The 64,728-nt window shown below is 41.0% G+C and overlaps 1 protein-coding gene across 1 annotated transcript; it reads left to right on the plus strand.

The window, feature by feature from the left end:
• Window positions 1-2,034: 2,034 nt before the first annotated feature.
• On the plus strand, window positions 2,035-56,335 carry ARMC9 (armadillo repeat containing 9). Its single transcript, XM_063408049.1, is given in 27 exon segments — window positions 2,035-2,135; window positions 2,859-2,946; window positions 3,462-3,581; window positions 4,057-4,227; window positions 5,247-5,402; window positions 7,303-7,395; window positions 7,978-8,002; window positions 13,012-13,169; window positions 14,927-15,025; window positions 21,003-21,038; window positions 26,124-26,158; window positions 26,901-27,012; window positions 27,931-28,023; window positions 29,291-29,381; window positions 30,242-30,365; window positions 31,862-32,001; window positions 32,800-32,876; window positions 33,571-33,645; window positions 34,706-34,796; window positions 35,779-35,840; window positions 39,889-39,993; window positions 41,123-41,238; window positions 44,304-44,428; window positions 47,486-47,615; window positions 52,067-52,185; window positions 52,188-52,238; window positions 55,290-56,335. Coding segments are annotated over 26 exon segments (2,478 nt in total). The 5' UTR covers window positions 2,035-2,135; window positions 2,859-2,895; the 3' UTR covers window positions 55,313-56,335.
• Window positions 56,336-64,728: the final 8,393 nt, after the last annotated feature.

Here is a 64,728-nt window from a genome sequence, read left to right on the forward strand (position 1 = left end):
GGGAGCCTCCTTCACTGTTTTGTAGTGGAGCTGAAAGGAGCTTTTTGGGGATCCGCCAGTCCCTCCTCCCTCTCTGCCCTGCACTGAGCAGGCCAAGAGGTTTCTGGATCTTAAAGACAACTGAGTTCACCCTGCACTTCCTTCATGCATCCCAGGACACAAATTCAAAGCCTCTGTTGTGTCTCTACTGGTCAGGACTAGGACAGGAAATTACTGAAGAACGGTGCAATGTAAATAACCTGACACAAGCTCACTGAATCCTGGGAGAGGCAGAGGAGAGCTGAAACCTGAGGCTCAGCATCCATCCAGTGGAGACCAAGCAGCTTTATGGCAGCCTGATGCTAGGGAGAGCAGAGAGGTTATGCAATTCCCTTGCCTGTTTTCTGTGCAGACAGCCCTGGGGAAGCGTTGCTGTGTAATTCAGAGTGTGAGCAGCATCTCAGCTGCCTCAGCACAGGACACTGGTCCAAGCAAACCACTCTACGCCCAGCTAGTCCCAGTAAGAGCAAGTCTGTGCTCCAACTCAACCAACAACGTGCTATCAACTAAAATCTCAAGTAACTTCCTATTTATTTATTGCCTCGAAGCTCCTTCAAGGTATTAACTGAAAATCCAAACCAAAATATTTTTGGCAATTAAGAGCTGAAGTATGGCACAGAAAATAACAGGATATTTAAGATTTGTAAAACATTCCTCTCTTCCCTGCTTGCTTTTGTTTTTAATGCAACCATTTGGAAAGGCTACTGCAAGAAGAAATTTCATGCAAAATCTTCCACTTGGGCACAGAGAACAGCCTTCTTTCAAAACAAGTAACAGGTTATGATCCAGTCTGGGATCTGCAACTGGCAGAGCCAGTGGCCCAGCCCCAGGAATGCTCAACTCCTGGCAGAGATGGGAGTGATACCTGCCTCAAAGAAAATCCAAACTGTGAAGCTGGGATGATGCCCTAGGTGATGATGAATGTCCTTCTTTGGCTACACAGGACAGTGGAGTCCTGCTTTTCAGGTTTGAGGCACAGGCCTCGCATCAGCCCAGGTGCTGGCCAGCAGTGGAAGTTCCCTTCCTTGGGCAGCACCTCCCTGAAAAGGATCCCTCCCCAAGAAGCATGACACAAGGCATAGCGGCCTTGCCTGCTCACTTGAATAGAAATTCTGCAAGAATGTGAAGAGAAAAAGAACCAAAAAATATGATCAAGCAAAGCCCAGATCCCACACAGCCCTTCCCACCATCCTGCCAGGGCACGATGTCAGTTCTGTCTGGCTTCTCAGAGGAGAAAGCCAGCTGGATGCACAGCAGCCTGAAAAATGAGACTCTGTAAATCCCTTTCTTTGGCTACAAGCAATGCCTCATCACCAAAACAAAGCAGGTCAGAGGGAACACAGGGAAATTCCACTGGAAATTGGAAATCCTATAAATTCCAGCTTTTAAAGGAGCAAAGATGGTGCTGCACTGCGTCTGGTTGTGGGAGATGCAGAAGAATGGGTCTCTCTGGTGGAACACAAGACCGTAGGAAGCGGGACCCAGTCCCTGGGCAGGACATACCTGACCATACAATGTTGTTTTACAGCGGGGAGCTAACGTTTGCTGGAAACCTGATGTTAATGGGAAGAACTTCATTACTGCTGTTAATTGAAAAAGGGACAAACACTCGGTACGGGGCTTGGCCAATCCTCCCCTTCCCTTTGATGGGGTTTCCATCAGGTAAGGCCTTGTCAGACACGTGCGGTCCTGGCATGGCTCATCCCACCGCGCCAAGGCCGGCGTTCAGCCTCCTCCCGCCGTGCAAAGCTCCACCCTCCCAGCCCGACATCTCTTTCAAACGAAACTTCCAAGCGAGAAGGCGGAGCGGGGGCACAAGAGCTCCTGTTAAGGTCTTTCGCCATTTCAAAACCCGAACGGACCCCAGATCCCCCCGGAGCCCCCTCAGGCCGCGGGACCCCGCGCCGCAGCCCCGCCCGCCGCACGACAGGCGGCGCTGTCCGCCCGACAGCCGCGGGCACGTGACTGCCCCGCCACGTGACCGCCGGCTCCGGGCGGCGATTGGCTGAGAGCGGTCACGTGCGCTGGACGCGCGCGGGGGCGGGGCCGCGGTTGCCGGGGCGACACCGGCGGCGACTGAGGGGAGAAGGGGACAGGTGGGAATGGGGGACAGGAGGGAGTGTGAGAATGGAGAACGGGGGAGATTGGGACAGGTGGGAATGGGGGACAGGAGGGAACGGGGGACTGGAGGGAGTGTGAGAATGGAGAACGGGGGAGATTGGGACAGGTGGGAACGGGGGACTGGAGGGAACGGGGGACGGGAGGGAATGGGGGACGGGAGAGAATGGGGGACTGGAGGGAACGGGGGACTGGAGGGAGTATGAGAATGGAGAACGGGGGAGATTGGGACACGTGGGAATGGGGGCCGGGGGAACTGGCACGGGTGGGAATGGGGGACGGGGGAGATTGGGACACCTGGGAATGGGGGACAGGAGGGAATGGAGAACAGGAGGGGATTGGGACGGGTGGGAGTGGGGGATGAGGGGATTGGGAGAGGGGGGAATGGGGGACAGGGGTAATGGGGCCGGGGGCGTGGGAAGAAGGGGGCTTGGGGCACGGGGAATTGAGGGACGGGGGGATCGGAGCGGGTGGGAGTGTGGGAGAGGTGGGACTGGGGTGGAGGATGTGAGGCAGTGGGATGTGGTGCAGGTGAGAGTGGGGCAGGCAGACCGTGGTGCCTGTTTGTGTCTCTGTGTGTGTCTGTGTGTCTGTGTGTGTGTGTGTGTCTCCTCACGCCCTGTGGAGGTGCCGTGGCTGATGGGCTGTGCTGTGTGAGCCTTGTGCTGTGCACTAACAGTCCCTTCTTTGCCATTTTCCAGCTTCATCAGCGATGAGAAGTAGCAGCAGCCCTTAGCAATGGGTGATGTTTTAGCCTACGAAGCAGAGTTACTTGGACTAGTGAAAGAGGTTGGTTTTCTCTTTTTATTACTTTTCTATTTTTTCTCTTTTTTTTATTGAAATGATTCTTGCAAGGCAAGATTTCTCAGTTTTTGCACTCAGAGCCAGACATTGTAAATGAGGTCCAAATTCTGGAGTTATTTATCTGGCTAAGTGTTGCTACAATCTGAAATCGTGCTGACTCCTATCATACTCTGTGGGTTCAAAAGGCTCAATGTCCATTAAATGCCAGCAATAAATTTTCTTTTTTGGTTGAATGAAGTTACTGGCTAAACCAAGAGGCATCATTCTTTCAGAGTGGGTGTCTCAGTTGTCTCTAGGCTGCAGGAGGAAATTGAGAGACAGTATTTTCCTACCACGAGGTATCAGTTCTTGGTTTATCACTTTGTGGTCTTTGGCATTTATGGACCATCCTGCAGAAAAACTGGCATTTCATGGATCATTCACTGAAATATTTATCACCTGAAAAAAGGATTCATCATTTATTGAAGCAGATATCATTCCTCTGTGTTTTTATCTTGTAGTATTTGGATTTTGGCGGATTTCAAGAAACAGTGAAAGTACTTAAAAAGGAATGTAAAATAAAAGGGAAGCCACTACCTAAACCAGCAGATGTTTCCTCAGAAGATTCGTCACCTGTTCAGGTAATGCATCATTTACATTTACTTTGAGTAATAATGAACACAGAGGCCACTAACCACCCTGTGAGTTATTACAACAGTGAACTGTCTGCACAGATTCTTGATTATTTAGGGAAGTCTCCTGGCAGTCTTCTTCCAGCACAGAAAACTTCAAGTTTGGGGTGTTTTTTTTTTTCAGAACTGCAGTCATTTTGAGCTCAAGTCACTAGTTTTGATTTACACTACTTTAAGGTTTTACTGATATGCTTGCAAATTTAGACTTTGTTTCTTGTACTGATGACTGATTCAGGCTCAAAGATATTAAAGATATGTGAAGAAAGAATATTTGGGTGGTCATTGAATGGTGGGAGATTTTAGAATAAAACTTTTAATTGGAAGTGTTCAGATGGCACTGGAATTCTTCATTCACTAACCTACTGCTGAGAAAATCTGGCTCTTCTGAGTTTGGGATTTCACTTGATGTTTTTCCCTTTCACAGGAAGGAATACTTAGGGCATTTGAAGATGGTGATCAGAAAGTTTTCTTCCAGCTCTGGGAGGAGCATGTTTTGTCTTCAGTCCATGACAGTGATCCAGTTGCTCAGAATCTGGAGTTCTATCTCCACATCTATTTTGCCATCTTCCTCTTGAAACAAACTGTGGGAAAGCCTGTAAGTTTAGTTCACAATTCAAACCTCAGATTGCTGTTGTTTGTTTTACTTCGTGTATTTGTCTTTAGTATGGATGAGGATGGGATACTTTCTGAGAATCATTCCAGGAATACGTATCCACTTTTGGCCACAGTCTGCATTTTCATTCAGCCAGATCATTTGTATTGTGGAGTACAGAGATGGAAGTTGGAGCTGTCCTAATCCCAAAGTTCCTGAAGTATTTCAACTCAGAAAATACCAAAATGGCAATACTTCCACACTTGTAATTGTAGATCATAGCAGATTCTTAAAACACTTATTTTGCTCTGAGTTTGGACTGAAGCTGTGAGTTGAAATATAATAATTTCTGATTAAATGGGAAACCTCAGTTTTGACGAGCTCAATATATCATGCTGAGAATTATAAATCCCAAGATATTACAAAATAAAATCTCTGTTACATGGGACTTCTGTGATGAGAAGATGTTTAAGTAGCCTGGACTCAGCCAGATCAGCCAGGGTTTAATAGCTCCTGGCCTTTACCTGTCAGCTGCTGCAGGAGTATTTGCATGCCTGCAGTCTGTTTTCCAGCCTCTAAGGAGCTTTTGTTCTGTTCTGTGTGCCACCTCCACTTCCCACTACTGTGCAAGTGGATTTTTTTTGTTTCTGCACTTACTACTGAAGTAAAGCATGTCTAAAGCAGGTGTTTTCTCTCTGCCTTGAGTGTAGCAATGGCATTTTTCTGTAAAAATCTAGCCTGAAGTGAACAGGAGTAATTTACATGCAAAAAACAATTGTCTGTCTCTTCTTTGTTTTGACCTGGATGACAGAAAAAACAGTATTGGTTTATGTTTTCCTTTATGACTGGTGAAAACATACAGTATGTTTTCTAGTTAAATGAAGACTGGTTTTTAGATAACAAATATTCCAGAATTTTGAAACTTGGTATTGATACACTTGGGTCTCTTCTTTTATTTGCCAGCTTTACAGGGCATTCAGAATGGTCGTTTTCTAAATTAAATCTGTTGCTTTATTTCCTAGGACAAAGCTGAACTTGAGGAAAGGATTTCTTATTTCAAGGCATACCTGGAAACAAAAGGAGCTGCACTGAGCCAGACTACAGAGTTTCTTCCCTTCTATGCTTTGCCTTTTGTTCCCAATCCCATGGTACATCCCTCATTTAAGGAACTTTTCCAGGTAAGTGTCTGTATTACAGAGATTATTTTATGATGATTTACAATGAACACCCTCAAGGGGGGTGTTGGGAGACTTCCAGAGCTGTGGTTTGATGTTCCAAAGTATTGCTGGTAATTGCTGTGGGGAAGGTACAGCCACCATTTCCCCTGCTGGTGGCTTCCTCCTGCAGTGTAAAACTGCCCTGCATTTTCTCTGTTGTGCTGGAAATGTCTGATTGTGCCAAGTCTGATTGACTTGGACTGGATCAAGGAATTGCTCTCTTGCCTGTGGATATGTGTGTAAACAGCTCCCACTTACACATACCTACACAAATCTGTTTGTAAAGCATGTACAGTATTTTTTAGAGTTATTTTCCGCTTCCCTGACCGTGTGGACAGTTGTGCTGGCCTGGCTGAGCAGCTGTGGGCAGCCACTCTGGTGCAGGGAGATGTCTTCAGCCTGCATTGCTGCCACACTGCTTTTGATACCAAATCAAAGCTTAAGTGATACTTGTCCTAGGGCTGACTTTGGGTGTACCAGCTGATGAGGAGCTCCAGTTAAACACCAAAAAAAGGCATATCCTGTCATTTTCCTTCGGGACTAGCTATAAATAATGAGATAGACTGGTTGACCTCAGAGATGGAATATGACTACTTTTTTAAAAATTATACTTAGCAGCATTTTTTTAATGCCTTATCTAAGATGAGATCCTCAGGTTTATTCTGAGTAACCCAGTGTCCAAGCTCTTAGTCCACACTCACTCATATTTTCTTGTGGGAATTGTTCCACTCATTCCATGTTAATGTTGAAACACAGATTGTTTTATGTTTGAGAAAGAGCAGCAGTGAGTCACCAGTTTACTAAGCAGAGTTCTTATGGCATGTATTTTTCTCAGGCATCTGATGCTTTATATAGCTGGAGTTCCTGTCCGTTTGTGTAATAATACATCTTGAAAAATCATATGCGCCCCTCTCTGTAGGAGACAGGGTTCCTTTGGTAATATACAGCAGGCTGTGCTACACCACTGGCTGGCTATGAGCTGGTAAAGGCAACAAGTAAATTCTGTGCACTCTCCAGCATGGTGAAATAAGGGCAAATCTGAGCTGTGAGAACTGCTTGCAACATATATGTATACAGCAGTAAATTTAGGGAGCTCCTGCTACTTGTTGGAAGACACAGCACTTTTTTTGTCGGCTGGCTTTTCCTCAAGCAGAAACCAGCTTCACTGAAGGCTTGAAATAAAAGACATGAGTATTTGGTGGATTCCTAGGTGGAGTTTGCCTTTTTTCCTTAACTGTTATTTCCTTGTGTGTATGAGACACTACGTCAGGCAGAGGACAGCATTCCAGTTAATGTTTTTTGTCTGTTCTGCTGATCTGTTTTTCCTGCATGAGCTGTTTTTCTCCAAATTCTCATTTTAGAAACATTGTACCAGTGTCATGTCATGATGCTTGCAGTAGTTATTGACAAGACTTACAATTCCCAGATCTTGTTAGGAGCAAAGGATGAAAATCGAGCAGTGCAAAATCACAAACTTTGTACTCTATTTAATACATGTGGAAATAATTTTTTTGTCTTCTTCTCATGTTGCTTGTCTTTTAAAGGTGCTTTTACTTTTGAGGCAATTGTTGCATATGCATACAGGGCACCAACACTGTGTGATAGTTTTGTACTTTAAATAAAGCTACATTGTGTTTCTAGAACTCTTGTCTAGGAATAGTACTGAACTCTCCTCTGACTTTTTATGCTTTTATGGGGAGAGAGCAAATACACTCACTTCAGTAACAGTGAAGGGAAAATCTTTTCAATCCAGCGCTGGCTGCCTTGTTTACTAGTGGGAAGTTGCTGTGATCCAAGCAGTACTTTCTGCAGAGTGTACATATTTGGTGAACAACTGTCATTATTTGTTTTTCTTTTCAAGGATTCTTGGACATTGGATTTAAGGACAAGATTGGAAAAGTTCCTGTCTCTGACTCTGAAAGCCAGACAGACTCCTCGGCTTCTCACTATATTTGTATCCTTCTAAGAAAACACTTTGCAGATAATCAGAAATACTGAAAAGAGGCAGATTTAGTGCAGAATTGCAATGACATTGCAGTTCAGTGTTTTTATGATAGGAAACATTGCTTATATTCCACATTCAAAAATAAGCTTTTGACAAAGTCATATAAAAACCATGTACAGATCCATATGAACCTACATGTTTGTCGTGTGATCATTCTTTGTTTCCATGTACAAATATAGGATACCCAAAGGCACCAACCTGACCTGACTTCTTCCTTAGCATTTTTAAACCTGATAGTTTTTTAAATTAGCCATTTCAGGGGCTAGCTGAAAGTTTTCCAGGGCTTTTAGGGTTCTAGAAATTATTTTCACTCATAGGTCAGCAGAAGACCTCAAGTCCCTAGGCAACATTGTGAATTGTGCACTTATGAGATTTTCATGTATTTATTGTTGATTTGTGTGTTCTGAGGAGTATCAGGCACTGGCTGGGGCAGTAGGAGTATCTGGCTTGATTGAGCTTCTCATTCTGAGTCTCTGGAACAAACACTGAAAAGAAGCACATTTTCCTGAGCTGCTCTTACCCTTGCAACAGAAGGATAGTGGACAGTGCAACAAAGGTAAATACTGGGCTGTGGTAAGGATGTTCTATAAAATTGTCAGGGACTGTGACAGTAGTGGGAGATTCACCTGCAGGGATGGGGAAACCAGTGACACATGGCAGAAAGTCCTTGGAAATCCAGACCCCAGTTTTGGTGATAGCTGTTGGTAGCTTTTCAGTAAGGTTCAAGCAGTCAATAAGTATCAATAAATATGGACTATATGGAAATGGGAAAGGGCCTAGTAGTGGGATTTGTATTAAACATCTATTCTGTCTTGAAACATGGTAAAAACAAGTGGGGGACTCTATACAAAGTGCATAGCAGCTCTCCTTTTCAAATTCTGATGAAAGTAAGTTGCCTCAGATTCCTTTCCCTTGTTTCCAGGTTTTATGTCTCAATCCGTTGTTCTGACAACTCTCTTATGATCTTAGACAAAGTTGATTTTTGTTCCTCTTTACTCACTTTGTTTAAATAATACCTCCAATATTGGTATTAGCATATTAGTATCTCCTGAATAAGAATGTGTTCATTTAAGTGTGATTGGCTGATGTGTTGCATTTTGAGGTAAGCTGCTTATACACACTTTAATAAAAAGTGTGTGTGACTTGGGGCCCTTTAGAAATAATAATATCAGCACAGAATCCTGTTAGATGCTGGTAACACTTGAAATATGTGCCTTTTAAAAATCAATTCAATAAATAGAACTTAGGTTTCCTACTACCTTGCATTAATTTTTTCACTTGACTTTCTGCATACTCTTTCTAGTTAGGGATCTACATGAGACCAGTTGAATTCTTAAAATTACTTTTTCTCTTGAGTTATTTTAATCTGTAGGTTTACCCTGAGGATTTACTTTTTGTAGATTCAATTAAGCAGAAAGTTAGGTTTTCTCCTAGTGTGAGTTCCATGTATTTTCTTTGTTGTTTTGTGTTTTGTTTATTATGTTTTGTTTATTTGTGTTTATTGCATTAGACTTTCACTGAATAATAGAAAGGTCTTTTGGATTTCTATTTTCTGGAAATTACACTTTTTCCTTGTGGAGGACTTTCCTGAAGGTAATAATCCCATGCTCTTATGAAAAAGAAAAAACTATGCAATTGGACCTGACTTATTTGGGCCTAATTATTTTTAATTTGTTTAGGTTCTGTGCTTTGTACAGGGACTGTCATGGAATTCAGTTCATGCAGGTCAGCCTTAATTTGGAGACCTGTTACGTGCCTTGGTGATTGAGTCAGTTTGGATCTTTCATAAAGGTTACTTGAGGACTGTCTCGTATGAAGATTTCCAAGAGGTTATTTATGCAGTATCCTGCTCACATCACATGGGATCCACAGCACTTACTCGCTGCTGGAGAATATTTACTTTATCAGTGAAGGGGAAATGCAAAGAAAATTTATAGGCAACACATGAATGAAGAGCAGTAAGGCAGAGTCCTTAAAACAGCCTTTTGTAAATAGTTGCCAGTCATCAGTCTGACATGCTGAAGTACTTCAAGTTCGGGTGGGGTGGTATAAATGCTTTTGAGGGTGTCCTGGAGTTTTCAGTGTGTTTACCTTGCCTGATTTACCTGCTACACTCTGGCTTTTTACCCATTTGCTAAAAAAATTCAGTTCCTGTATGACTTCCAAAGCTATTAGTGTGGCAGTTGTGCTTAACTTACAGTTCTCCCATATGTTTTCAGTTTGGCTGGAAAGGAAAAAATTGCAGAATGGTTGGCATCTTGCACAGAGAGCTTCAGACCTTCTTTGTGTCCTCTCTGCTAGCAGGAACTGAGGGAATAAAGTATTTGGAAGTGTGTTCAGCTGCTGTTCCCTTCACTGCCTCATTACAAATCTCTAGTTGAGTTCACAGCCACCCTTGCACCGTTTTGGGGAGGGGGAGGGTGGAGGAAGAGTGTCAGGCTCCTGCACTAGAGAAGTGTGACCTACCTGTCTGTGAAGATTTGCTAAAGTCTAAATGACTTTTTATGTGAAAAAATGTCGGTTTAGAGTATGGATAGTAATTTTTATTAAGCAAGAAGGAGACTCCTGCTTCTCCTAAGAGCAAGATTTGGTGTCCAAGAGCAGCTCCTGAGACCTGCAGCTCCTCTGCTCAGAGCTCTGCTTCCCTGTGTGCAGGAGCTCAGCTGCCTGGAGTCAATGCTTCTGGACAAGTGTGTGAAGGTGGGCTGAGATGAGATACAAAGAGAGCAAGCACAGGTTCAGGAAGTGTATTCCAGGGGTAGGTAAGTTGTAAAGGAAAACAACCAATCTCTCACTTGGAGAGAAAAGGTTATCATGGAATTAAGTGCATGTGTGTAACTCTTTGGCTGCTTGTAGGAGCTGGAGTTAGAAGACTTGGCAATTGCACACATGAGAGAGCAGGCAAGAATTCTGGTAGAAACATGCAGTACAGATGATGCCTAGTGCCAGCAAATTCATTTGGCAGAGTCACAAGCTTTACTGTATCTTGTATCTTCCTACACCAGGAGATTAGTCCTCTGTGCTGTATTTTTTTCTCTCTTCCTCCTCATAAGAATAATGTTTCTGGTAGGTATTTGGTCTAGGGTTTTTTTTCCCTCCTCCATAAGCTTATCTTATGTGCAAAGCATTTGTCAGTGCTGGGAGTTGTGTCTGGGAAAGAGAGAAGCCACGGTGTTACTCTGATTCCTGTAATGATACAGTTTCATCACTATTGCAAGGTGACATAAATGGCAGCTGAAATGCCCCTGAAAGGTCCCATTTCCTTTTACCAAATCTGGACTGGGATGGTGATGATTTCCTGTTTTAAACAAGGATTTTAATACTAGTTTTTACCTGGGCTGGTAATTCCCTGTTATAGGGATGTGGCAGGAATGCAAGCAGGGGATGGGGCAGCACAGGACCAGCTCTTCTTGCCAGGGATGAGAGCTTCCTCCTCTTCCAGCAACAGAAGCTGTCATGAAAGACTTTCCCCTTTTCAATAAATTACTTATGTGTGAGAAGACAGTGATATAAAAAATGCAAGATATGCCAAGACTTGGAGATTCCTCTCAGACACCCTTTTCTCAGTTTATTTTTGATAATCCCTAGATTTAAGAGCCAAGGGGTAAAATTGGACCCTGTTTCTGAATTTCCAAGACTAGTGTTCATGAGTGCCATTGAGTTTTGGTTATGTAGTTTTTTCCTGCTGACTGCATTTGGAAAACATATTTTCATCACTGGAAATTTTACCCACTGGGCTATGAAAAGTAAGTAAAATCTGAGAGGGTTTATGCTTTGTGATTTGGTGCTTCCAACTTTCCTCTGAGTGAAAGTCACGCTCTAGATACGTCCACTGGAAATTTTTGAATTGAATGTGTTGTGTCACAGTTAAATAAAAAAAATTCCCATTTCCTGATCTAGGCAACAGAATAAAGTGCTGGAGTAGCTACTTTTGTGCAATGGTTGCTCTCAGAATAATTTTTAGTTTAGAAAAATATTCTTGTTATGAAGCTGTATCATATTAAAGCTGTGGTAGCTGCTTAACAGAAATGGCTGTGAAATAAAAACAAAATCAGAATTGAATTATTATCAAGGCTGAATAATTTGGTTGTCTTTGGACGTTATCTTAACTCTTCTGATTTTTAAGTTAATATTGATTGGAGTTGAGATGATTTTAACAGCTTACAGAATTGTAAAAAGCTTAGTAGTTTCAGCAGAGTTGTTTAATTTAAGTATTCTAGTGGTGTTTTGTTTACTGGTCTGAGATTTTTTTAAAGTGCATTTTACTGGATTTGAACAGGATCTGTGGCTTGTCACAGCTTCTGTTGTTATTTCACATCAGGTCTAGCTCCCTCCTAGGAAGTGTGAGAAATATTAGGGTGGCTTGATTTGCAGCTTGGTGTGAGGTGTCCTTCACAAACCCTGCAGGTGCAGAATGCTGTGGTTCATGAATGGTTCTCAGAAAGCAGCATCCTTAGAGGGGAGTGAATACTTTTACTTTGAGAGTAAAATACTTGCCTTGTTGGTTTTTTATGCTCTTAACTTGTAGAAGTATGAAAAAATACCTTCTATTACTCCATGTTTTATACTGATTGTCAGTTTATAACTGGTTTATAGCTAAAGTCCACCAATGCACACTTTCTTTAGAAGATCCCATTAAAAAGATAACTTTGTTATATTTTCTGAAAGCAAAAATAGGCTGTTTTGCCACCTACTGCTTTAAACATCAGTGAGGTAAACTGTGTCATATTGGGTTGTTTAGAATGCTTTACTTTAAGCCAGAAAAATTTAAATCTGTGAAAGGGAATCCTACTTTAGTCTGAAGCTCCACAGTCAAGCTGATTCCTTCCCACTGTTTAACAAAATATCCTCTGGTAAATATTGCATCTGTTTGCAGATGGGCCTGATGCCATTGTCACAACACTAGAGCAGTACTGGCTTCTCAGCAAACCAATTTAAAACATAATGTTCTAGCAAAATACACAACATCAGCTGTAACAATAGAATTATTGTGCCTCCCCTCATGGTTTTGCCTGGTCACAGAGGTGTGTGGACCACAGCTCCAGGTTCCCTGCCCAGTTCCATGCAGAACGCTGGTTTGGCTTGGTCTGAGGCTGGGGTGGAGTACACAGATTCTGGTACTCAGTTTGCTTTTGTCTCTAAAGTAATTGAACCTGAAGGAACAAAATGTATCAGAAATGTAACTTTTTTATAATTCAGATAGAAATGAAAGACAAATTTGAGTTTATTTTCAGAAACTGAGGATATTAAAAGTAAGCGATACAGTTTACCATCAACCATTAAATAATGGATTATCCTCTTCACAAATTTATTCAGTGATGTTTACTGCCTTATAGCTGTGTTGCTACTGTAACTGTGAAGCAGTTGGTTCTCTGGACAATTAAAGCTTAATAAATACTCGTAGGTGTTGCAATGAAATGGAATCTTGCTGGAAGTGTGAAATTATCCTTGTAGCCAAATTCCACACCTCAGAAATTGAGATTGTTCCTCCAGAGCAGTAAAAATGCTTGTAGGTTCTTGAATAGGTGATGCTATTTCTTTTTTTTATTATTATTCTCTTGACAGAAATGATGCAACATCTTCATCAACAGTTAGTGCAGCGTGAGCACAGGTACATGACCAATCTGAAACGATTTCAAAAGTTGCAGATGGACTACTATAATCTCCTTGGAGTCACTGCAGAGCTGGTGGATTCTTTGGCAGCCACAGTCACTGGCAAGATGGTAAGAGATGACCCAGATGTGCACTTGCTTCCACACCCCCCAGAAAATGGAGACCAATGGGTGAATTAAGCTTTGTAGTTATGAGCATTTCTGTTAGAGCTGTGGCTCTTTACTAATGAAACACAGCACTTTGGCTGAGCAGATCTCCCATTGCCCTGGTGAAGGAGGATAAAAGAAATGCAAAAAGTGGGTTGAATTGTGCTGGCTCAGAAATCTTGAAAGTGTTATCACCATCTCACAAGACATCTCAGATCTCTTGTGAGAGTCCCCTTTCGAGCTTTGGGATCAGCAGTGATTAGAGGCCATTTCAGTGATTACTGACTACAGTCCATCCCATCAACAATTGTTGTGTATTTAGAACTGCAGTCAGGTCTATTTTAAATTCCATGGTAGTGGAAACAATCTTCTTATCCAAAATTTTGGTGAGGAAGAGCTTTGCTCTCTGTTCTGCTGAACTGGACTTGTTAATTTAATTGATAAAGGGAACAGGGAGATAGGAGTGAATGAGTTACTCATCATGTAAAATGAGCCGTATGCGTGTGACTGGAGAAGGTACAACTTTCTTAGGAATATTTTTATATGAAAGTGATTGTCTTTTTCATGTGTTGTGCTGGCTCCTCTGGGAGCATAAGTTCTGTGTAACCTGAATGCTGTTCTTATGGAAGATGTTAGTGGCCTCTAGATGCTTTTAAAGGAATGGCCTAGCATTTCCTGTGCTGCCTGCTGAAAAGTCAATATGTACCTTCCTCTCTGCATCTGGGATCACTCCTCACTATTTCAGGGAAGAATTTACCTGTAAGGGTGGATTGTGCTTTACAGCAGATTAGGAAAGGTATCTGCTCAACAATAAAATGACAGTCATTCATTTGCTGCCTCCCATTTCACACCTCTGTGCTCTCCAGGCGATATCCAATTACCCTGTGTGGTTGGGAATGGGACGCTGGTTCTCTTCTGTTGTAGATGTTCAGTTCCCTTTGTGAGCCTTGTGCAGGGCCCTCGTTTGATGCTTCCCAAGTGTGTCCAGCTGAGGGAGCTCTTCCGTTATGGATCCTGGATTCTGTCATTTCTGAATCCAGAGTGGAGTTGGGTACTGAATAAAGTGATATTGAAGTCAAAACGTTCTGAATTTGAAGGGGTTCATTGTCCTGCTGAAGGTCTGGGAATATAAGAACTGTCCCCAGTTGCATTTCTACAGTCTCAGTCCTCTCATCTCTCTTCTGGGGAAGGTACTAACTCTCCTGAAATTAAGCTGTTCTGCTGTGGTGTAATTTCCCAAAACAAAAAAAATCCACTGAGATGTTTTGCACTGAAAAACAAAGTGCTGTACTGTGTAATTCATATTTATTCTCTCTGTTGTACAAGACAGTTGTGTAAGTTCTGTTCTTTAGGTAAACATCAGCATTGTTTCAAGCTCAAAACTGCTTCATTTTTAAATTTGATTTGATTTTGAACTTTTTCATTCACAAAAATCTGTATGGAAATAGAGGTGTGACAAAATCTGGTTTTCTCCTAGACTCTGCAAGTGTTTAGCACTAGTTTTGTGAATAGCATAACAATTCCCAGGTAAAGAGAATTTACAGTTTTTAAGATTTCTGTACAGAATGGTAGTTGCAGTATATACCTTGTGCTGTGTCAGTGAGCCTCAGGTGTGTGATTCCTTACTCTTTAAAAAAACAGCCTTTAATACAGAAACACTGTCTTGGTAGAAAGTGTAAGGTTTATGTAATCCTGTTCTCACTTTGTTTCTTAATTTTTAGATTACACCAGAGTATCTTCAAAGTGTTTGTGCTTGCTTGTTTAGTAATCATTTGAAACAAACTGTAGCACACAACATTGACTTCACAAGGCCTGGAACTGTAAGTATAAATTTTGGGGATTTTTACAGTAACTGTCTTAAAAGCCAATACTACTTAAGCTACATATAGAACAATAAATGTTCTGTAATGGGAAAGACAAAACATAATGTGTTCAAGCTTGTATAAAAATATGGCAATACACTGTTTTGTTGATCTAAGATACTGGTCAATGACCTGGTTGTGTAGTTATAGCTGTGTAAGTATGGTTAATTCTGTTATTGTGATGACAGTAAGATTTGTATCTGTAAAAATGCTAACAAAATGCTTTAAAAAACCCCAAACCAAATACTAAAACTAATGTTCTGAGTCTAGGGTTGGTTTTTACCTACTTGAGTGTTCTCTGGTTTCTTTTCAGATGACTGCAGTATGTCTCCCTCATTTATGTTCTGCTCAATCTCTTCTGCCTAAGTGGGGAGAGAGTTTTGGGGTTAGTTTTCAGCAGCAGAGGCAGCTTAGGGTTGTTTCTAGTGTCTATGGAACTATTCCTGTGAAATTTTAAATTACTTAATTATAGTGTAAGAGTGGTTCAGTGGTACAACTTCTTTTAATACTTCGCTTGTTCAAGTTTTTCAAATAAGCATTAATCGTAAAACTACATCAGAACATTTTACTAAGAAAATGTTGTGTACCACTGTTTTACAAAGACAAGCCAAAATCATGAAGAGTGCTTATTGTTTTTGCCATGGCAAGCATTCATGTGTACTTAACTTTGTAGCAGGGGAATTTAGTGAAGTGTCAAAGGAAAAGCAGAAGAAGATAAAATTCCTGCTCCATATTCTAGCCAAGATTTTTAATAACAATGATGCTATGGGTACATTTTGTTCCTCTTGAAAATTTGCTACAGAAAGATAAGGAGATAATACAAATGCTTCCTTTTCTTTTCTATGTGGTAATATTTTCAAAGATAAGTATTATTCCTCATTGCTCTTCAAGCTGTTTTAAATGCCCTCACTTTCCTGTTAATGGTCAGAACTCCTTTCTCTGACCTGCCATGAGTTCAGGAGGTGCACTCTTACACAGCCTGCAAAAGCTGCTATTTCAGGATTTCAGGAAGGAACCAGGATCTGTTTGGCTGCTCCCTCAATATTAGGTATTTTTGCCTTCTGATGTTGAGGTTGTGTGTGTTTCTCCTTCCCTCTACTGAGACCATCCATTCTGTACAGCCACGTGCCCTCCTGTCTCTGTTCCTGCTTTCTGCTTGCATCAAGACTTCTCTTTTTCTCCTGTGCTTTCAAGGTGCTCCGTTTGCCCAGGGTTTTGCTCATTATTTCTGTTCTTCTTATCATACACTGATCCTGCAGTCTCTTGAACTGTTTTTGGAAAGGGGTCATCCTTATGCAAGGTTCTGCTTGGGGGGAAAAATCTTTTAGGGAAGATTTCTGCTTCTAAAAGCATTTCTGCTCCAAAAGTGCCTTTGCCACTATACTTATGGCACTATGGCCACTTTGTCACAGTCTCCAGCTATGCAGATACTTTAGAGAAAGAGGATATGTTGGTGGTGGACTTTTTTTCCCTGCTGGAAGTAAATTTTTGTCTCCCTTAACTAGGTTAACCTGAGTAAAGCTGTGTTCTCCTGTCACAGTTGTATCTATTTTTATACGAGGCTTTGCTAGCAGAACTATTTCTGTATGACTTTGTGGCTCATTTATCCATTTATTTGAGGTAGTTGCTGTGACAGCCAAGCTCTCTAGTAAAGGACCAGTTCAGTTATAGCCCTGAGACTGTTTAGATTAAGGGTTTCTAGAGTGGTTTAGGTCACGCCTTGAGACTGAGGTTCCAGCAGCTACTGTGGTTGAACTCTCATGTTGTTTCTATAAGCAGATCCACACAGGCTCTCTGAGGCATTAGCCAAGTTTTGAAGGGCTAATCACAGTCTTTGCATATAGACATTAACTGCATCATAATCAGGTTTCCTCATCTTATCCTTCTGTCCCCTCCTGATTGATTGTATTTTCTTGATTATTTCCCATGTAAAGAATTCTGGTTTTATGCATGAATAGCAAACATGTAGAAACGCAAATAAAAGAAAAGTTAGAAGAAAAAATAGATATTCTCTTATGAAAAGAAAAATGAGACTGCTTTCTCATCCCAGAATATTTCTAACCACTCCCTGGCTTTGTTGATGCAGGAAGCCAGATGAGATGAAGTAAAATTCTGTTTGCCACTAGGCCACTCAGGCATGCCATTACTTTTTCTTCAAGGATTCAAGTACTTCATTGTTATACACTCAGATGTTATTGTTCTACCCTTAAGTGGTTTCAGGTTTTTGCATAAGTTTTGGAATAAAGCTGGAGGCACTGTGACCCAGGCTAAGTAGTAGCACGAGTTCACAGCATCTGTGCTGGATTTATGTTGGAAGATTCCTTCACTTTTTGCCCATAACTACTTAGAGGCACTAGAGTGTGGTCTTTCCAGCTACTCCATTTCACAAACCTCCTTCTGCTGTAAGAGGCAGCCAGCTGCATAATTGCAGAGGGAAGACACTAGCAAGAGGGGCAGCTACTCTGTTCATCCTTACCTTACCATCATCTTACCTCATTCTGTAGGCAAGATCAGTGAGAGGCTTAAAAAAACCCAGTCATTGTCTAAAGAGTTTTATCAGGCATTAAATATGGTGGTTTGTTGGTTGGTTTTTTTTTTCCCCACTTCACCTTGACTGTTCAGGATGATCCTACCTCACTGACATCACCAATGTTAGGACAAGACTCTGAAATAAATTGGTTCTACTGGATCAATATCTCTAAACAAATGAGCAGAAAAAGAAATAATTTGCAAGGAAATTACTCTTTTTTGTTGTACTGTCATGCAGCCTTTAATTTCTATCACTTTTATTTAGGGTACGAGTGGACATGCATTACATAGTTTGGAAAGAGGAGGTGCTTGAGTTCACAGCCAGTTGTACTGTTGCAGCTCAGGGGACAATCCAGGTTTTGAGTCAGGTTCTGAGAGCAGAAAATGCTAAAACTGCATAATTCTCTGAGATCTGTACTTGAGGTTTAGAGTATATTTTGTTAAATCAGCCACACTGGTAATTTTTAGTTACACTGGGAAGAAGGATTATATGAGTACTGTAACCAAAATGAAGTATTGTTCAAGGAAATAAAGGAGTATACCTTGGATTATATCCTTGGTGGCATTGTATGCAAAGTTGGTTTTGTTCCCAGAGCATTGTGCTTAACTTTTAATGTTGGGCAAAGTCGTATTGTGCAATAGAAAGCTGTGAGATCTCAGGCTTTGAAATTTCAATAAAGGTGACCTGTATCACTTGTCAATGTGCAAACATCAACTTCCTGGCTTGCACCTCACCATGGCTGGGTGCCTGTCCTTTCAAACTGGAAGAAATTTGTATCAGGAGAGCAAATCCCAGAGGCAAATCTTACTGAGCTGGCTTTGAGACCTGAGACAATGACAGCCCAAAGAGTTTTCCATTGTCATCGTACCCCGAAATCTTATTTAGCAAGGGCTTCTAGTGTCAGCTTTGTGTTCTCTGGTGAGCTGGGTTGGATCTCATCCTTTTGCAGAATAACTCCCTATCTCTTGCCAGCTCGTGAGCCTGTTCTACAGTCCATTAACAGGCTGCATCTGCTGCCTGCAGTGGGAGAGAGGCCACAGCACTGTGTTACAGTAGGGAGACGTTTCCAAGGCCTCTCTAAGCCCTGTTTTACCATCAGGTTTTTCTCTTAGCTGCAGCTGAATGTTATCACCACCTTCCATCATGTCATTTGACATGTGTGGTCCTGAATTGGGAGATAAGAAACCTGGGAGAATTGTCAGAGCAAAAGGTGTGGATTTAAGAAAAGAAGGTCAGAGCAGCAGGTCTGACAAGCTGAGGAAACCTTTATTTGAAGATTTAATCAATTCTGATTTTCTAGTGTTCCTTTAGATAGAGAACTGATGTGGGTAATGGTAAATTTGAAAAGTATAGTTTCAAGTACAGTAATCTATTACAGGACTATCACAGTCTCTTATATTTTTAACACTCTTGAGATGAGTCAAGTTTTATTTTTTTTTTTACAGATTTTCCATTTCTAGTCTTGATTTGTCTGGGGGATAAGAAGCAGGGGTTGTAGTTCTTGATGCCTGCAATTTTCTGCTCAGTACACATCATGAAGCCAAGAGGATTCTTCCTCTTTATCAGAAACACAGTGCATTCACACTCCATCAAAAGTAGCACAGGCTCAAATCTGAAACCCACAAATAGTTTTTTTTGATTGAAGTAAGGTGTACACCTTCCTGGAATATTTTGGATTAGGGATAAGGTAATAAGGTTCTCTAAGTTTTGGATTAGAGGCAAAACAGGAACTGCTTCTTCAGATGCAATTTCTGTCAATAGTAGAGACGGGTGTTCACCACTGGAGAATCTCTCTGTGACCTGAAAGCTGTAAAGTTGTTTGCATGTATTGCACCTGTGTCATGGAATAGAATAAATACCCATTATGTTTTTGCTGCTATTCAGTCTGATTATATTTACCTGTAGCTGCAATTAGGTGAATTAATGTCCCTTGCAAGTTTTGGGTCTCTTTTGATACCACTCTTGAAGCTGTGGAAAAGTAGTAGGGTGGGTTTTGTCACTGGACAAAATTACCAGCTCCACTGTAAAGTTAATCTGTCACTTACAAACTGCGAACAAGGAAGAATATTTTTTTATTTTTGGGATGGCTGTAATGACTACTATGGGCTCCTATTTTTCTTGTACTCTGTGTATTTTCTCAAACATGGTTTTTATTGCAACTGTGCACTTGCCATCAAGCTGTAATAGTTGGTGGCAAGTATTCCATTTCTTACTTATGAAATTTCTGCACCAGCAGGCCACACGAAACATAGGATCAGGGTAATAGAAGGTTTCTAGTTTGGGTTTTTTGATCTCTATCAATGTCATCCTTTTTAAATGAAGAATTTAAAATTTAAATTTAAATTGTCTTTGCCAGGAACTGTCTATATGTGTGTATAGCACCATGAATGTTAAAGTAATCATTCACATCAGGGAATTCTAAGTGTCATGTTAATAAAAAGAAGAATGATAGATTTTTTAAATTGGTTAAAGAATAAACAGAACTTTATTTTCTGCTCACAGTGAAGAGTGGCAAGTTTCTTATGTATTTTGTGTAAGGCTGTATATGTCTGTTAAAGAGCAGCCTGCTAAATAGGGTGTTTATGTGCTTATTCATCTGTACAAATATGTCTTCTAAAGTAAGTACTGGCAGGTTTGCACAAAAAGATTGGAAGCAGAATAATTAATATTGGTCTTATTTCATTGTGTTGAACTGTGTACTTTTATTTTTAATTAACACTGTTCTTTTTAGATACAAAGTTGTTCTAAGTATTTTAGTCTAATTAAGGAGAACATGGCATATTTTGTACTAAACTACTCAAACCATGAATTAGCACCATTCTTTATTTTAGTAACTACATCCTAAGTTTCCCTTCAGAGACTTTCTTAGTTTATCCCTGAAACCTTTTGGGATGAAGAATTGATAACATTGCTGAAACACCTTTAATTTGTCTCAGTCTCTGTTATGTGCTGGTCAGAAGCTCCAGTCAAAGCAAGTGTGGAGAATGGTGGCAGGTGCTTTCTCAGCAGCTGAGGTCTTCTGGTCCAGGCCATTTTCAGGGTATCTCTCTTGGCTGCCTCAGTGGAGTGAGCAGTACAGGTCATACATTCCTGTAAATTTGTCAGTGCTTTTTGTGTGGCTGTTCTGACACTGTGGAACAATGTGCAGCCCAGGTGTGTTTGCCAGGTGTTGGGAGGACAACTTCCAAATATATCAAAGAGACAGCAATTTCAATTCTAAGACATGCAAGTATGAAGATTGGGAGAACATGTTTATGCTTTTCTTTTCAAAGCTAATAATCTGATACTTTTTAGCTAATTTCTATTGGTTGTTTTTTTAGAACTGTGCATTTCTCTGTGATTTATTTCTGTTAACTTATTTTTTTAATCTTCTTTATTTTAATGTGTGTCTGTTTGCCTATAAAGGGATATTACTCTATGAGCCCTTGTGATGACGGATATGTAAGTGTCTATCTTTATTTCCTTTCACATTGCCTGCTCAGCCTGTCACAGTCTTTCTCTTTATTTCACAACGTGCAGCAATTTTCCCTGCTTTTTAACTTGTCATGACATTAACTCTGTGGTTTATGAAGAGGCAGAAAATGTGCAAGGCTTGAAAATTCTGCATGGGGAATGGAATAGATGTTCTGGGTAACCTTATGGCTTTATAATCTGCATAACATGGCATGTCAGCATAAGAGCAGCTTTGTCCACAACTTTTACATGGAACACAGCTTCTTATAGCATGCAGAAAGCAATTGTTTCTTCCATGGGATCATCTGTATATAGTATACATTCTCTCAGAAGTGTGCCAAAGCCAGCTGACCCCACAACACCTTTGACAAAACAAATAAATACTATTGCTCAAGATAATTGAGCAAATCCCCTCTTCAAAGAGATGTTTTGTATTCTACATATTTGTATTTTTTGTTCCTGAAGTCAAACTTTCAGTAGTAAAGGATATGAAATTCGTTCACACAGATAAAATGATCCTCTTTCTCTGAAAACACAAAATTATATTCTCTGTACTGCCTGTGACTTCTGTAACCCAGATGGAAGTTTGTATTCTGGCACTACTACAAGTACACCATAAGTATCTAATTTTGCCCACAGTCAGTGCATTCTTTGTGAAGAAGGGAAATGAGTCTACTTCTAAGTAAGTCAGTATGTAATCAATTGATAAAAGTGATTGACACCAATTCTGAAAAATGCCAGTCAATTTAAAATAATACTTATCTATATTTTTATCCGTTTCTTTAGGTAAAACAAGATTTTGCCTTTCAAGAAAAGCTACCTAAATTTCAAACATACATATCACCTGGAATTAAACACTTGTGGGCATTCAATTTTCCACTTAAAAAAACCATTTTATTTTGAGAAATAGTTATAGAAATATTTGATACGATGGGCTATTCCTTACATACTTATTTTTATCTTGATGTAGAGAACACTACCCACATCCACCTTGGGTGAAAGATCACCTTTATCAATCAACCTATTCCCATTGGTGACATGGATGTTCATAATGGATACTTTTTGCTTGATGTTAAGCATTTTGTTCCTTCATATAATGTTCTGTTTTGAGATTAAGAAAGGTTGATGACAGATGAACAATTTCGAATCAAATTATTTTTGCTAAAGAAAAGCTTTTTCCTTACACAGATTAGTACAAAGCATTGGTTAAATGTAACTTTATGCAATGTAGAATGTAATCGTTTACTGTGCAGAGTTGTTTATAAAATTTTTGTAGAGCTGTTTGACTCTGATTCTGAGGTATTTCTCTTTCAGTTCCACTCACTGTTTATGTATAGTATTTTATACTTCTTTCTGACATTTGTGTTGTCATTACATTATCACACAGTATTACTGTGTGACTTTTTAATGTACACATCAGATGTCTTAGAGAACCTGTTTTATATGGCAAGTGGGAAGTTTTCATAACAACATATCTCTAGTATAAGCAGGGAAAAAATAATTAAAAACATTTGCAGATCTTCTTATGAAATAATACTTTGCATAGCCCCAGTAGACCTGCCAGGTTACACAAGCTCAGGGTCTAATCCCTCACAGGCTGTGTGGAGCAGTATTCTTGTTATTGGTGTGTAACAAATGAACTCAACATAGATTTGTGAGTTCTAATAATTTGTAGAAATCTGCTCAAATTTTGATTTTACTCTTCACATGTTCATCACGTATCTTTGATTATTAATTTTGAATCTGCATTGAATTTATACTGAATTCTTACAGCACATTTTCAGAGTGGGAACTGAGGACAGGATCTGGCTATCAGCTTTGCCTTCAGCAAATAAAATTCATATATATTATGAATACATACATCAAAGGGGGATATGGCTTGAATATAGAGCTGCAGTATTTGATAAAATCAGTTGTGGTTTTGGCTTGCACATGAAGTGCATCTGCTTTCTTTTATAAATACTGATTTATTTTTTTCCCTTTGAACTTCTTTGGTTTATTCCATGCTGTTCATATTCTTCCCTGTCTTTGTTCAAAAATAAAGGGATGGCATCTGTGGCTAATGTGCATTGTGACAGAATTATTTTACTTAATGTGGCATCTGGTTTGGCTTTGGCAAGAACCAACACAAACATAAGTCATACCCCATGATCCTACCAGAATGAGCTGTGCTTGGGCTGCTTTTTTCTTGTGTTTCTCTCTCTTTCCTTAAGACACTGAGCTTCTGCATGTCTTTCAGTTATGACAAATGATCCTCTCTCAAGATAGGTTTTGCATGAAATGTATTTTTTTCAAGATGAAGTCTATGACTCTTGGGACATAGGAACATGTTTGCCCCAGGTTCTTCACACTCGGTCTTTCATTGGCAAGCTAATGTATACTGTTACTCAAAAGGTTAAAATTATGGTTAATCTGTTCCAGGAAAGACTGGGGGAAGGGCTTGGAAGAAAATGCCGAGGAAAATCTTGTAATCTAAGAAAAATGAGTAGAAGAGGAACTACTAAATCATATCTATTTATGGTGATCGTGCCATAAGTATTCAATTTTTAATAGCAAAATAGTAACTTGTAGCTCTTGCACTCTGCCATTCATTGGTATATCTCAAAACCCAGCTTGTCCAAGAGATTGGTGCCTGTATCTGCTTTTCAGATGAGAAAAATTGAGGCCCAGAGACAGGAAATGACGTGTTTGGATTCTGTCTGCAGTTGGTGGCTCAATCAGGACTAGAAGTCCATCTCCTGAGCCGATGCCTTACTCAGCACACCACAGATACAAATTAGCTTACTTATGACTAATTGCAGTAATGCAGATGAAAAGGAAGAAAGGAAACCTCTGCCTGTAACATGGTTGCTTTCTTTCTGCTCATCAGTGGTGCTGGACTGTAGTCAGATTGAGAAATGACAGTGCAGTGAAGAACAAACGAGCCCCCCAAAACTTTCTCCATTCCTGTTTAGCCTTCATGATTGAACCTGATGTAACATGAACTTTATCCTTATTACTTTCCCAGAAACAACAAAAGCCTACAAGAATTTCCTCCCTCCTGTGCAGGTTCTAGACTGATAAAGTGGGTCTGATCAGCAAAGTGACCAGGAGTTTCCAGCTCAGTGGTTCTGCCCTCAGAGCCCCAGAGCAGGACCTGCCTCACTCCCTGGTGCCTTTTTGAGTGTAGGAAGAGTACAGAAGGAAACCACAATAAATACCTTGCTGTGCTCCATCTGCTGGCTTAAAAAGTAACTTGGGAATTAATAGGACCTTGTCCCATTTGATCTGAATGTTTTTCAAGTTGAAATTCGTGGCGTTTGAAATTTTATAAAAGCTTGCAAAATCCTACATTTGCGAAAACGTTTTATTTGTGTAGAAGAGTGATATGGGCATATCTTAACCAGTTATCCCCTGGACAGATTTTGGTTGGAGCACGTTTTTCTAAGACAGCAAAGAGATGTGTGAAAAAGACTTCGTTGAGAAGCAGAGAATCTTTATATACATCTATACAGCCCTAGTGCCCTGCTCTGTTTCTTTTCACACTGTTATTCTCTGTTTGACCTTCCATCCCCAAGGGCTCTGTAATTTTTTTTTGCATTCAAGTGCTACAGTCACTTTCCTCTGTTTCCTCTAATGGAGAAAGGAGAAAGGTGCTGACAGAGGCAACGAAAGTGATTTGTGATTTCATTGCACATGCAGCTACAAGGTTGTAGGTTTTGACTGAGAAAACAGTTTTGTTTGAACAAAATTAACTCTTTATACTTACCGAAAATGCTAAGGAAAATGAAGGAGGGCAAAACAGTCCAGGGGCAGAGAAGATATTTAGAAAGACTTTTGTATTGTGTAAGATAAACTATGATGTGAGAACAGCTGGTCCAGACAGGTTGCTTTTGAGGTGTATGACCTGTAAATTGTCTATTGTGCACAAGTAATTCATTGACATAATATAAAACGCTTCCCAATGTGCATACAAGCTTATTTCACATCTAAGAGAGCAGTTCCTTACATGGAATGATACCCATGACGTTGTGTTTGCAAGAATATGTCAGTTGGTGCAATTCAATATTCTCTATGGTATTTCATGCTTTTTGTCTCCTAAATCCCACAGTTTTAAATCTGACAATAGACATCGATTATATAGTTCCCACTGAAAGAGGCTCAGTTAGGAGAGAAGACCAGTTTTACAGACATTAGTGGTAATGAGAGATTTTTAGCAGAGAGATCAGCACAAAGAGATGACATTGAATATTCTGCAAATACAGCATATAGTTGACATCAGAATGCATGACACAAAGCACTCTTATGCCAGAATTGCTGCTTCTTTGCTTACCTACAATTAAGACTAGCAAAAAATATTTACTGAGGCAGACAACTTTCATGTGGAACTTTTATATGGTGCTGGTGTTCCTTGTTGCACAGTGGTGCCTGTACAGGCACTTTGTCACCCTTCATCAGAGAAGAAATATTCAGAATTTAATTATAATGTCCTAGGCAGAACCACTAAGAAATAGCATGCTATTTCATGTTGGTTTTATCCAGACCGGAATACACAGTCCTGTCTTTACATCTTAATAATTATATATAGGGGTATATTCTGGTGGCAGCAGGCACTTGATAACATTAGTGTTGAAACAAAGAATTACAATAAATTTATATGCAGGAATGCATGCTGGGTCTCCAGTGAAATATTATTGCAATTTTAAAGGAATAAAAATTTGTGAAGTCAATGAATGTGCTTAGCAAGTCCTTCATCTTCCTCAGCAGGCTTCAGATAGTAGTTTCTATTCATTTTTTATTACTATTTTTTAAATGCTTCAAGCATACATAATTTGTGGAGTATGTGGGTGAGGATAATATAGCCAGATCAAAAACAAAAGAGATTTTTACCTGGGAAACACTTTAAGGGAAAAGAAAGATAAACACTGAAGTGCTCTTTCTTTATTGCTATTTCTGGTTTACAGCACAGGTTTTTATAGGAAAAGAGCTGACGAACGTTAGTGAAATGAGGTCACTTCAGATCTAATTAGTAACATTATGTGAAATTTGGACTTATATGCTGTAATTTCCTTTTTTTCTCTTTTTGTGATCCAGGCTTCCACACTGTTAAGAGCATCTTTAGCCTCTATGTAAGTATTTGTTGCTGAGCTTCATTTTTGTCTGTAGAGAAGATGAGGAGTTTGTAAACTGAAGTACACACTGCCACTTGTCTGCAAATGGGACTTACTCCTCCTCTGTGCTTCCTCTGACCTCAGTGAACATTGATGCAGATATTGTGTGATCTGTGTTCTTGTGCTGAGCAGCCTCAGTAACGTTCTAATTTCAGCAGAATGTTGTTAATCCAGTAAATCTGCCATTCCACACCTGTGAGGTTGTTGCTGTATTTTTAGTGTTTCCACATATTTCAGTCCTGTTGTTGTAATTGGTTTGATTCTCACAAACCCAGGAAATGGGGAACTCACTAGGGGATTTTGGGGTGGCTTAACTTCAATTTTTTTGTGTCTTGACTGTGTCAAGAGCCACGAGCTGCTACCCTCATGCCCTTGTGGTCCAGTAGGGGAGGGGAAAAAAGGATGTTACTGTGCTGTTTTGTGCCAGTAAAAATCTCAGATCATCAGCTGGCTGGTTATTAGTTTACTGTCTGCAAGTTATGATGGTAAGCGAGCTGCATGCATAATGAAGAAATAACCCCAAATTTAACAAGTCTGTTGTTCTGACACTATAACGGTAATAAAAGTAATAAAAATGTGAAAACATGGAAGTTCTTTTCCTGAAGCAGACTTCCTGTTTTGGCTCTTCTCACCTCAGTAACATCAGCTGCACTGAACGAGGAGGGAGAGTTTTAATGAATGTCTTTCCATTTGCATTTAGGAAGGTACAGGACGTGCCATTGTTGCCCTCTTTGGATTATGAGAAGCTGAAGAAAGATTTGATCACAGGGAGTGATCGTCTCAAGGCCCTCTTACTGCAGGCTCTGCGCTGGGTAAGGACAGGGCCTCTGGAGGCATCCAGAGCCATTTTGCAAAGAGGACAGTTGTTCTGGTGATGAGTGCAACATCACAGGCAACTTCCTCAGTGGTGGAGCTTGCTAAAGTGTTGAGATGATGAAGGTAGCCCAGGCAGGAGGTGTTTGTAGTGTAGCAGTGTCCTTCTCATCTAAGGAGAGACAGATTCCTCACATGAGGAATTCCCAGATTTCTGAGATACTTCGTGGAAATAATTTCTGATGTGCTTTCAAATAAATTTTTGTTTTAGGCAGTTCTTTTTTCCATGTATCCTTTTGGTTTATTTTTATATAAATACTGCTGTATCTGAGACATACCTGACTCTAATCACCAGTTTTCCTTTATAATCAAGGTATTTTACAGGAACCTACTTTTTGGTTCACTTGGGTCAATGACATTTCAGAAAAATTACAGGTGACAACAGGAAGTTACATTTTCCTGTTGGAAAGGAAGCTGATGTGCTCAAAGTGACAGTCATGAAAGATGATAATAGTGGAATTCTGATCAGGTTTCAGTGTCTGTTTTCACACAAAAAACAATCTGTTCTGTCCAGAGGTACTTCTAGCCTAGTGCTCTGTCTGTTTAAGAAAAGCTCCACATCTGTAACTATTAGAGGGGATGTTTTAACTTTATGGGAAGTAATTCTGAATGCTTCCTGTATGGGCAATGATGACTGCTCCCAAGTAACAGTTTTGTAATGGATCACAGAGCTGAGACAGGTCAGTTCATTTCCTCTCTTTCCCTTAGGTCACTGAAGTTGAATTACTGCTCCCCAGGAGAGAGGTTTCTCAGCTACAGAGTATCAGAACCTTTAAAATCTCCTGAGGTCATCAATCTATAGTTTTGGCTTTTTGTGAGTTTTCTTACTTGTTTATTTATGTTGTTATTTATTTTAGCGCTTGACAACGTCATATCCTGGAGAACAGAGAGACACTATCATGCAAGCCTACATCAGTAATGACCTCCTAGATTGCCACAGCAACTGTCAGGTCAGCCGAAACTGAGAGTTGTCAGTTGTCCAGTTACTGTGTGATATTGCTCGTTTGTGTCTATGAAGTGCTGATCATAAAATTTTACTGCACTCTGGAAGGGGAGAAGAAAAAAATGTGGTAGTGCCAAAATCAGGTGATACATTTAGCTCCTTCATCCCAGTTTTTAAATGTTGATGGCAAAGCTTTGCATTACAAGAGCTCTTAGTGTAGATACAGTTCTTGTAAACAAATGGAAGTTTATAATCTCCGTGTGCTTCACCTCTGTGAGTTCAACTGAAGCCTGAAGCCCTTTATTGCTTGTTTATCAGATCCTGTGTCTCTTTTTGAGTTATTGTGTATTGTTAAATAATACACTCAATTCATTTCACTGATCTAAGATAAGAGCTAAATTGGACTTCAGTCCCAATGCCTTTATGGAGTGTCATTGTGCACCTGCAGTAGTGTGGTCAGCTGTGTTTCTAGGAATTTGAGGTGGATTGGCACCTTTCTTTAGAAAAGGGAATTGCTGGTGTGTTGATTTTGAAAACTTGTTTCAGTCCCTGATAACCCATTACTGTTGCTAAGAAAAGTAAAACGTTTTTCTTTGGCTGTAGTGACTTCTGTGTGTAATGGAGTTCCCCAGGGGTTCCAGGCACTGAGCCTAATTGGTTTATTGTGGCTTCATTGTCTTTGCAACAGTCACTTGCACCACTAGGAAACGTAAAGGATTATTAAATCAACCATCAGTTTTTCTCCCTCTAAATTTCTGTAAGAGAGAAGTTTTATGTAAAGCCTGAAATAAAGCAGATTAGGAATAATTGCAATGTGGTGGTGGTGGTGGTAAGTTACTGAGCTGCTTCCCACGCTCTTCGTTGTCAAAGAAAAGCATTCCTATTCAGGTAATATTACTGCACTTAAGTTCATCAAAAACTAAGTTGTTTGGTTTGTGGGGGGGGGTTGTCACTGACTGAATATTAATTTTGGTACCAGCTTTAACTAGACTGTGTTGGCTCTTTATAACTTCCACTCTACACCATAGAGTTTAATGGTGTTTTAACAGACTCAGCTGAGAAGCTGTAATTTGCCTATTTGTTCATTTTCCATCTCTCCTTCAGCTCCCTGCCAATAAAAAAAGAAATTGTACATCATAGTGACAAATCAATAAGCATTCAAAGGGAGGTTTTTTTTGTTCTGTGTAAGTTTAATGAAGCTTTTAAAACATTATAGACAACTAACTTTTGTGTTTCCTTCTTTGTGGTTTATTAACATATGCTTTGTTTTTCAGAGAAGTGTCCTCCAATTATTATATTCTAAGAGTGAGGTAGTCAGACAGTATATGGCAAGGCTCATCAATGCTTTTGCTTCACTGACAGAAGGTAAAAGATTCACTGCAAAAAATAAGATAGCATTTTCAGATAATGCTGTCTTATTGGTGCTTCACAAGTGCATGTCAGTGCATGTGGAAATGTAGAGCCTTATTTGCACCCTTTTTCTAGGGATTCACTATCTTTTGTTACATACATTCAAAACAGCTTTTCAGTGTCTGGAAAGTTTTCATTTTGACACTGTATGTTCAGTATTTCTGATTTGTTTTGATGATTTGTGATCTGTGTAGGAACTTACTCAGATACTGCCTTTAATATAGTGTTCAGTCTCTCCCCGAGGGTTAAAGAGAAAAATCCCCATTAATTAGGGGTCCTGTGGGCAGACCTGCTCCAGGCTGTGCAGTAGTAACTACTGTGGCTCCTGCATTTTCCTGGTTGGTCCTCACCTGAATAAATCTTTGTGCATCACTGCTAACAATCCAGATGCATATATATGTAGCTTTGTATCTCTGCCTGCCCCAAATTAGCTCTTAGTTTGTTATTTTTGGAGCTAAGTATTGCTAGGCGCTGAAATCTCATTTGAAGTCAGTAGCAGGAAGGCACCTGACCTTCAGGAGCTCCTTGGACATTTTTCTTTGCTTGTACAAAACTGATAGATCAGAAAGCATAGACTCAAAGTGGATTCTGTGTGGTACTGTTTGGCAAGGGTGGCCCTCTAATACCCCAAGTGTCTGGATTGAATGCAACTGGTCTGCTGCACAACTTTGTACAGCTTGGTTTGGACCTTGGCACAAGATTGTGGCTTGTCAAGAGGAAACTGAGGTCAATCCTGCTTACTTTTCCAAAGAGAGGGAGCTTTTCTGTCATAGCTGCTATCTCAGCATCTGTTCTTTCATCACTTTTTGCACCAGGTCGTGCCTACCTTTCTCAGAACCCAACATTGCTGCAAATGCTGCAGGACAGACTGAAAGCTGAAGACAAGGATTCCCTTACATGGGAGAATGTTCTGGGGGCTCTGCAGAAATTCAGCCTCAGGTGATGAAAGCACAGCGTGTGGTGGTGACAGCAGGAGAGGAAATGCAGGCTAGTTAGGCTCTGTCAGGGAGGAAAGAAGAGCACTTGATTTTCCCATAACAATCATCAGAACCCCTGATGGCTGATGAAAGCAATGTCACTTATTATGGAGGAGAACTCAGTTTTGCTGACTGAATTAACCTGACTTCCTACCAGCTGTCAGGGCTCAAGTAAATGCACATCTCCTGCCACAGCCTTGTGTGCTTTGTATGTGTTCCTTAACTGAAGAATGTGAAAATCTTAATGTAGAAAGCTCTGACGAACCTACATGGAAAAAAGAGTTGTGTTACATTCCAAAGCATAAGGTTTTCATTATCCTTTCTGCAAACATTTTTCAGGGATTTCATCTTTATCCTGTTGACCCTCTTTCCTGGAGCTATCTATGCATGGGCTGTCTTGTTTCTTACTTTTACATTAGCAGTCTGACTCAAGTGCCCACCACAAAAGAAATACGCAAAAGCAGTAAAGGGCGTGCCTTATTTATTAAATAAAAATGATCTTAAGGACTCTGTTTTCACAGCAGTCTGGAGGAATTTGAAAATTTGGAAGTTTCTTATTTTCTAAAAAGTAACAATCTTATAGAAGGTTAATTCCAGGTACTTGACATAAGGGAAACTTTTTTAATATGTGGTCAGATGCTCCCTTGTTTTGCTTAGTCCATGCCATAGACTTGCTGCAATATCCAGAACTAAGAAACATATGAGTTTTCAGGACCAAAGCCAGGAAAGCACCTGCTTTGATCTTTGCAATTTAAATATAATATCTCTTGGAAATAATACTATTAAAAATGCTGCTCTTCAGTAAGACTTTTCTGCCAGTATATACTTCTCTCTTTTTTTGTATTGTAAAATGTAGAATTACTACTGTAGATGACCTGGCACTTTATTCAGCAAAGTCTTTGAGGGCAACTACAAGTTGAGTTAAAAGGGCATGAGATTTAAGAATCTGTAGAGAAAAGTGCAAATAGATTCAATCAAAAAACCTCATTTGTCAAATTGACAGTACAAAAGTGCTACAGTGCTGTGGCTACCTATAAGAAGAAGTAATTAATTTGTTTTATGGGTCTGTTGTGTGTAGCTGTGTTTTTAAACCAATTTTAAAAGACAATTGAAAATGCCATTTTAGCTGGAGTAAGAAGCCTTAGAAAACAATGAAGAAATTTACCTCAGCAGTTCACATATTTAAAAAGAACAAAATAGAAGACAACCCCCCCAGTCTATCCAACAATATTGTAGTCCTCTAACCATATGGGAATCTGCATCTTCAATTTCTCCAGGCTTTGTTAAATACTTAGTTTAGTGATTCTGCCAAAATGGGTAGTTTAAGGATTTTTGGGGGGGGGGGGCAGGCTAATGTATTTTAGATGTGCTTGTACTGGCTATAAATGTATATGAAAGGTATTTATGTTGTGATCTGGCATTTGTGATTTGTGATCTGATTTTGTTTTTTGATCCTAGGCGTACATTGCAGTCAGCAATGATCAAAGATGGGCTCATTTTCTGGCTGGTTGATGTTCTGATAGACCCAGACTGCCTGTCTGAATACAACCTGGAGTATTGTGCTGCCTTGCTCATGAATCTTTGTCTGCGGAGTGCAGGTGTCTCACAGTTTGAATTACAACTTTATTCCAAGAAATAGACAGGGAAGATTGTGAATCTTTTTTTCCTGTTTTACCAGGATTCTTTCAAGTGACTACAATCAGCAGCAGGGACCACAACCAGAGATATTTGAGTGCTATAACCAATGCTTTTGGGCACATCTCTTTTCCCAAAAATTCCAGTTATGGGAGGTTAGCTTCACCAAATGTTACAGAATTAAGCAAAGAAATAAGCAATGGCACCCTATAAGATTTGATTGTTTTTCATATTAGTATGTGAAGGCTGCCATTGCTACATTCCAGGCCCACTTTTCAAAGGACTTTGTGTCCAATTACAGACTCTGTGTAAGAGATTTCTTTGTAAACAGAAAGAACTGAGTTGAGGAGTAATGGTGAGGAGCTTAACCTTCACCTTGCCTTCACTTCTACAATGCAGAGATTCCCCTCAAGAAAATGCAATCCTGTCTGTGTCCAAGAGACTTTAAAAGAGCTTAAATTTCTTTTTAAAAAGGAAAGTAAGGTAAGGGTAAAAAATCATCTGCTTCTTGTAAGCCAAAAGATGCCTTTGTTAAATTTTTAAATCCCCTTTGTGTTGCATCCTGTCCAAGACTACAGCTGCATAAATCCAGAGTTACTTCTCTCGATTTCAACTCAGTTACACTGAGCAGCATTTGTCAGGAACAAGAAGCAGTATTGCTCTTTGCAAACTTTATTTAATACTGATTCTAAAAAGTAAGAAAAAAACTTGCTTTTATCTGTTCTATTTTTCAAGCATATTTATGTATTCTGCCTTTGCAGGGAAGAAAATATGTGCAAGTATCCCAAATCACACGCTCAGAGTTCTTTCTAGTCTTCTTGACCATGAGAATCCTAAGGTATTTGTACAGAAAACTTTGGGTTAATGAAAAGGTGGAAAGAGAAATTTTAAAAAAGAGGAAATGAAAAAAATGTGAAAAGTAAATTGGTTTTGTTTCCTTTATTAGACCCTCATGTAATTAAGTTGCAGGACTTTTTCCTAAAATTCACAAATGCGTACATTTTATTTTGTTGAGCAGAGGTCTTTCTAGACAGAAGCATGTCTTGCTTTAACAAAGGTTGGCAGCTAAGAATGGGAGCTTTTGGATGCAGTTACCCTGCAGTCCATGTGCTTTGATTGCAGTTTCTGATGCTGCTTAAATATCATGCACAAATCACTCAGGCTTAACTCGTTCATGACATGAACAATGTATGATGCAAACCCATTCTGCAAAACATCAGGTGCAGGGGAACACATTTGTTGTAGTTTTAAGGAATGCTATAAGAAAGTTGTAGACTTGTGACATTCAAGCCCTAATATCCTTTTATATTACATTTCACTTGACCTGTCACTTTAACCTTTTGTGGTTCCTTTCTTTTCTGTCTCAGGGTACACTTGCATCTTAGATGTTAAATTGAACTACCTCAGAGGAAAATTCTAAAAATTATTAGTTATTTCTACCTGATTTCTACCTTTCATTCTTATATTTTGCTGAGAGTCAGCTGGGATGAATGTAAGTTTTTCTTCATGGTATGACTGTTTCTTCCTCTTAGGTCCAGTCCTATGTGAATGGAGCACTGTACAGTATTCTGGCCATCCCTTCTGTCCGAGAAGAAGCCAAAGAAATGGTAAGAAATGCTGCTTTGCATAGCATGAAAATGAACTCCTCTGCCAGAGCTGGGCCAGACAGGGAGCTGCTGAGCAGGGCACAGCAGGGCTGTGAGGAGGGAGCCAGGGCATTTCGAGAAGGGAACCCACAAGAGCCCCTTCCCCTTTGATCCTCAGGGGAGTATGAATGTATGTCCCAAACACTTCTGCCATATTTTCAGGTCTTTTTCCCAGGAGTGGAGCCCCAGTACTGTGAAGGATTCTGTGTGAATTATAAATGAAAGGTATTATTTTAGAATTGTGTGTCCTCATAGCATTTTGTAGACTCCTTGTGGCCCAGGAGATGCTTTCATCTCACCTGCTACTTCTTCCCCTTAAGTAGCTCATTCTGCACCAGTGAGTAGCTACTAAAAGGAGTTCTTGCAGCTTTTCCTTCTGCCTGATACAGACATGGTTATCTGGGGAAGGCAGCAGGAGGGAGGTTTCAGAACTAGGAACTGATTGCCTGTGAAAGTTAGTCTAATGGTAACAACTCTGTTTCAACTTCTGTATTTGAGGAAGCTGCTCCTGGGATAGCAGCATGTCTTTGTATCTCAAGAACTAACCCAGAGAGTTATGGAGACATAATAGTTGTCAGATGTTCTACCTCACAGAGCACAGAGGATTTAAATGCTTAAAGACACAACATCAAGGCTATAAGGAGCCATAGAGACCAGGTTTAAGGTCAAAGCTGGTTCTGCTTTTTGCTTTCCTGCTCTGAACCTTGCACTGTTGTCTCTGTGGATGCAAATTTGATCCTGTTCTGATGACTATTGTGTACAGAATTCAGAAGGCAAAAGCAACAGATATGTTGTAAAAATTTGCTGTTCATCATGGACATGTCTCCTTTTAAGCCTTGAAGCAATCTAGAGAGCATATTTCTTTTGTCTGTGCAACACTTGGAGCTGAACACTGTGGTTTGCTTCACACTGCCTGTGTTTTTCCTGACCAAAAGTAAAAAAAAAGATATTTTAGCTAACAGTTCTCTGTCACTGTGGTCACATGAAACACTGATCTCCCAATGTTTTCTGCTACATGCAGGGAATGGAAGAAATTCTGCGCTGCTTTATCAAGGAGAGAAGTGGAGAGATGGTTCGACAGATGGAATATGTTATCAAGCAACTCAATTCAGGTCAGAAGACATGCAGCTATCAGAGCTTTAAATCTTTCACAAAAGCCATAAAAAAGCTCATATTTTTACTTGGCATTGGAACCCTCAAAGAATAACAAGAGTGTGATGGTCTGAGAGAGGGTGAATAGTGAATGTCAGGATTTGAAAGTCGTGTATTTTAAAATTTCCTTTATGTTGTAGTAATAAGGAAGAAATAAAAGGCTGAGTAAGACACAATTCCAAATTTTTGGGACTGTAAATAAAATTACCTTGGCTTCGTTCATGCCAGTGGTCTGATGGTAATGAGAGACTGCTGCCAACTGCAAAACGCAGTAGCAATTTGTAAAACAGGATTTAGGGACTAGGTCTGTGCTCATCTCTTATTCTAGTGAGATGTAACTTTACGTGCAATGGCTTATCCTGAGTAGGGATTTGTTCTTCAAAATTATAGAACCACTTCTACCTGAAAATGGCATTTTTAAGAGCTTTTGTCTGAGTCATTGATGAGTACAAGTTGTGTTTTCAGATTTCCAGTGTAAGCCTGGCCACTTTTTTCCTGAGGAAATAATTTTGTCCAAAAGTTAAAATAAATATTCTGCACAAGTACAAACTTTTTATGTTCAAAAACAGTATAATATTAAAGTATTTGTAGGGAGAAGTAGAATCTCTTATTAAAAAATATTTGAAAAATAGACAAACTTGCAAGTGCACACACTTTCATTCAAGTCTTGTCAGTAAATACAGCGAGATGTCACCATGGATTTTATGAGAAAGTAACTATTCCTAACTATTTCTACTTCTGCCATTTTCCAAAATATGAATTGATTTCAGTGATTTCTAGAATGCTTATAGGATCAAATTATTCCAATAGTTGTCCTGAAACAGACATGTCTGTATGAGAAGCGGGTTAAATCTTGCTCCTGTAAGAGTGAGGTAATAATTAGATTCTGTTAAATTGTATATATGCAACTTAACTGACACCATTTTGTTTGCTTCTTTCTAGAAGAGCCATTCAATGAAAATATTGTGTCTGATGATGATGATGACGAAGAGGAGTATGAGGAAGTAAGTAAAGGCTTTCTGACACCTTTTAGAAAAATCCTTAACCTTCTAGAAAGAAAATGTTTGTGTCAATAAACCAGACTTTGATTTTCTGGTGGTTTTGCTTTTGATTTTTATGTTTACATAATTATTCTTGCATGAACAAGAAAATTTGATCTGTTTCCATTACCTTTTCTTCATTTGAAATGCTACTCTTTGATTTTGGCAACTCATCACCTCTGTGATAATTAAAGGAATATAGCTTGACATAAGTGAAGAGATGAAGAGTTACTGTAGCAGTAGGAATCTTGTTTTCAAACAGACCTATTGGGTGAAGTTACAAAAAAAAGTATAATACCAAAATAGTTTATAAACAGGTTGTCACTTTTTCTTAAGGTATCATTACCTATTCAGGGTGTGACTTTATTTGCTGTTTAAAAACTTCCACAGCATGTTTTTTGCCCTGAAGAAGTCAGTGGCATGGAGAGTATGTGAACTGCAAAATGTTCTTGTATTAGAAATTACTGCAGAACAGATTCACTGAAAACCATGCTTTTAGACAAAATATAAGCTTTTTGTGCTGAACCAACAAAGAATAAGATAAAACTTAGTTGGTCGTGTCCACGTTCTCGTAGCTCATTGCACATTAATGGGAATGACAGTGACTGGGGAAAACCAAGTCTAAAATTTGTCCTGTTACTGCATTTTCTAGTGCATGTTGACCTTCTTCTGTTTTGAGAGCAGATAATAATGCAAATATCCTGACTGTAACAGGTGTGGGGTGCTCCCAGCTGCTGTGGGGTGCAGCACCCTGCAGGATCCAGCCTTTGCCTGGCACTGGTTGCATTATTTATCCAGTTTTTATGTGGTGTTTTGTGTACCTTTTGTGTTGTGGCACAATAGGTGGTGCACTAATAATCCCTTTGCCTAAAGTTAGAGCTCTGTGGAAATTCTAATTTTAGAGCTACAAAGCAGTTTTATTTAACAGTCAGCTCTCCCCTTTTTATTCTAAGGGAACACAGTAAACTTTTTTTTTCTTGTAACATTAGATTATTGTAATTGTTTCACCTCCTGCAGTCCTGAAGTCAGTTTTTGATAATCTTTCCACTCCTCCAACCAAAAATCAGTGCTTATGGTGCAAGATGGGCTTCCTGGAGATTAACCATTAAAACTTCCCTTTGCTTAAAATGCTGCTTAACACCTTCTAACTGATGTTTCAAGGCTTTGAGTGTCTTGGGTGTATGGTGAGAATCCAAGGTGATACTATCTTTGCTTGAACTTCAGTATACTTTTTTAAAGGATACTGTATTTTGTTATGAAAACACATAGACAAGGGACTCCTTCCTGAAAGATGTGGCATTGAATTGCATGATAATGTTGAACACTTCCATCACTTTACTTGTTCCTGGAAATGAAAGGAAGGTGAATTCTCCAGTTTAGTCCTACCCCCTAGATGAGTTGCTGCTGCTTTACAATCCCAGCAAAGACTCTAGGTGAAATCCTTTTGAAATGTATTTTTGCCACTGGACCATCATGTGATTAAAACGGACTTGTGGCATTTCTTATTATTTGACTCAAAAAATAACAGAAGGCTTTTGAAACAGACAAGTGTCCAATTCCAGTTTTTCATTAGCTTCACCATTATATTAAAAAAAGAGCCAACTTTGAAACTGTTTTTAGTGTAACATTAATTGCAACACATTCTGAATCCTTATTTTTGCTGGGGACTATAATTCTGTTCTGCTACAAGGATGTCTAGTTTCTTAGTCACTCAGTCTAGAAAATATAGTTTACAAATATCATTGCAGTAATGCATGATGTTGTTACTTTGTTACTTTGTTAAATAAACAAAGATTTGTTGACTCACTACCTCAATGCTTGGAATTCTTGTATTTTGGAATTGCAGTGGGTTATTGTTCTCAATGGTGTTCTGTGATAACATCTGATGTGATCTGGCAACAGAAAATTTTGGAAAACTTTATCACAAGTCTTGCTTTTACATAACTTTTAAACTACTACAGACTGAATACATTTCAGGATGTGTCTATATATTGCCAATTTTGCCAGTTTAGTGACATGCTTTCAGACTGCTTACTGATGTTAGAATTTGTTGTTCAATACCTTTATTTATACCTTTACAACTTAAGAAACAACAAAAAGACTCTCATGCAGCCTTACTTTGCAGGTTTTGCTCCAGCTTTAATTGTTTATAAGAGCATGCAAATGTTCCCAGTGCTGTTACTGTTAGCTTTCATGGGTTTTTTTTGGTTTTATCTGTATTTAATTTAGAGTTGATGAATTCTCTCCTGGCTTTGAGCAGATCTTGTGGTACTTTCTCCTAAACACTGTGGCAAAGATGCAGTTGAGCCTGTTTGTGGAAAATTCTGGGGTTTCCAAGGACATCATACATTCAGAAAGATTCTGTACTGTGTGATGCTGGAGCATATAATGATATAAAAAATATCTCTGTGTGTGCTGTTATTCAGAAATAAATTGGTTTTTGTGCTTGTCTGGTAAGCTTTAAATTAACTAGTGTAGAGTTTGGGATACACTGACTCCTGGAGTACATACCCAGCCTTGAGATGTTAACCTTCTGGGGTGTGTGGACACCCACAGCCCCAGTGTGTGTTTCCTGGTTCTCAATATTCTCTTGACTGGTCTGTTAAATACTAACTTAATTTATCTTCAGGTTTTGATCTTTGCTTTTTATTTGACTTGGACCATCTTGAAAAGCTGCTTGTAAAAGTGAACATGTGATATTGTAGCTTTGATTCAAAAGTTTAATTACAAGCTGGAGCTGTGTGAGGTGCCTGTACAGTGATGATTTACCAGACACCCTCTGATCCGCTGTCACTCAGCACCTGGCAATAAAATCAGGGAGCTGTCGTGTGAAAATACACTTCAGCCACAGAGCACATCAAAAGAAAGGGCTTAATCACAGGGCTTCAAGCCATGACATTAACAGGCTTTGCTGCCAACATCTGCTGCAGCCTGTGAGCAGTGGGGAACAGGGCACCAATTGTGTTCTTTCAGCAGTGGGGTGATGGCACATCGGGCAAAGTCCTGATTTTGTACAAGGAGGCAGAGGGGGATCATTTCAGGCTCGGTTACCTGGTAGGTTAAATAATGTCAGGGAGCAGGATTGGCTGCATTAAAAAACCATGTGAAAAAAAAATCCCCCCAGACCTATTTATAGAGCTTATCTTTGCAACTTTTTTCCTCCCCACACACCCCCCCGCCCTCATCAAAATACAATATATTGTGGTCTTTGGAGTGTGGTTTCTTGGTGGGGGGCAGGGGTGGAGGGCTGTTTTTTGCTTGATACAGATGATTGTTGCCTAGTCTACAAGTGTTTATCCTTTTGCCATCATCTGGGTTATTTTTCACACATACCCAGCTTTCCAGGTAATTAAGAGCTGATTGTGACTAAAACTGAGTCTAAATCTCACTAAAGGAAAACTGCTTTTCATTTTCATTGTGCTCTGGAGTTCATCAGAGTCCATGACCATTGTTTTTAATGGAGTTTATGTCAGACTCTCTACAGAACTATGCAACATAACTTTTTAGAATGATTCCTTTACTTTTTCTCACTTACTGTTTTTGACAGTCATTTACATTTACTGTCACAACAGGTTTCAAAAGCAAAGGATATTTTCTTCATCTGAAGTGGGTTTGTCTTAGGCTATCTTGTGCAGGACAGAAGAGAATTCTTTTTAGTAGCAGAACACAAACCCAAATACTGTCTTGTTCTTGTACTACTGTTTTTGGTTTGCTGGAGGAATCCCTCAAACATCAAAATTTCCTGGTTTTTTTGATCTGTAGAAGCTGTAGAGCTTCCATGAAAGATTAATCACCCATAGTTATTCTAGAAATTGGTACAGAAGAGTGAATTCTTGGTAGTTTTTACTTGAAGTTGGTTACAATTGGATTTGTGGAACAAAATCAACAGAGGATTGTTGCCTTGTTGTGTCATATTTTTATCCTGAAATACTGATTCCAAGCTTTTTGTACCAGCCCTGTATTACCAGCTTTAAAGCTTCCTTGCACACCTGAGTTTCTTGTTGCCTTGCAGGAGGACAGTGACATCCTACAACCTGATCTGGACAAAGATGAGATTCTGCTGCCTCAGCTCGGGGAGCTTTCAGGAGAGAAGCTGCTAACAACCGAGTACTTGGGAGTGAGTACCGCTACTTAGAATTTTGAAATAAATTCATTTCCTGGGTTAAGTGTTTTATTTCAGTAGTTTCACTGCTTTATTCAATTTGTTGCTTGAAGAGGCAGCTGCTACCTGTGGAGCAGTCAGAATCTTTCAGTCTGTGTACGAGCTGCTGCTCAGGAGAAGCAGAACCAGTGTGAGAAAGGAGCTACGCTTTCACAGGGGGTGGTCAGACTGTGGCTTAATAATAAGCTACAGGCAGCCTTAGGGTTCTGGTGCTATACCAGTGACTCTGTGAGCACACAAAACAAAGTGCCAAGCAGGTTAATACTGGAACATTCTGCTGGTCTGAAATGATTTTAGAAAAAAGAAAAGTTGAAAAGTCAACTGCTCCTGCAGGCGTTGTGCCGGATCAAGTATTGTCTGCCTTACTTCAAGCAGCAAAAAGCTATTAAGTAAATAAGCATAAAGTTTTTTATGAATGCCATTTAGTGTGCTGTGACTAATTTGAGTTATTCAGAGGGCTGGAGTACCTCTCCTGTGAAAACAGGCTTAGAGAGTGGCATTATTCAGCCTGGAGAAGAGAAGGAAGAGGTCTCCAGGGAGACCTTATTGTGGGCTTTCAGTCCTAAAAGGGCCTACAAGAAAGCTGAAGAGGAGCTTTTTCACAAGAATACGTAGTACTAGGACAAGGGGAAATGTCTTCAAACTGAAAGAGAGTAGGTTAGATTAGATATAAGGAAAAAAATTCCCTGTGAAGGTGGTGAGGCTCTGGCAGTGATTGCCCAGAGAAGCTGTGGCAGCCCCGTCCCTGGAAGTGTTTGAGGCCAGGTCGGATGAGGCTTTGAGCAATCTGATGTAGTGAAAGCTGTCCCTGGCCATGGCAGGGGGTTGGAACTGGATGGTCTTTATGAACCTTTCCAACCCAAGCCATTCTATTATAAATGTTCTGGATCTGAGAGTCCAGAATCCTGATGACGGAGAAGTGACCCAAGAGATGTGAAAGAGTCTTCAGTGATTCCAGGCAGTTTTATCCAGTGACACCAGAATGCAATTTAGTTTCTGCTGCAATGTTTCTATAGAATTTTCTTTATGGCTTCAAATACCTGTTTTTCCACTGCATTTTTTTTCTTCATTTCCTGTGTATCAGATAATGACTCACACTCCAAAAACTAAGAAGAAACAATTTGCTGGTGTCCATCAGAGTATAGATGAGCCTCTCCAGAGACCTGTGACACCAGGTTATCACAGAACTGCATATCCAATGTAAGTCCAAACAAATGAGACCAACTTGGATTTTTTAAGTTCTTTTAAAAAGCTTAACAACAACAAAGAAACCCATAACAATGTCTAATAACTAAACCTTCCCTATCTAAAAGTGTATTTCCATTGTCATTCATTACAGATAATTTCAAAAAAAGGAGCGGAACATTGCAGGCAGAGAAAGGTCTATTGGCTGAGGTCACATTCTCAAAATAGTTGAATAAATATTTACTGATCTAGTTGATTCAAATTTGCATTATATCTCACATGTTCTTGCATCTCCTTGTAATATTATAATATAATAAGTATTTCATTGGAAAGTTGCACCAAACATCTGCAATGTGATCTTCCACTTCACAAGCAACAAAGTATATTGCTCTGGGGAGGTTTGATAAAGGACAAATGAAAAAGAAAATGGGTAAGATAAAAGTCTTGTTATGTTGGGTTTCCCTGCTTTGGAAGAAATACATTTTACATCAGAAGTGTGTGTGACTCATTTTGGAGGGGAATCTGTAAACCTCTGTGGGCTGTGGTCTCCCTCACCCCAAAGCCAGCCACGGATGATTCTCTGCTGCATTTGGCTTTCTTGTGGATGCATTCCTTTCTCTCAGCCTTGTTTGCTTCTCCCTAGACCTGAGATGATTGAACATAATGTCCCCTTTATCTTATCTAGGCAGCTTAACTCACAGTCCTAAGTTCCAGCCAGCCATCTTCAAGGAGGGCTGGGTTTCTGTGATTGTAGCTTCTTTGTACCATTTCTGCTATAATGGGCAAAACTCCTTCCTAACAATGTTTAAGGTATGAACCATTTCAGTCCCTGACAGGCAGCCTTATGGCCTATTTAGAAAGTATGTTTTCAGGATTAAATCATTATCACTAGAATGTCTGAGCATTATATTCTTGCTTTATAAGAGGAGAGAAAATCAAGCTTGTGAAAATGAAATTACTTTCCTCTGGGAAGTCAAAAAAATGGTGTCAAACCTGTGAGGGTGACTTTTATTTCCTGGTGTTGTGCACTGCATTGCAATTTTTTGCATCAGAAATAATCTCTGGGAGTGATTGCTGCCTCTCTTTGGCACATCCACCCAGGCAGGGTTAAGTGTCCCAGGATCCTGGACTGACACGAGTCTTGTATTTTGGCACAACTTGAATCTTCTCAGTTGTGCAGCTTGTGCCTCTGTACGACTGCTTCAGGTCACTGCTGGATACAAATTAAAAACACATTTCCATCATGCTGGTTCTGGTAGCTCTTGGTCTAAGAGAAATGTTGGTTTGATGGTGTGAAGCAGCCTTTACAGATTACCTCGCTATGCAAACTACAGAGGAGAAATGTAAACAGCAGAAATCTAACACTGTGAAAATACGTGAAAATTAATTTCCCTCCTTCTCTGCCCAAATGTTAGAAATAATATGAGTGTTTGGTGCTCCCATGTTTTAAGCAGGAAACAAGAAACACCACACTGAATGAGAAGTTTGTCCTTTGTACCTAACTAATTTGTGTGCAGGAAACTGCAGTAAGTAGAGGAAGACGTTCTCAAACTACATTTTGCAGCTGAAAAGGACAAGCTTTGATGGCTTTTATGCTGTTCTAATTTTAGTACAAATTCATTTAATAAAAGAAGGAAATACATGCTTGGAAATTATTGCAGGAGAAAGAAAATAAAAGCTTAGCTGCATTAATTTGAAAGCAATATCTGAACTGAATGTATTTCATCCTTTAAATAATGTAAGTGGCTTGTATAATGTGAAATCTCATGAAAAATGTTAGACACTTTTGCCCTGGATACAGCTTGTCTACCAGATACAATCCAGGACAGTTCATCTGAATTATCTGAAGTCTTGTATTCAGCAGAGTGCTTAACCTACATTAAAACATTTTGTAAATGCTTCCATTGAAAATTGAAGGGAATATAAGTTGTTTGAAGTTCTTCATGTGGGACTCGTATAATATAATAATAATATAATATATTCCATTTAAAAACATCATGAAAGAGGAAGCAGTTGATGAGATACTGTAACGTATCTCTTTGAGTTGCTGGTTCATACCTCCAAAAGGCAGGGGGAGGTGAAGATCTTTAGTGCTGAATGGAAGTATTCACACAGAAAATTAATGCAGAATAGCCACTGCACATGCAGCAGCCATTTCATGCTAATTTTACATGACTTCCCAGTGCAGACAAGGTTCTAGTTACTTCAGATGAATTGTCATGGGAGCCCTGTGTGGACAAGCTCTTGCTGTATGGAGCTGAGGGAGTCAGGAAATACTGGAAAGCTGCCTTCTTTTTCTTTTTTTCATTTTTCCCTCCTTCTTTGAAGACTCACTGGCTGAGATCACTCAAGGGGGCCTAAACTACTTAATATTCTGCTAGCTATTTCCTTAGAAACCGATTTAGCTGTGAAATCATTAACTGCCTCCTTGGACTGCATCCTTTTTACTAGAAATGTGGTTTAGTTACCTTAACCTGATAGTGGGCAGGGAAATTTTCTGTGTCTGCCAACTTCTTTTCACACACTTTTCACACCTCTCTCACTTCTGTTGTGTTTTTTTGCTTACCAGTAAGCAGTTGTGTCCCTGTTCTGTCCTTCAGCTAATTCAGTTTCCCATTGATCCACTTCACTTGTGAAATCAGGGGTTCTATTTGTTGCCTACTTTAAGTCTGTGTTGCACATTGCTCTTTAAAGTGAAATCCTTGTAATATTCAGAAGCAAATCTTAAATCCTTGAAAAAGTTAAGTATTGAAGACCTCTCAGACCCATTTCTACAGTCTTTAAGTGTCATGGTGGTATTTTGTGTCTTCAGACTGCAGGGAATTATGGTTTTGTTTCCTCAGCTCTTTTATTGCAGTAGGAAAAAATGTTAATTTCAAATACATCTGATGTCAGCTGGTTTGGGAGAGCTACACTCAAGCAGTTAAATTACATCCTTAGTGTTGGTTTGCAATATTGAAATTTAAAATTAATTTCAATGTGTAGTATTCCATTACAGGCAATTAGAGGAAATTAGAATTTACTCTGAATAAACTCTTTATGCTGTAAGCATTCACCTTGCATTCTCCTTTCTCCTTCAGGCCAGAAAACGGTACCAACTCTTGTCACAATAGGGATGAGAAGCTGCAGTCTCCACCAAGTGGTCCTTCTTCTATTTGTGGTGGGAGCCAGTCCAGCATTTCTGACTTCTGCATTTCCCCCTCATGTAAGGATGGTCTGTGGGTGCTGTTCTTCATTGCTGATGTCTTCCTTGACTGGGGCAGGTGTAAGGGCCTGGACTGTGTTGTAAATTGAGGATTTTTTTGGTGTAGAGTGGAAATGGCCCTCTGTTTCTAGAGCCTGGGTCAGCCTGCAGGACCCTGGGCCACATGGCAGACTTTGGCTCAAGCTGAGTGAATGGCCACAGAGGGTAACGTGGTCAGCAGACTCCAGTGCTCTCACTTGCCTCGCTCCATCTTGCTTCCTGTGGAAATGCCAAGGATCAAACCCAGGGCCTCTGATGTGTGAAGGATACTCTGCAATGTCCCCTGCCCAGGGAAGGAGCTGCAGCCAGAGACAGTGCACTTCCCAACAGGCCAAGCCCCTTGCTTGATCAAATGCACCCTTGTTCGGATCTAAATGAATCACTGTCTGCTGGCACCTGCAGCCTCTCTTGGCTGTATCTCAGTGTCAGAGCCGAAGGCAGCTGCAGTTATCTGCTGAGATTTGCAACTGCATTGGGACCACCCCGGGCTGTGGAGGATGGGCAGCCCGCTGCTGTATGGCTGCATTGTGAGTGATGCTGCTAAAGATTCTGCCCTTGCAGCTTCAGCTGGAATGAGTGCAAACTCAGCTGGGCCCGAGAGAAACATGTGATGGAATTTAAAAGGTTATAGCCTTCTGAAATACTCGATTGCTGAACTTCTGATATCCACGAGATCATGGAACTTTGGATGTGGGAGTTTCAACCTTCCTGCAGGATTCATTAACATTTCCAATTACGGATCTAAGGCAAAATGTTCAGCAGTCGTAGATAAAGGATCTTGCAGCATATCCGGGACAGAATTATTAATAAGTTCAGGCAAAGTGTGCCTTTTCTTTTCTGAAAAATATGCTTTGAAGCAGTAAAGGAATCGCATACTTCTTACTTTCTCTTCTATTTTTTTAAATTTCCTAAAGGAAATGAAAAGGATTCTGAGAAAAGTAACCAAGGTCTTGCAGACAGGAATTCGCTTGCGTAATGCCCAGAGCTGATAAATGTAAGATGCTGAAGGAGAGAAGGATAGCAGGGCAGGAGCAGGGGAAGCTCCTGTCCAGGATGGGCACCTGTTTTCTTGCTGTTGTGTAGCAATGAGAGCTGCTCTTCTCAGCCTCACTGTGCACAGTAACACTCAGTACAGCTTGGCCAAGGGCAGCAACTCACACCAGCAAAGGCTGTAAACCAAGCAGAAGCATACTGACTGGGCATCTTCCTGCAGAGAAGGAAGAAAAGAAGGGATTTTTACATACCTGTGCTATGTAAAAGAAATTAAGCCAAATAGTTATCAAAGATGTTCCTATTTGGTGTTTTAAAGTGTAACTGGATGCAATTCCTAAGGCATTATGCAGCCATCCAGAGCCCAATGAACCAGATTTTGGTATCTTTCCAATGAGATGCATGCAGTCACCTCTGTCACTTTTGCTGTGCTGCTCTTGCTGTCTGATAGTTTGTTTTCTAGACATTTGTGAAGAGGTTTAAACAGGCAGCCTGAGTCAGTCAGCAAAGTAAATGTTGTTAATTTTTGATGAATATTGACTTAAACCCTTCATGCTGAAGATATTTCTGCCAGTTTAAATGTTTCATTTTGTCAGATCTTTGCTTGTAGCCTCTGTTTAAAACAGTCTGTTAGCTGCTTTCAGTCAAAATTATATGCAGGTGGCTACCAATAAGACTACTAGATTATATTCTTTTCCTGTAGAAAAGTCTTTGAGGTCAGCCTATACAACATATTGCTAGTTTATATGCATTATACATGTAAAAAGACAAATATTTTTTGTGTATGACAGAGGAAATTCTTTCTAGCATTAATCCAGACTATAAAATAACATTGACTTACTTGAAAGATGGTCTGAGGTTTGTTTCAGGTTTTTGCAAGTAGGAGTGACATATGTGCTTGTCTTTCTTATCTTTTGGGATTTAGAAATGACGTGTAAGGGAAGAGAAAAGAGAGTCTGCTGTGCTGGACCCCCTGGTTGTTATATCAGTGACAATATTCTGCTTATTTCAGAATATTTTTTCCCAGCATCACATGAGTGCCTTGGGACTCAGAGTATCATGCAGCCAAGTCATGAAATGAATAGTGAGAGACAAAGAGTCAAAAAAACAGAATAAAAGCTTCATGTGAACAATTAGCCTCGTCAGGGGGCTATCTCAAGGAGGCTGAGTTTAGCCTCAAGGAACCTTGATCCTCTTTGTTTACTAAAAATGAGCATAGTTCCTTATATCCTCCTGGAAATATTTGGCTGTTCTTGAATTGGTCTGATTTTGTCTGAGTCCATCTTCTCCCCCTTTATCCTTTGGTTAAGAATCACTAATTCTTGCACTCTTTTATTTTTTGTCTCCTGTGAGCAGAAAACTTGTGGACCAAAGATGAATTTTGGTCATCTTCCTGTACTTATTATGCTGGATGCCAGACAGAACATGTGCTGGGCAGCAAAATGCCTGTCTGAGAGTGACCTGATCTGCATTCTTATCAGCATGAGAGCAAACCAGGACAGCAGCCTGTCCTGAGCATGGCAGGAGTGAAGCTAGGGGTTTTCCCTAAAATTTCATTGAACTTGTGCATCTTTGTAGCCTTGTGATTCTAAGCAAACTGAGTGTCCTTCCGTTCCCCTTTAGTGTAAGACAGAAAATGAGTCTGACAGAAGTGTAAAACGCTTCTTTTTGTCTGCCGTGGCCTGTTAACTGTGGATATGCACAGACATCTGCAAGGGGTTGTGTTCCTGTGGCTTTAATGAGATATTGCACATAGCTGATGAGTGTTAACTGGGAGTCTGCATGCTCCTGTCCCATTGCAAGTGTACAGTGTAGCCAGTTTTATTTTCCAACTGCAAAGTGCTTCAGTTATCACACTTGTAGCTGTTTTGCTGAGGTGATGAGCCATAATACAGTCTGCCACACAAACTCAGTAGCCTGCCAAAACCTCAAGGTTTCCTTCATACAGCAGGAACCGTGACTTGATTGTATTTCTAATAAAACTGTAAAAGACAACTCCTCACTGAACTGTGTTTCTTTTTTAAACAGCAGTTGAAATGAAGCCATCTGAAGTATTTGCATCAGGCCACAGAATGGACCAACACATCCCAGCTGGTGATACCTCATCTTCTCGATCTGCTGGCTTCACTGAGGACAGAGTAAATGGTCACTCACACAGGTATGATCTATCCAGAGGATGCCTAAAATTGTGAGAGGAGCCTGACAGGATTTACCAGCTAATGCTGTGCTTCTGTAAAGACAATCTGTGAAGTCATTTGATGTATGATGTAGTCTGGCCTGAGACAGCTGTGGTGGTGCTTGCCAAACAAAATACCCTTTGCTGTGCCAGAGGCAGCTGTTCAATTTCTAAGCATCTGGTTCAGAATGGAGAAGTCTCAAGCAAGACATTATTAATGAATTTCACATGTATGCTCAACACAGCCTTCTGAAAATAAAACTTCCTGATTGCTTCCTTAGATGACTCAACACTAGCCCATGAAAATCATTTATTAGTAAAGAAATAGGTAGGACTGTGGGAACAGGGCAGGAACTAACATGCAGAAGGAAGAAAAATGAAGATTTAAGTGGGTTAAGAGTGTTTAAACATGCTGAGTTGCTAGCACTGCTGACCAGAGTCCCTCATTCATTCACTAGACGGGTATAGCAAAGGGAGCAAAGTTATGAGATCACTCAGAACTGGGCTTCAACTCTTCCTTGAAATTATTCCTGTAAAATGAAAGGTCTTTCTCTCCTTATCCTGCTTGTCCTGTTCACCTTGAGCCCTCTGTGAAGCCTTTGTTATGTGTACAACTGTGATGTTATATCTTGGATGAGAACTAGGAATTAATTAGCAATTGGACCAAAGTCCACCAAAGTTTTCAGGGCCTGCATATGTCCTTCAGACATTAACAGCTTTTTCCTACAGCGAATTACATTGGGCCAACTTTTAAACAGTGTAGACAAATTTTAAAAGCAAGTATGTTCCAGAACAAAACACAGAACGGGTGGAGATGTGTTAAAGGAAAGGTTTTACCAGCTCTTTATGCACCTGATTTTTCAGAAGTGCTAGTTCTAGTACTTCTGAATGATTCTGTGTTGGAACTTTTTTCCTTCAGGCCTACAGATGCCAGTGTGTGGGTTTGGGGTTTTTTGGGGGGTTGATGTGGCTTTGGTTGTTTGATTGGGCTTTTTCCCCAGTTGTGCTGTTTTCATGGTGAGATCTGAGAAATTATACATTGTCAACAAATTGTTACTGGTTTCAGCTGAAGTACTAAGAAGTCATACCTCTGGGCCAGCATTACTGGTTTTATTTCTGTTGTCTGTTGTAACAGTAGCTAAGTACATAATAGAAATATAAATAGACCATAAAAATTTATGGCCAAATTGTTTGCTTTGTGGTGGAGAGAAGGATATTATTTTTCTGGCTTTGCTTCCAGGAAGCAAGTCAAATTGGCAGCATCTTGTCCCCCACCTTAGTGAGATGCTTTGCTTCTCTACATAACCTATTATTAAAAAGGTGTGTTCCCAGTAGTTTCTAATATTTGTTCACAAACGTATATCTGATCTCAGGATGGATTTTATAGGAGCAAATGCACAGGTGCAGTATTCTGCAGAGGAAGATCATATCTTTTCATTGTGTGTTTCCTCAGCATTGCTGCAGTAATTTGGATTTCCAAATGCAGCCTCGAGTTACAGATACAGGAATGCAGCCATTCACAGTCAAAGAGAGCACAGGGTTTTCTGTGTCAAGGGTCTTTTGTTAATATGTTGGTGTTGCAATAGCTAGACCTGCCTTTTCATTCTTTCACTCCTGGATGCAGACTATAATTTGTTTGCAAAACAAACAGGACTAATAAATCACTGCTTTGCTCATAGTTTTGTCCACTGTAAGAAATGTCTCCTTCCTGGAGGCAAATACCTATTAGGCAAATACCAAGACCTTCCTAGAAAAGGTATGTCTGAGAAAAGGAGGGCTGAGTTGGGCTCTAGAAGTGGGCACTTCTCTTTCCCTCCTTCCTTAGCAGTATAAATTGGGAACTTAACTGCACAGAGATGAGGGAATGATGCAAAATCAATTGGAGAGAAGAATGAGACCTTAGTAGTGGCTTTTCTGCTGCAGTTGTTTTATTTCCACAGGAACAAATGATTGTTCCAGCTGATGAAGGTCAGAGTGGCAGCTGGTCGTGCATTGATATTCCCTGTTGCATTTTGATCATGTGAGAATATAACTGTGTTGTGCTTTTTAGCCAATGAAGGCTGAATTTGCAACAGACTTCAGTCTACAATTGTGACTGGCTGAAAAAGCAGGGTTTTTTGTATTGTGACCATGTCAGATATCATCATGATAAAAAAGAGCTTAAACTCTGTAGGACATTCTTATGTCTCTATTAGCCTTGCTTTTCTGATAATCTCATAAAAATGGCCAAAAGTCCCAGTGTATTCTTGGAGAAAATGGTTTAATTCATCTTTATATGTTCAAGTCCTGTCTTATTTCCTGGTTGATTTTTCAAATCACAGTGTCAATCTGTTGTGCACTTTTTTATAGACAACTATTTCAGTTTTTCCAAGTAAGCAGTTTTCTTTCCTCTCAATGCAAATGTAGGTTTTTTGTGTGAGTTTGTTTTGGGGTTGGGTATTTTTGTTTGGTTGGGTTTTGTTTTGTTTTTTCTTTGAGCACACCTTGTTATCAGTGAATCCTTCACCAAATGCTGAACAGCATTTCCCATGATAGATTTTGCTGCTTCTTTCTTAAACTCATCAACTTTTAAAGGATAACAAATAGGAGTTTTAGGAGTTATCCCGAGGATCAGTTATTTTCTGTTGATCTTAACCTATTTATTAATGAAGTGGTTCTGTGGTACTTGAACACAGGGAGAGCCAGATCTGCTCTGCATCCTCTCAGAAAAACAACAGAATTTTTTCAACTTAACAGTTTTTCTACTAGCCTGTTTCCTTTCCTGAAGAGTTTGTACGGATGTGAACCATTTTGTGTGAGATCTCTTTCCTTGGTAAGGTGATGTGGTTACTGCCCTGAAACTGTGGGGATGACTGAATGGCTGTAAAAACACTTTTTAGTGTATGGAAATACAGATCCAAGGTTGTGTTATCTGGTGTTGAATAAGGAAGGAAAAAACCCTCATTTGTGGCTCAAAAACTGCCTTGAGGCTAGTGAATCTTTCTTTTTAATCTGCCTAAGAACGTCATAGTACACACAAGATTATGAAGAGCACCAGTAAATTGAAAGCCCAATTCACTTGAACTAACTCCCAAAGTGAGTTAAATGACAAAAAAAAGCAATAACAATGACACTGCTATAGGGAGATAAAGATGTTTAAATATCTCTGTGGTCCACGCCTTGAGGTTTTATGGAGCCAGTCTTATTTTTTGGTGTTGTTTTACCAGTCTGTTTCTGCTGCCATCTGCCACCTCCTCCTTTGAAGCTGAGACAAGTGTTAACACTTGTAATACTCACAGGTAGAGGGCTGCAGTGATGGTTCTTAGCAGAGCACTTAGCACGTCTCTGCTCGTAACAGTTAGCGTTATACATATGCAAAATACAGACAAAAATGCCATTTAAAATACAAAAGGAACACTCAAATCTCCCTGCAAGGTGAAGCAGAGCTATGGAAGGGCTAATCAGCACTGACTCAGCAGCATTCCCAGGGGAGGAGGGGAGATTAAATATCTTGAAAATCCTCCTAATCACCCCTTCTGATGGTCACAAAGGGTTCTTTTCATGGAGCTAATAACACGGGGACTTTCTATTTTAATCGCCGATTTTTAGACAGCACCTATTTTTTCGATGTCCTGCCTTTGGCTCTCTTATTTCCCTTTTTAAATATGATGAAGTTTTCATGTAGCTGTTACTTTAGTTTAACCTTTTCACCTTTGAAGAGAGAATCGATTTATTAGTGCAAATACAAATTTAGATTCAGAATTATTTTAGAGACTTGCTACTTCCTGGTAGCCTCCATTTTTGTAACTAGGAAAAACTATATTTATGCTGGGGCAAGGAAGGACAGTGTATCATCACACAGTTATTGACTACATTTTAAAGAATGGTATTTTTGCAGCAGACTGTGAAATAGCAGCACCTGTTTTATGTTCTCAGTGTGAAAAAGGAACCTGTGTGTTTAGGGAATTTATTTTATAGATGCCATCACAGCTTTTTGCTCTTTTGACAAAGCCTTCAGGGAGTTCTACAAATCTTATCTCAGACAGGAGCCAGGGAGGCTGCCTATGTCTGACAAGATTGACCTATACCTGGAAGAAATTGTGGTGTCTGTGCCCTGAAAGGATGTGCTCCTGTGCTGTAGCATATCTGTGTATTTTTTTGCACCCCAGAATGAGTCACTGGATGTGACAAACACAACAGAAAACAAGCTAAAGATCAGTTACTGGTTTGCAGGGGATTTAACTGAACCTGTTATTGTGTGAAGAGTGAGGTTTGAGTAGGGTGGACATGTGGATAGAGCCAGGTTAGAGCTGTGCAGTGAGCACATGTCCCAGGCAGTACCTGTGATGCCACGTTCCTTTCCATTTGCAGTCTCCCTGCAGATTTCGCTCCGTTGCAGACTCACTGTGCATACTCCTGCATGCACTGCTAATCCTTTCCCTCTCCTCCTCCAGCGAGTTTGCCTTAGCCTTCACCAGCAAACCCAAGATCCCTCGCACTCCTGATGGCCAGAGCAGCAGCCCTAGAAAGGGAAAGGTCCCAGGCATTGCTCCTCAGTTCTCTCAGTCTGGACCCCACAAAAAAGCCATCCAAGCTCCTCAGGATCATCCACAAGCAGCAGACAGAGTAAGTAGAACATGTCATCGTTCTGTTTGTCATTCCTTGGGGTGGGAAAGGAGGGAGCGTTGTAGGAACTCTTCAGGAATGAAGTCGTAGGCTACAAATGTGCCAGGAGTATATGACATTGTACTTGTCATCTGCAGGGTGTACAACCATGTAATTATATCCTGCTGAACACTGCTCCTATTTCCATGCTTTTTCCTATCTCTGGGTGGAGAAAAGTGGCCCAGAATCTCAGAAGTTTTTGGGGAAGCTTATGAGTCTCACACCTTCTCTAGATGTCATCAGAGTTTTTCCTTTTCTTTAGACATTTGTTCATCCCACTGTGTAACTTGAAGTCGGATCCCTGGGTGTGTCTACACTGCAGCTGAATGTAGAGCAGATGTCAGGCAGCTCAGGAGATGGCTCAGGGCAGCTTGGTAAGCAGAGAGCCAAGTGTGCTGCTTGTGGCAGTCTCCTTTCTGCTGGAGACCCCTACTCTAGAACCTCATGGCCGTGCTGTGGCCAGCAAAAGTTTATCAAAAGTACTTCATCCGTGGGGGGGTTAAAAAGAGAGGGTGGCTAGGAAAAGCTGGATTCAAATACAACTTTGTGTCCATCATCAGTGAAAATGGCAAGAGCAAATGCATCATAACAAGTTAATGATGATTATTTGACCACAATGTAAGCTCAGCTCTATGCTTTAGCTCTAACTGTTACCTTGAAATATTTGACCAAAACATAGTAAGTCAATACCTTTCCAAGAAGCTTGAAATGTGTGAATATCATTAGCTACTCATTACAGATATGGAAAATGAAATTAAGAGAATTTAAATAACCCACTAAATCAGTAACAGAGCTGAAAAGAGCATTTTGAGCCTTCTGTGTTGCTCATTCATTGTTCCACGCAGTTTCATGTCCAGAGAGGTGGTGTGGTTTCGTTCAGGTACAGGTGAGGCATTGGAAGGGAATGTTCTTGGTGGTGAAAGGAGGTTTTGACCTGCAGGCTCCCTGCTTCAACACTCCCGTGCTGAAGTAATGCAGCTCTTTCAGCCTTACCTTTGTTGCATGTGCCCCGAGTTTTACCTCTGACATCAGTGCTCTCTGTTTCCTGTGACAGCAGCACTGTTCTGCCCTGACTGGATGTGGTGTTAACACCCAGGAGTCTGTCCCTGGTTCCTGTTTCGGTTCATTTCCAAAGGCATTGGTCCATGGAAAAGAAGCCCTAGTGAGGAAGGGAAAAGCACAGGGTGTGTGTGTGCATGCACAAAAAATCTTCTGCATGTTCGAGTTTCTCCAGGGCAGTTTCACACTCCTGGCAAGAGTGTCCTAGGAAAGATTGACCAGGGTTGCTTTCAGGAGGCTCTGGAGCAAGATCCATTTCCAGTGGCACAATGTTAAATGTATTTTATTTTTAAATTGTTTTAAAATAGATTACTTGGGGTTCTCTGTGGATTCAGTATATGTGATCCGTTACTCCAGATACTTGAGCTCTTCTAACTTTTATTGTTTTATTTGTTTTACATATACCTCTTCTCTTTGCTGGGAATGTATGCTGAATGTATAAAAGGCATCCCAACTTGCTATGTGTCCATTTACCATTTCTCCCAATTTTTTGCTTGGGATTTCAGGTTATCATTTTCTATCTATCATCCAAGTGTGCCACAAGACAGTGTCAGCAAGTGAATGTTAAACTCTTCCTGCTAAAAATAGCAAATAAATTATTTTGCAAACAACTAATCTTCCACTCACTCTGTGTACATGTATCTAGCCTTGTCTGCTGTCAAAGAGCACCTATTAGTTCTTGTCCATCCTGCAGGGGTTTTCACACAGGTGTTTATAGGTGGGAAGAGTTACATGAACGTTGTAAGGACCAGATTTTTAAAGGACTAAAAAGGGTTTTGAGCACCTATGCTGGAACTTGAGGTTCTCATAGGTAATTCTCAGCTGTTACTTAAAGATGCTGAAGCAAGTGAGCCCCTAATGTTTCCCTAGTAAAGCTCTGTGCTTACTGCTCCTTTAATTTCCTTGCTGACTCATCTGTAGGTCAAAAATGGTATCAGATGCACAGATACCAGCAATCAGTAGATTCCAGCATTGCTGCCTCCCATTTGCCTGCTGCATAGGTATGTAGGACTTTACATATCAAGAGACTGTTCCAGTGGGAGACAAATTTGTGGGTTTCTTGGTATTTCCAGAGAAATGCAAGCTTTTATAGCTGTGGACATGATGAGAAAAAGATGACTTTCTGATTTTACTTGATGCATTCACTTAATTTAGAGGCACATTTTTAGCTTGATTTCAGTATTTATTACAGGTGTATTTTCTGGAAACAAGTTGATTTTATGTAAACCTACCTGAACTAGCTGGACCGCCCCTCTTGGAGCAGGGAGTGTGTGGAATGCCTGAGGAATGCAGAGGGAGCCCAGGTACTTAGTGCAGCTCCAGGCCTGGGGCCAGATTCCTGCCCCAGATGCAGCCCCTGCTGTCAGCTGAACTCTGGAGCAAGAGCAAGCTCCTCCAAATAAAACCAGCCATGCTGGGATCCGCTGTGATTTCCACTTCCAGGCTGGCACAGGGATGACACTGGCAGCATGGCTGGAATATAGGGATCCACAGGGAGCACAGGCACCTCCAGATTTAGACCTTTTCAACTGTGCTCCCTGTGGACCTTGTTGTGTGCTTTAATCCACTCCAATCCTTATTCTCTGTCTGTTGCAGGCACTCTGCATGGGCATGCTGAAGCTGTTTGCAGTGTACCAAGTTCTGTCTAAGGCACATTGGAGTTAGGGCAGTTCAAAAATCTGTGCCAGAAGAATGGGGAATGTTTTTTGTCAGGAGTGCAACTGGGCCCTGGTGACCTCCTTTCAGTTCTTCCAATATCCCCTGAAAAGGGGTTGCCACAAATACATTCTGCAGTTTTAAGTTCCAGCATCACGAGTTAAAGTGCCTTTCTGCATGTTTTTTGCAATGTTTGTGTCCCTGTACAAGTTGAACAAGTGTTGCCCTCGGGCAGCTTCTGTCTTGTAATAAATCCTGCTGTCAGCTGACAGACCCTTTCTCGATGTTTTTCTGCAGGCAGCCAGTCCTACAGGAAGTGAGAACAGTTCCTTTCCTCGAGAATCACCTGTCACATTGTTGAAGGACAGAGCCAGCTTCCTGTAATGAGCTTTACTGGTGACCTGCAGAGGAGAGCGAGGTTGTTGACACTGCAGGCCTCGCACGAGGATTCAGGATTATCTGATGGGATGTGTCTGTGGTCTCTAAAGCTGCCTAAGACAAGGGCCTTGTTATTAGAGTTAGAGGTCTCAGCAGCAGCCCAGGACTGACATGGGAGATGGATATTCTCTGATAATTTACTCTGAAGTGACATTGCCACCTCGAGAAGAAACTCTTGCTCTCTGCCTTCTGTGTCAGAGTAACTGGCCTTTGGAAACAGGATGTAGGCTCAGCCCAGGAGTCTTACCAAGCAACTGTGTTTTTTACTTATTGCTTGCTGAAGCTGCCAATTGCTTTTTGTAAAATTTTGCCTGTATGACCGGGCTGAGAGATGTCTGTGTTCAAAGGATCTGCATGAGGAGGGGCAGTGTCTGCCACATGTGCAGAGCCTTCCTGCCCGGAGCAGTCCTGTGTGGGATGAGATCTGTATGGCCCCCAGACCCTGAGGAGGAAGGATTTCATCAGCTTCTGGTTGACCTGTAGCAGATGAAAAACACTGTTACAGTGCCCAAGGCAGCAGCCATGCTCACCTCTGAGGTCTTTATCTGCAGCAATTACTCCTGTTTCTTCTTTCTGCATTTTTTTTTAAATTCTGCTATTTAACATTTGTGGAATTAAAGATCTCTTTTTTCCCTGGAATGAAGAGCTTTGCTTCTTCATTCATAGAAGAAACCATGAGAATGTGAACAGATCAGAAGCAACTTTCTCTTTACATGTAACTGTGCTCCATCTTCTTCGGTCTTTGTTGCTTTTTTTATGTTTTTCACTTCAGAGCAATGACTGTTTATGTCTTTATGGAATTTGTGCTGGTCTTTGGTGCATATGAAGTGCTGGCTAGGCAAGAGAGATTAGGAATCCTTCCACTAAATAAAAAGCAGCAGTTAGTTCTGCCAGTGAATTACAAAGCTAGTGCTGTTTGTTGTTCTTTCTCTCAACAGTAACAGTGACCAGGAAACACTGAAGTCTTCACTGGGGGTTGGCTTTTTAGCAACACCCCTCATGTGACAGCTGTTAGGACACATAAATGCAGTGTACACTGGAACTTGGCTGCTGCTGAGGCAGAGATGTACAAAAAGCAGACAGTGTACTTGCCATGGTCAGACTTCAGAAACAAATGTTTTAATGAGTATAAAAACGGAGAAGGTAAGGCTTTGGTTTTGGAGTTTCACCTTGAGAAACAAGTGGAACACAGCCTGAAAGGTAAAGCAACTGCTGCAGTAACACTGCCTTCCCTTAAAGTAAAGAGTTGTAAAGCCATTTCCATAGAGCCAGAGGAAAGCTTTGTGCTTCTGACAAGACAGAATTGGGTCTCTTACTCTGTGGTGGCAACTGAAGAGCCAAGGCCACTGATGGCATTGCCTCAGACCCACTGAGATCAGTGATGTTGTGTCAAGTGTTTGCAGAAAGGGCTCCCACACACAAGTTCAGGAAACCCCTTTAGACAGACTTTAAATTGGAATGGGAGTGTTTTGTAGGAGAAGACTCCTGTAGCTTAAAATCCAGTCTATTCATGTGGAAGTTGCAATTTACTGCTCAGTAACACTGACCTAACACCAGGCAGGCAGAGCAGGGGTGTTGCTTTTGCTCCCAAACTGCACAGGACATGAAGTGACTGCAGGCACTCGATAGCCTCTGTCACACAGATCCCCATGCCAGGCAAAGTCACAGAAAATCTCTGACTTGTGCTCAGATTCATCTGCCTCCTCTCAGAGCTGATAAACACAACTAATGGAAAAATGTCCTCTGGTTCACAAAAAGGCAGTAATGGAAAACAGCCATAAAAGTTCACCTCTGCTTTCCAGGGTAGGCAGAATTTCCTCTGAAATTCTGGGTTTTTCCAGCACTTAACATCAACAGCCAAGTTGTTAACACTGAAGTGTTAAGCAGTTCATTTGCATACATGAATAACGCAGAGTGCTCCAGTAGCTGAGTTTTGTCTTACAGCAGTGCTGAGTTTAGTGTGGGATCTATGTTGTGTTCATGCTAGATCTGATTCTGTAAGATGGAGAAAAGTGAAAAGTGTTGAGAGCAGAATAAATTTTTTAGGGAGGGGGGTGAAACAACAACCCCAAAACCTCACTGATTTGATGAGTTGAGGTAAAAACTTCACCACCCCTTGCCAGACACCCAGAGGTGGTTGGTAAGTATGGCAACTGCTCCAGCAGATCAAGATTCATGAAAACCAAAATGCTTCTTGCTGAGTTGGACTGAAGGGAACAAACTGAAGTGTGTGTGCTTGTGTGAATGAGAGTGCTCAGGCCTGTTGCAATGCACAACTCCATTTGTGTATTTTCCCATGTTCTCTTAGCTGTGTGAGTATGGAGTTTGAAATCCAAGACTATTTTTGTATTAATGCCTGAGAATGTTAATTTTCCAAATACCTGAGAGAAACTATGGATGTGCTTAGAAAAAAGTTATCAGCTGAGCAGTAATTTGAGAGGCCAAGGAAGTAACGTCCTCCTTTCCTCTGTCTTACTCACAAAAAAGGCCCTGTGATGGCAGTCAGAAGATTTGAAGCTAATGAAAAATTCAGTTCAGCCTTTGTTCATAGGACTCCACTGTTTGGGGTAGAAAGGGCCCTGAATGGAGGTCAGTAGCACACACATAGCAAATTCAGCACCTCACTCTGCAAAGTTGTTGGGTGTCTTTTGTACGTGCCACCAAGAGGCAGCTGCGAGATTCAACACCCTCCTGGGGAACAGGAGCAGCGGAAATCGCTGCCCTGCTGGGAGGGATGTGATTGCACTCAGAGTGGCTGTAATTTCTTTCATAAAAAGCAAATAAAATTATTGCAAACAATACACGGATCTGCAAGGAAAGGTTTTCCGGGACCAAAGTCCTACATGGTGCTACCATGCCTTTTGGATGTAACTACTGTATATTCAGTGTTAATTTGTTTATGCAGAGTGTTATTGAGACTGTAAGTCTGTTAAAGTTTGCATAGAGCGCTCATTTTCTGTACGAGTGCTTTAAAATTATCTTCAGTGACTAGATTAAAATGCTCCTAAAGGTTTTTTTTCTTCTTTCTCTTTTTGGTATATTTGGTTTGGGGGTCATACAACTTTTTTGTGTGCATTTCTTTACATTTCATTCTGGTTTATTATTGACAAATTCTGTCCCAACAGTTTTTATCTCCATCTCTAAGTGGAAAACACAGCTCCCTCCAGTTCACTCTGGCCTGCCTCTGCAGAGGTAATGTTGTTTACTCAGAAGTGTTGCAAAGCAGGCATGAACCACTCATTGTTTGTGGTCTCTCATGAGGAGAGCCCAGGCATGTGGGATGCCATCAGCGACACTGGGTTGGTGTCAGAAGTATTATTTGTTGTACAATTTAAGTGTGTTAGGGAAGACAAGCAAGGAAGTTCTCTGAAGGGAAAATATTGCTGTGATGGGGAGGGACAGTGGTTTCTTGGTTTAGCTTTGAGTTGTCCCTTTGAACAAAGTTTCACTAATCTTTATAAATCATGGGAGATGGCAGTGCAGAGATGAAGAGCTCTGCGTGTGTTCATGCACAGCTTGGTGTAGTGGTAGCAGGAAAGCAAACGTGCTGCCTTCCTTGCAGGTGTTTAAGTGTATCCAGACTTACTGTTTAGCTAGGGGCTTGAATTTCTCTTTGAGACAGAACTTCCTGGCAGTTTGGACCATCCTCACACTTGCTTGCAGTCTGACTGAATACTGGAACAAGCTCTTTCCTGGGAGAGGAAATGTGGGAGAGTTGGGAGATGCTCCTTGCTTGAATCTTAGGAAGGAATGTGTGAGCCCTGCCAGGCACCCAGACACCTCCTGTGCTGTGTGAGCTCGAGGAGGTGTGTGGGCATGGCAAGCAGAGAGGATATATATAATTATAGACTTGTAAACCTGCACTGATCCTGTGGGAACCCAGTACTAAAATACCTCTGTGACTGAGCCACGTGGACTTTTCTGGGCTGGGCTGCACTTTCCCAACCTATTCATAGAAACTGTGAAAGGAGGGAGACTCTTGAGAGTTTAGTGACAGGTGAAAAATAGCAAGATGTTTCGAGACAAACAAAACAGACTTAGACCAGACTGTTCTGGCCAGGCTATGGCAATCTGCTGCTAATGGACTTGAAAAAGAAACCAACTTCTGGGTGCAGAACATAGAACATTGTCCTGCTATGTTATCAGACCAGTAATTCTGTAGCCTGACATCTTGTCAGGAGTTGGGATCTGGTATTTCAAAGCAAGTTTCCTCCCAACTCCAGGCTGCTTTCTACCCTGCAGTGACATTGTATTCAGTTACAGCATCATGATCCAAATTTTCGCTTTTTGAGGACCCGGTGCTCTCCGAACAACAGGCTCAGTGGCACACCCTAGGACATCTAATAACTTTCTGGAACATGTCCTCCTTTTAGTACAAGTTCTCTTAGCAGTCCTTGGCATATGGTCCAAGTTTCCAAGAAACTAGGGCACTAATTGATGGCAGTGAAAGTGAGAGTGCTTCACATAAGCAGTAAGAAATCCAGGTGACAACTTCAATGTTTTGTTCTTATCTTCTTCAAATATAAGAAATGCTGTTCTGATATAATATTAAGTCAACAGATTTGGGGAGTGTCAGTTATTTTGTTCACTTTGCATGTGAGTGACCTAGCACTGCATTTAATTTCAAAAATTATTTTAAGTATGCCTTGCTGGCTTTCATTTAAAAGAATTTTAAAGTGTTACTTTATTTGTTTTTCTTTTAATAATGCAGAGAGCTAATTCTTCTGAGTAAGCAAATAAACAGGACAAATATAAAGTAGCGCATACCTGAAACAATAAGGTTTATTCTGTAGATGTTTAAGGTGCCTTTTATATTAGGCTGTAACTGACAGCTGCAAATGCTGAAGCCATTTGAAAATCAGACCGCCTGGGGAGGGATTTTAGGAGTTCTTGGACACCTCCCTGTACTGATCTCAAGGAAAAAATCTGGCCTTTGTAGATCCAGGTTTAGAAGAGTGAAAAAGTCGAGCTGGAGTGAGGATGGGATGAAAGTGCTGGAAACAGCAGCCGTGTGCCAAGAGATAGCGTTCCTCACTTGGGCTGCCGTGTGCCGGCCTGGCTGTCCGAGCCCTTGCCTGGATCCGGCTGACTGTTGGCAGGGGTTGAATCCTTCCTGAGAACAAATCACTTTATTGTTCGTGTCTGCTCATGCACTGCCTTTTGGGAGCGTGGTTCGTGTTGTTGCAAGAAGCAGAACCATTAGCACCAAATGAATTCTTTGTCAAACAGCACAGTCTCCCTGAAATTTTTACTCTTTCCTCCAGCAGCTTTCCCCCAGGATCAGGTTTGCAGTATTGTAGGAGACTGGCTCCTGTTAAGCAGATGACTTTTTTTTGTTCAATCTGCAGATCGTGGCCTACCATGATTTTCCATGAAACTGGCTCCTTTCTGTTTCTTCCTCATCCAAGTGAGCAGCTGGGCAATGAAATGTGGCAGCTCTGGGACTTGGAAAACAGTTCTGTTTCAATTAAGCCCCTTCCACCCTCAAGGCCTGTGGAAACTGGGCTGTTTGAAACAGCCAAAATTTCCACCCTGATGAACTGTACCAAAAGCTCCATGCCAGGGAGCTCCTCGTCATGAGCCACCAGCTCAGGGGATGATCCCTGGCAAAGCACAAGTGCAGTTCCCAAGGGTCCCATCATTCCACATTACAGGAGCCATCGTTGTCCTGTTTCTGCCCAGATGCAGGGATTTGGTCTGTCCAGAGCAGCTGCATTAGTGTAACCACACTGCAGCTGGGGGAAAAGAATGGATTCTGAGCCATTCAAACTGGTCCCACAGCTCACAGCCTCAGTGCTTGTGTGACACAAGGCCCTGAGCAGCCTGGCCCACAATTAAGGCTTTTAGCCCCTAACACAGTAGACAGTAACAGCAAGAAGAATTTGGCTTGCTTCTCCCAAAATTCAAAAATTGGTCTAGTTGAGTCCTTAGCCATGTGTGCCTGGAGCTCACCTGACATTTAGTGTCATCATCTTGCACAAACTCAAGATCTGGCCATTGCAGACAGAAATAACTGACTTTTGATTTGTTTTCCACGTAGATAAAAAGCTTTGAGTGTCTGTATGGCTCTTTCCCGAGCTGTAGTTCAGAACCTTGGCGTGTTTTGGGCAGGAGCAAGGAGAGAGCATGGTAAGGCTGTTTCCTCTCTGACCCTTGTTATCCTCATGGCTCTGAGGTGGTGAGAGATGCAGGTTTTCACAAAGCTGTGCTGAGCATTGCAGAAAGGTGGGTGTGAGCCACTGTGAACTTCCACAGACCACACTGGGGCTCCTAAGGTTCCCTGAAAGCACATTTACAGCAAGTGAAGCACTGTCAGCAATTGTGTCACTGCCCAAGTCACCCAGAAATGGCAGCAGTGAGAACCAACTTCATATTGAGTGATTTGGCTCCTGGGTCATGTCCATGAACAGGGCAGAGACCAAGGCTTCTTAACCAAAACCAATCCAGGTGACCAGACACCTTTCTGGTGACAGTAACACATTTGTATCTGTAAAGTCCATTCTGAAAAAGATATTTCCTTGCTCTACATCTCATTATTTTCATTATTTGTTCCTAGTGAGATGGAAATATCTCCTGTGTTTCAACCCAGTCCAGCTTCCCACAGGCAGCTCTGAGGAAGCAGCTACTTTTCTACAAGCACTTGGTCCCTGCTGGCAGCAGATTGTTTAAACTTTTGCACAAAGCTGGTAAGTTTTGTTCAGGTGCCTAAAATAAGTTTCAGAGGGAACATTCATAAAAATCTGTCCCTTTATCCTGCACAGTGGCCTCTCTGAAGAGCGTCCTTGTAGCTTCCTGTCTCTGCTTCCTTCCCTCTCTCTAACTTTTTGTTTGGAGTGGGGGGGTTGCTCTTTCTTTTCCTGCAATGGGAATTATTCTGTGGGGCTGGATCATTTTCATGCATTACAGAGGCAAAGGAGGATTTGAAAGATGATTGTCGCAAGCTGGAATTCTGCAAAAACTGTCTGGATGTTTGGTGCTTGCTGGTTGTAGTCCCTTTCCTTTCACCTGTACCACAGCCTCTTCCTGCAAACAGACCTGATCCCAAATTAGAATCTCTGGTATTGCGCAGGAATTCCCTTCCTTTGGTCTGGGGCTGATTAAAATCTCTCATTACCTTCTAACGTCAGTACTTTATGCAAAGCCATTTCCTAGTAAGAAATGTTCAGGCAACTCAGCCCCCAAGTGTTACCTGTCCAGAGGTGAGGTCTCTGCTCTTCATTAGACACCCCTCAAACCATTTCTGGGCAGCAGGAATGGGGCAGTGTGAGAACAGATGATCTGGCATATTTTGCCTCTTTCTTCCAACACAGTTGTCCTGGGCAGAGAAGTAAGCTCTCAAGCTGCCTTATCTTCTGCAAAGCTGACTGGTCCTGCAGCTTGGCACAGGCACTGGTGTGACCCACGTGCTGCCTTGAATTAATTTTCTCTGGGCTATGAGTGTAGTTTGTACCAGGAATACCCTGTCCTTGCTAGGAAATCAGCTCCTGGGGAAATATGTCCTTGCTTAGGCATGTGGGAAATGATGGATGGGATATTATCAGCAAAACCTTTGGGGTGTGTGCTGAATTAACCCTTGGGGGTCAGCTCAGCCCCACACAGCCCTCATCTGCTCCCCCCCAGAGCAATGGGGTAGAGAAGCAGAAGGGCAAAGTGAGAAAATCTGTGGATTGTGATAAAGATAATTCAGTAGGTACAGCAAAAGCACCAGCAAAGCAAAGTAAGGAATTCATTCCTGCTTCCCATGGGCAGGCAGGTGTTCAGCCTTTTCCAGGAAAGCCAGAACAGTTACTTCATCATGCATAACTCCTATTTAGGAAGACAGACATCATAACTCCTTCTTTCTCCAGTTTCTATTGCTGAGCACTTTGGCACAGGGTCTGGGATACCCCTTTGATCAGCTGGGCTCAGCTGTGTGTGCTCTGTCCCCTCCCACGGTGTTGTGCACCCCCAGCCTGCTCACTGGAGGGGCAGCGTGGGAAAGAGAGCCGGCCTTCGAGCTGTGTAAGCAACAGCTCCAGCAGCCCGGCCTTATCAGCACTGCTTTGCTCCCAGATCCAAAACACAGCACCACACCAGCCACAGAGAGAAAATGAGCTCTGTCCTGGCCCCAGCCGGGGCAGGTGGGTCCTTTTGTTGTGCTTTGCATGGGACTGGCCACGGCCTGCGGGGAGGAGTGGAAGCACAGTCCAACTCAGGAGAGGCAAAAGCTCCTCTGAGCCCAGCTGGGCACCAGAGGAACTGGGTGGGTGGCAGCAGGGGCTGGTGTGGGGTTGGCATCCCATTACTGAACACAGACCAGTTAGAGAGCAGAAACTGGGGATTTTTCTGAACACTTCTGGGCAGGTCTGAGAAGATGTGACACACAACCCTGAAAGGACTCTTGGTCGTCTGCTCTGTGTCCAGGGAGTTGTTGGCAGGGACCTTTGAGCCCCCAGCCGAACAGGATGGTGCTTGCTTTGCACCACTTCAGGAAAGGTTCATGCAACTGCAGCAGCTCCTCCAAGTCAGGCTGTCACTGCCTGACTGTGCCAGAGCTGTTGCAGGCTCCTTTTCAGCCCTATGGATCAAGATATCACTTTTGTAATCATGAAGATCTTTTCTTCTGTGTGTCATCATGAACTGATGCAATAGATCTGTAACTGCCCCAAAGGGCTGCTGCTGTGGCTGGCTTTCTGTGCAGGCTTGGCCTCTGAAACAAAAGGATGGGGAAAGAAAAGAAGCTAAAACCTCTGGTTTGCTAAAGTAGCACCAAATCAACAAGGCAGCTACATTTCAGCCTGGATTATTATTTAGAGATGTTTGTATTCAGGATTCTCTTAAAGCAGCTCAAACCTGGAGTTTGACCTGTGTTCAGGTGTGTATGTACCAATTAGTTTGTATTGAGCTTAACCATGGCCGTCATACAATAGACGTGGTGCAGGAAAGGCTGAATCAATATGAAATTGAAGTTGTTCCTGTAAGGATTCAGGAATGGAAAATTTACCACCACCACCACACCTACTTTCAGAGCTTGCACATCAAAAAGAATTTGAGAAATACCTTTGTGATGGATGGTTGTCTAAAATGCAAATGTAATAGTTTAAAAGTGTCTCCTTACTTTAACTCCTTCAAGTGAGAGAAAGCTTTGCACCTGCCTCAGGGGAGATGGGGAGATTGCAAGAGAAAAGCAGGGGAGATATGGGGCTTCCTCCTAAGCCGGAGCCTGAGCCTGAGTGTGGGCAGCAGGGCTGGGGACCAGCACCCCAAAAAGGTAGAGTGAGTTTTAGGAGGGATCTTATTTTAATCCTTATTGTTTAAT

Source organism: Prinia subflava, chromosome 11 (genome assembly GCF_021018805.1).
Source record: "Prinia subflava isolate CZ2003 ecotype Zambia chromosome 11, Cam_Psub_1.2, whole genome shotgun sequence".
Lineage (NCBI taxonomy): Eukaryota > Metazoa > Chordata > Aves > Passeriformes > Cisticolidae > Prinia > Prinia subflava.